The sequence below is a fragment of the Mustela erminea genome, chromosome 3 (assembly GCF_009829155.1).
Source record: "Mustela erminea isolate mMusErm1 chromosome 3, mMusErm1.Pri, whole genome shotgun sequence".
NCBI lineage: Eukaryota > Metazoa > Chordata > Mammalia > Carnivora > Mustelidae > Mustela > Mustela erminea.
In genome coordinates this window covers 1234152-1306240 of record NC_045616.1, presented here as the reverse complement: position 1 = coordinate 1306240, position 72089 = coordinate 1234152, and the positions used below count along the sequence as shown (strand labels likewise).

Here is a 72089-nt window from a genome sequence, read left to right as displayed (position 1 = left end):
CCATTAGCATGGAATGGACTTCCATCCTTTTGTGTCTTCTTCAATTTCTTTGGTGAGTGTTCTGTAGTTCCTCGAGTTCAGATCCTTTACTTCTTTGGTTAGGTTTATTTCCAGGTATCTTATGGTTCTTGGTGCTAAACTAAATATAATCGATTCTCTAATTTCCCTTTCTGTGTTTTTATTGTTAGTGTATAAGAAAACAACTGATTCCTGTACATTGACTTTGTATCCTGCCACATGACTGAATTGCTATAGGAGTTCTAGTAATTTGGGAATGGAGTCTTTTGGGTTTTCCATATAAAGTATTATGTCATCTCTGAAGAGAGAGAGTTTGACTTCTTTGCCAATTTGGATACCTTTTATTTCTCTTTGTAGTCTGATTGCTGTTGCTAGGATTTCTAATACTATGTTGAACAAGAGTGGTGAGAGTCAGCCTCATTGTCATGTTCCTGAGCTCAATGGGGAGGTTGTCAGCTTTTTCCCACTGAGAATGATATTTGCTGTGGGTTTTTCACAGATATATTTTATGAAGTTGAGGAATGTTACCTCTACTCCTATACTTTGAAGTGTTTTAATCAGGATGGATGCTGGATTTTGTCAAGTGCTTCTTCTGCATCAATTGAGAGAACCATATGGTTCTTCTCTCTTCACTTATTGATTTGTTCTATCACATTGATTGATTTGCAAATGTTGAACCTCCCTTGGAACCCAGGAAAGAATCCCACCTGGTCATGGTGGATAATCTTTTTAATGTGCTGGTTGATCCTATTAGCTAGGATCTTGTTGAGAATCTTAACATCCATATTCATCAGTGATATTAGTCTGAATTCTCTTTTTATTGAGGTATTTGCCTGGTTTTGAATTCAGGGTAATATTGGTTTCATAAAAATATTCTGGAGTTTTTCCTTCTGCTTCAATTTTTTGAAACAGCTTCAGGAGAATAGGTGTTATTTCTTCTTTGAAAGTTTGGTACAATTCCCCAGGGAATCCATCAAGTCTTGGGCTCTTGTTTTTTTGGGGGGTATTTTGGCCACTGCTTCAATCTCATTAATAGATATTGGTGTATTCAGGTTGTTCATTTCTTCCTGGTTCAAGTTTGGAAGATTATAGTTTTCCAGGAATACATCCGTTTCATCTAGGTTACTTAACTTATTTGCATATAACTTTTGATTATAAATTCTGATGATTGTTTCTATTTCCTTGGTGTTTGTTGTGATCTCTCCCTTTCCATTCATTATTTTATTAATTTGGGCCTTCTCTCTCTCTCTCTCTCTCTCTCTCTCTCTCTTTGGATTAGTGTGGCCTGTGGTTTATGGATCTTATTTATTCTTTAAAAAAAACAGCTTCTAGTTTCATTGATGTGTTCTACTGTACCTCTGGTTTCTACCTTATTGATTTCTGCTCTAATCTAGATTATTTCCTCTGTGTGTGGAGTTGGCTGAATTTGTTGTTCATTCTCTACTTCTGTAAGGTGTAGAGACAGCTGGTGTATTCTTGGTTTTTTTTCAATTATTTTGAGGGAGTTTGATGGCTAACTGTTTCCCCCTTAGGACCCCCTTTTATGTATCCCATAGCTTTGTGGCCAATGTGTCTTCATTCTCATTTTTTTCCATGAATTGCTTAAGTTCTTCCTGGTTGATGCAAGTATTCTTAAGTAAGGTGATCTTTAGTTTTAAGGTGTTGAGGTCCTTCTAAACTTTTCCTTGTTGATCTCCAGTTTGAAATCACTGTGGTCTGATAATATGCAGGGAATGATCTCAATCTTTTGCTATCGGTTGAGTCCTGAATTGTGAACCAGTATGTGGTCTATTCTGGAGATGGTTCCATGTGCCCTCGAGAAGAATGAGGATTCTGTTGTTTTACTGGGGAATGTTCTGTATATATTTATGAGGTCCATCTGTTCCAATTTGTCATTCAATGCTCTTGTTTTTGTATTGATTTTCTGCTTGGATGATTTTTTTTTTTTTTTTTTTTTTTTTAGTGAGAGTGGCATGGTAAGATCTCCTACTATTAATGTATTCATATCAATATGACTTTTTATCTTGATTAACAGTTTTCATATGTAATTGGCTGCTCCCATATTGGGGGCATAAATATTTACAATTGTTAAATCTTCTTGGTGAATAGTCCCTTTAAGGCTGATGTAGTGTCATTCTGTATCTCTGACTACAGTCTTTAGTTTAAAATCTAATTCATCTGATATGATAATCTCTACCCTAGCCTTCTTTTGAGGCCCACTGTCATGAAAGATGTTTCTCCATCCCTTCACTTTCAGTATGGGTGTATCCTTAGATTCAAATGGGTCTCTTGTAGACAATATATGGATGGGTCCTGTAATTTTATTCAATCTGCAATCCTGTGTCATTTTATGGGAGCATTGAGGCCATTCACATTGAGAGTGATTATTGAGAGATAATTTTTTCTGACATAGTGTTTCCTGTGAAGTCTTTGTTTTTACAGATTGTCTCCATATATTTCTGTTCAATGATATTCATAGGATTTTTCCTCTTTCAGAGAAACCCCCTTAATATGTTCTGCAGCATCAGCTTGGTGGTCGCATACTCTTTTAAACCTTGCTGGTCTTGGAAGCTCTTTATCTCTCCAACTAATTTTAATGTCAGTATTGCTGGATAAAATATCCTTGGCTGCATGTTCTTCGCATTTAGTGCCCTGAATGCATCTTGCCAGCCTTTTCTGGCTTTCCAGGTTTCTGTGGATAGGTCTGACTTTATTCTGATGAATTTTCCTCTGTACATAAGAACTTCTTCACCCTAGCTGCTTTCAAGAGCTCCTGTCTACAATTATGATTCCTCTGTTTCACAATCAGGTGTTTCTAGGTCTTTCTAGATTCTATGTACTGAGGGGAAACCTTTCTTCCTCTAGGATACAAACGCATGTTCCATTCCCCAGATGGGGAAATTTTCATGGAGAATTTGTTCAACTATATCTTCTAGTCTTCTTTCTTTCTCCTTCCTCACAGGGATTCCAACAATTCTGAAGTTGGAACGTTTCATGGCATCATTTACTTCCCTAATTCTATTTTCATTGTCTAAGCTTTTATTCCAGACTTCCTCCTGATTATTTTTCTCTATCTGTCCTCCAGATCATTAATTCTATCTTCTGCCTAAGTTACCCTAGATTTTAGAGAATTTAGATTAGATTGGAACTCATTGAGAACACCATTAACATCATCCTTGGTGGCTTTAACTTCTGCCCTAATCAATTCCATTTTGTCTTCCATGGCTTTATCCAGCATAGCTATTGCCTGGATAATTGTTAGCCTGAATTCCCTTTCTGACATACTATCTATGCCCATGTCCAATAGCTCTGATACAGAAGGCCCAGTCTCTGAGTTTTTCTTCTGTTGAGCATTCCTCCTCTTAGACATTTTAGTGAGAGATGGCTGAATGGATGTGTAGCTGAATGTATCGACCATGGTGTAGGCATGGAATGCTTCTGAGCAATCACGTGTCCCCACCGAAAGGAATGAAAAAAGGAAAAATAAAAAGGGAGAGAGAGAGGTAAAAAAAAAAAAAAGAAAGAAAGAAAGATAAAATAAAAGGGAAGGCCCAAATGGGCCCCGAGGTAAGATTTATGAAGTATACAAGCAAAAACAGAAAAACAAAATACTGACAAAAGTAGATGACAAGAGAAAAATAAATAATTAAATACAAACAAACAAACAAAAAGAACCACAAGTATAAGATATATATATATATATATATATATATATATATATATATATATACACACATATCACCAGAAGAAAAACAAATACACAGAAACAATGGAAGTAGGAAAAGATGTGCATATGGTTATAAATTCTCAGTGTGGGTGAGGAAGGTTATTTTTTTTTTCTTCTTGGATGTGTCTTGATATTTTTGTGAAAGGACTCAACTTTCCTATGGTAAAGGGGGATTAAAAACTGCTTTACTTATAGGGGTAGCATTGATTAGGGAATGTGGATTACCTTGAAGCTTATCTCTTTAGTAATATTAAAAATAATAATAATAAAATAAAGTAAAATAAAATAGCATTAAAAATAGAAAAACACTGGTATATGTATCAAAAAGTTCAGGTTAAAATGTTATTTTGGAATTTGATGTATTGGACATCTCAATGTGATTGTAAATAGGTTAAAAAGTTATATAAAATAAATAAATAAATAAAAGAGCCAGAATAGTTGGAATGAATTAAAAATAGATATTATATGGGGGAGACAAGATGGCGGAAAGTAGGAGGAGGCTCCCTTTCAACCTACCCTAAAGTGAGCTGATTACCTTCCAAAGAACTCCGATCACCCACGAAATCAGCCTGAGATCCAAATTATACATGTCTGGATCTCTACCGGAGCAGAAGTTGCCAGTGGGCAGGTAAAGCGGGGTGGGAAAGTCAGGCTGATACCGGAAGATAAACAAAAGGGGGAGGGAGCCTCCAGAGGCGACCCATTGGAAAGTAATATCCCAAGACGAGAGTGCCCTGTGCCTGGGGACCAGCATTAACTCGGGAGTCTGGTAGAAAGAACTCAAAAAGAGCAAAGGATCACGGGGGGGGAAATTGCAGGAATCGGGTTGTTAGGGTCAGGGACTTAAGTCCCCAGACCTAGGACAGCCACCCCTGGCACGGAGCCAGAGAGAGGGCGGCAGAGAATCCAGGTCTGGGACCCTGAAACACCAGTGCGCCTGAGAGTGTGTGGCACTGGTCTCCCCTGAGGGGCTGGGAGCCTTGCCAGCCAACAGAAGCACAGCCATTTTGCAGTCCCCACGCGAGTTCTCTGCCATGCTATCAGAGTCCGAGTCGTGCCCCGTGGTCTCCTATGAGATAGGTGCACACAGATGCCAGCCATGTGCTCTTGGACCTGAAAGACCAGGCACTCCCAGCCCTGGCTAGTGGGAAAATCTCAGTGCGTGATCTCTGCTTGGAACTTCTCTGAAAGTTTGGAGCTGCCCAGACAGCCGCTGCTGCTGTGGTTTTAGGTACAAGCAAAAAATCCTGAGTCCCCGGGGACCGAGACTGGGAACCTACTCTGCCAGCAGCTAAGGGGGGATTTATTTGGGCTCTGCAGCCAGACTGAGTCTTCTCTCTGAGAGGGAGGTCAGGGTGCAGTTTGCTTTCCTCTAAACCTACAAAAACCATCAAAAGCTGTCAAGGCGAGAGAGGAAAAACCAAAGTGAGCAAATATAAAAACCTCCAGAGAACAAAAGCCTGAAAAAACCAGTTTCCTCAGAGCCCACCCCCTTGAGGGGGGTAGGAGGACTTAACTCAGAGAATATTATTGACTGAAAACCCATGTGGTAGGTCCTTCCCCAGAAAACCAACCAGAAAAGAAAAAAAAAAAAAAAGATGGAAAGAGAACAACCACCACTACTTCATAAAACAATTTTTATTATTAATTGGATCCCACTATTCTGGCATATTTTCTTATAGAGATAATTTTTTTATTATTATATAGATAATTTTTAACCTATTCATTGTCACAGTGAGATGTCCAGTACATCAAATTCCATAATAACATTCTAACATGAAGTTTTTGATACATACACCTGTGTTTTCCTTTTGCATTTCTATTTTTTTAATTTCTTTTTTAAATTTTAGTTTTAGTTGATTCTAGTTTATTCCTTTTTTAATATATATTTTCTAATTTTCATATAGAGTTAAACTTCAAGTAATCTCCTTTCCCCAATCAATGCCACCCCCATAGCTAAACCAATTCCTAATCCCCCCTTATCTTAGGAAAGTTGAGTCCTTTAACAAAGATATCAAGATACATCCAGGAAGAATCAAAACAAACTTCCTCACCCACACTGAGAATTTACAACCACTCTCCCATCATTTTCTTCCACTAGTATTTCTGTGTTTTTGTGTTTGTCCTGATAGTATATAAATCTTACACACGGTATTCCTTCTGACGAGGTTCTTCTTTATTTGCATATATATATATATATATGCATATATATATGCAAATATATATATATATATTTTTCTCTTGTCATATACTTTTATCAGTCGTTTGTTTGTCTGTGTTTGTTTCTTTACTTCATAAATCTTCCCTTGGGGACCATTTGGGCTGAACCTTCTCTTTTATCCCACCTTTCATTCCTGTCTTTCTCTCTCTCTCTCTCCTTTTTTCTTTTCCTTTTTTTCCCTCTCATTTTGGGGGGGAACCGTGATTGCTCAGAAGTGTTCCAGGGTGCAGTCAAGTCAATACATTCAGCTACACCCGTTCAGCCATCTCTCACCAAAATGACTAGGAGGAGGAATGCCCAACAGAAGAAAAATACAGATGATGGACCTTCTGCAACAGAGCTAATGGCTATCAACATAGACAATATGTCTGAAATAGAATTCAGGCTAACAATTATCAAAGCAATAGCTAGATTGGAGAAAGCCATGGGCGACCAAAAGGAATTGATTAGGGCGGAAATGAAAACGACCAGAGATCATATATTTAATGTTAAGGAAGAGCTGAAAGCTACCAGGGATGAGCTTCACAATGCTCTCAATGAGTTCCAATCTAATCTAAATTCTCTCAACGCTAGAGTAACTGAGACAGAAGATAGAATTGGTGATCTGGAGGACAAACAGATAGAGAGAAAGGATCGCGAGGAAGCCAGGACCAAACAGCTTAGAAGCCACGAAAACAGAATCAAGGAAATGAATGATGCCATGAAACGTTCCAACGTCAGAGTTATTGGAATCGCTGAAGGGGAGGTGAAAGAAAGAAATCTAGAAGATATACTGGGAAAAGTTCTTCATGAAAATGTTCTGAATCTCGTGAATGGAACCAGCGTTCATGTACTAGAGGCCAAACGGTTTTCCCCCAAGATTACAGATTCTCGAAAGTCCTCGAGACACCTAATAGTAAGAATGAAGAATTATAATTGTAGGCAGAAACTCTTGAAAGCAGGTAGGACAAAGAAAATCCTTACATACAGAGGAAAGCCCATCAGAATAATGTCAGTCCTGTCCAAAGAGACCTGGCAAGCGAGAAAGGGCTGGAAAGATATGTTCAGGGCACTGAATGAGAAGAACATGCAGCCAAGAATACTTTATCCAGCAAGACTGACATTCAAAATGGATGGAGACATCAAGAGTTTCCAGAACCAGCAAGGCTTAAAAGACTATGCAACCACCAAGCCAATACTGCAGGAAATATTAAGGGGGCTTCTTTAAAGGAGGAAAAAGCCCCAGAATAGCATTGAACAGAAATATAGAGACAATCTACATAAAGAAAGACTTCTAAGGTAACACAATGTCAATAAAAACGTATCTATCAATAATCACCCTCAATGTGAATGGCATAAATGTGCCCATAAAACGGCACAGGGTTGTAGAAGGATAAAACGACAGGACCCATCCATATGTTGTCTACAAGAGACCCATTTTGAACCTAAAGATACACCCAGACCGAAAGTGAAGGGATGGAGAAACATCTGCATTGCCAATGGGCTTCTAAAGAAAGCTGGGGTAGCGATTCTCATATCAGACAAATTAGATTTTAAACTAAAGACTGTAGTCAGAGATACAGAAGCACACTACATCATTCTTAAAGGGACTATTCACCAAAATGACCTAACAATTGTAAATATCTATGCTCCCAATATGGGAGCAGCCCATTACATAAGAAAACTATTAATCAAGATAAAGAGTCATATTGGTATGAATACACTATTCGTTGGAGATCTTAACATGCCTCTCTCAGAAATAGACAGATCTTTGAAGCAGAAAATCAATAAAGAAACAAGAACATTGAATGACACATTGGACCAGATGGACCTCATGGATATATAGAGAAATTCCACCCTAAAACAAAAGAATACTCATTCTTCTCAAGTGCACATGGAACTTTCTCCAGAATAGTCCACATACTGGGTAAGAAAGCAGGACTCAGCTGATACCAAAAGACTGATATTATTCCCTGCACATTCTCAGATCACAATGCTTTTAAACTGGAGCTCAATCACAAGGAAAAGTTCAAAAGGAACTCAAACACCTGGAAGCTAAAGAACACCTTGCTTAAGAATGCTTGGATCAACCAGGAGATCAAAGAACTGAAACAATTCATGGAAACTAATGAGAATGAAGACAGTTTGATCCAAAACCTATGGCATACAACAAAGTTGGTCCTAAGGGGGAAATACATAGCCATCCAAGCCTCCCTCAAAAAAAAAAAAAAAAAGAATTAAAAAATCCAGAACACAGCAGCTGTCTCTACACCTTAAAGAATGGGAGAATCAACAAAAATCAAACCAACTCCACACATAAGATGGGAAATAATCAAAATTACAGCTGAGATTGATGAGGTATAAACCAGAGATACAGTAGAAAGTATCAGTGAAACTAGAAGCTGGTTTTTTGAAAAAATCAATACGACTGATAACCATTGGCAACACTAATCCGAAAGAAAAGAGAGAAAGATCAAATACATAAAATTATGAATGAAAAGGGGGAGATCACAACGAATACCAAATAAGTAGAAACAATCATCAGAAGTTATTATCAAGAGTTATATGCCAATAAGCAAAGCAACCTAGATGGAATGGATGCATTCCTGGAAAACTATAAACTCCCAAAATTGAACCAGGAAGAAATTGACAACCTGAATAGACCAATATCTAGTAATGAAACATAAGTGGTGATTAAAAAACTCCCAAAAAACAAGAGCCCAGGACCTGATGGATTCCCTGAGTAATTCATCCAAACATTCAAAGAAGAAATAACAGCTATTCTCCGGAAGCTGTTTCAAAAAATTGAAGCAGAAGGAAAACTTCCTGAAACTTTCTATGAAGCCAGCATTACCCTGATTCCCAAACCAAGGAAAAGAACCTGCCAAAAAGGAGAATTTCAGACCAATATCACTGATGAATATGGATGCTAAGATTCTCAAAAAGATCCTAGTGAACAGGATCAAACAGCACATTATAAAGATTACCCACCATTACCAGGTGGGATTGATTCATCTCTGGGCTTCAAGGATGGTTCAACATTCACAAATCAATCACTGAGATAGAACAAATTAATAAGAGAAGAGAGAAGAACCACATGGTCCTCCCCATTGATGCAGAGAAAGCATTTGACAAAATCCAGCATCCATTCCTGATTAAAACGCTTCAAATATTGGGATAGAGGGAACATTCCTGAACTTCATCAAATCTATCTATGATAGATCCACAGAAAATATCATCCTCAATGGGAAAAAGCTTGCAGCCTTCCCGTTGAGATCAGGAACATGACAAGGATGCCCACTCTCACGACTCTTGTTCAACACAGTATTAGAAGTCCTAGCAACAGCAATCAGACAACAAAGAAAAATAAAAGGCATCCACATTGGCATTGAAGAAGTCAAACTCTCTCTCTTTGCAGGTGACATGATTCTTTATATGGAAAACCCAAAAGACTCCACCCCCAAATTACTAGAACTCATACAGCAATTCAGCAATGTGGCAGAATACAATGTCAATGTACAGAAATCTGTCGCTTTTTTATACACTAATAATGAAAATATAGAAAGGGAAATTAGAGAATCGATTCCATTTACTATAACACCAAGAACCATAAGATAGTTGGGAATAAACCTAACCAAAGAGGTAAAGGATCCGTACTAGAGGAACTACAGAACACTCATGAAAGAAACTGAAGAAGACACAAAAAGATGGAAGACCATTCCATGCTCTTGGATAAGAAGAATGAACATTGTTAAAATGTCTTTACTGCCTAGAGCTATCTATACTTTTAATGCCATTCCGATCAATATTCCACCGGTATTCTTCAAAAAGCTGGAGCAAATAATGCAAAATTATGTATTGAATCAGAAGAGACCCCAAATCGCTAAGAAAATGTTGAAAAACAAAAATAAAGCTGGGGGCATCACGTTACCTGATTTCAAGCTTTACTACGATGCTGTGATCACCAAGACAGCATGGTACTGTAATAAAAACAGACACATAGACCAGTGGAGCAGAGTAGAGAGCCCAGATATGGACCCTCAACTCTATGGTCAATTAATCTTCGACAAAACAGGAAAAAATATACAGTGGAAAAAAGACAGTCTCTTCAATAAATGGTGCTGGGAAAACTGGGCAGCTGTATGTAGAAGAATGAAACTCGACCAGTCTCTTACACCGTACATAAAAATAAACTCAAAATGGATAAAACACCTCTACGTGAGACAGGAATCCATTAGAATCTTAGAGGAGTACATGGGCAGTAATATCTTCGATATCAGCCACAGCAAATTCTTTCAAGATATGTCTCCAAAGGCAAAGGAAACAAAAGCAAAGATGAACTTTTGGAACTTCATCAAAATCAAAAGCTTCTGCACAGCAAAGGAAACAGTCAAAAAACAAAGAGTCAACCCACGGAATGGGAGAAGATATTTGCAAATAACAGTACAGACAAAAGGTTGATATCCAGGATCTGTAATGAACTCCTCAAACTCACCACACACAAAACAGACAAACATATCAAAAAATGGGCAGAAGATATGAACAGACACTTCTCCAATGAAGACATACAAATGACTATCAGACACATGAAAAAGTGTTCATCATCACTAGCCATCAGGGAGATTCAAATTAAAACTACATTGAGATATCACCTTACACCAGCTAGAATGGCCAAAATTAGCAAGACAGGAAAAAAATGTGTTGGAGGGGATGTGGAGAAAGTGGAACTCTCTTCCACTGTTGGTGGGAATGCAAGTTGGTGCAGCCTCTTTGGAGAGCAGTGTGGAGATTCCTCAAGAAATTAAAAATAGAACTTCCCTATGATCCTGCCATTGCACTCCTTTGTATTTACCCCAAAGATACAGATGTAGTGAAAAGTAGGGCCATGTGTACCCCAATATTTATAGCAGCAATGGCCATGGTTGCCAAACTGTGGAAACAACCAAGATGCCCTTGAACGGACAAATGGATAAGGAAAATGTGGTCCATATACACTATGGAGTATTATGCCTCCATCAGAAAGGTTGAATCCCCAACATTTGTAGCAACATGAATGGGACTGGAAGAGATTATGCTGAGTGAAATAAGTCATGCAGAGAGAGTCAATTATAATATGGTTTCACTTATTTGTGGAGCATAACAAATAGCATGGAGGACATGGGGAGATAGAGAGCAGAAGGGATTTGGGGGGAAATAGAAGAGGAGTTGAACCATGAGAGACTATGGAATCTGAAAAACAATCTGAGGATTTTGAGGGGTCGGGGTGTGGGAGGTCTGGGTACCAGGTGGTGGGTTTTATAGAGGACACGGAGTGCATGGAACACTGGGTGTGGTGCAAAAATAATGAATACTGTTATGCTTAAAATAAAGAATAAATTAAAAAAATAAAAGTTATAGCTATGAATTAGTGGTTATTTTCCTCGTGTGTGTGTGTGTGTGTTTGTGTGTTTGGTTGGCTTTCTTGGGGAGGGCCCTGCTGTTTGGGTTTTCAGGGAGACTTGCTATAGTTAAGTTCTCCCACTCACATCAGGGTGGGCTCTGAGGAAACTGGTTTTTCAGTCTTTTCTCTGGAAGTTTTTTCCTTTATTTGTTTGTTCTCTCTCTCCTTGGTAACTTTTGATGGTTTTTGGAGGTTTAGAGGAACATAGCCTGAACCCAGATCTCCCTCTCAGAGAGAAGCCTCAGTCTGTTCCCATCTGGGTGCTCCAGAGTACATAAATTTCCCCTCTGTCCCTGGCAGAGCATATCCTCCGTCAACGTCTCTGGGGTTACAGGAACTCCCGCCTTTACCCAAAACCATGAGAAATATTAGCCATGGATGTCTGGGCAGCTCCAGACTGCCAGAAAGGTCCCAAGCAGCTATAGTGCACTGAGATTTTCATGCGGGTCCAGGCTGGGAGTGCTCAGACTCTCTGAGTCCAGGTCTGAGAGAGCGCTGCTGGAGCCTGCATGCACTTCTTTCAAGGGAGGGTGTGGGGTGTGACTCAGACTCTGGTAGCATGACACACACATGGAGAATGCAAAATGCTGTGGTTCTGCCAACTAGTGAGGCTCTCTCACCCTCACAGGAGCCTCCACCCAGACACAGTCAGGCATGCTGGTGGCTCAGGGACCAAGGCCTGGCTTCTTTGCTGCACTCTCTCTGGCTCAACACCAGCAGTCACTGTCATTTCTCAGTGGACTTAATCCCCTGTTCTTAACTACCAGATTCCCACAATTTCTCCCCAGGATCCTTTGCTCTTTTTGAGTGCTTTCAACTAGACTCCAAGTTAATGCTGGTCCCCAGTCGCAGGGCACTCTCCTATTGGGGTGTTACTATCAAATGGGTCTCTTCTGGTGGCTTCCCTTTTGTTTATCTTCTGATATCAGTCCAATGTTCCCACTCTGCTTTACCTGCCCACTGGCGTTTTCTGCCCCCGTAGAGATCCAGAAGTGTATAATTCTAATCTCAGGCTGATTTCATAGGTGATCAGAGTTCTTTGGTAGATAATCAGCTAACTTTGGGGTACTGGTTGAAATGGTGCCTCCTCCTATTTCCCAGCTGTCTTGTCTCCCCTCCAGCCATATTTTCTTTAAATGATTACAAACAGCTTGAATAATAATTACCCTAACATTATTAATTACAGATATGATAATTGGAGCAGGTTATTCAAGGATAATGAGAATAAAGAATATATATCCAGAAGTCATACATTTATGCTCAGAGGAGTATGAAATTTTAATATCTTAAACAATCATTCACACAGTAAGAATTCTGTTTCCTTAATTTAAGAATAATTAACTTGATATATTGTATTATCTTCAGATGTAAAACAGTGATTCAATATTTATATGTTTTATGGAATCATCAACAAAATAAGTCTAGTTATTTTCTATCACCATATAAACACAATGTTGATACAGTGCTATGGATTATATTTTCAATGTTGTGCATTACCTGCATATGTCTTATTTATGATTTAACTTGAAGATTGTACTTTTTAATCCCTTTAACTATTTCATATATTCCCAAACCACATACCCACTAACAACCATCAGTTTGTTCTCTGTATCTATAACAAGTTACTGTTTTATTTCATTTGTTTTTTTAGATTTTTAGGCTCTACCTGTAAGTATGGTATTGGATTTTTTCATAAGGTATTTTGCTTTTTTTCACCTGACTTATCTCACTTCGGATAAATATCTAGTACTGGAAGTGGTGAGGGAGCAGGAGGCTGGCTGAGGACAAAACAAAAGCTGGAATATTTCACCCCCTCTCCGCCTTCTCCCATGGGTAATATGTGTAACATTACTTAGGCACCCCTGAATGCCCTGAAAGAAAAAACAAATAGTTAACTTGCAGAGATCACAATCCTGAAAGACAGGAGTCTCCCTTGGTTTACAAATGTCCTAGAGATTTACAACAAAGAAGGTATCTTAATAATAGCACAATTTCCAGAGGCAAATAACTCAGTTCCTCATGCCCTAAATAAAGTTAAATTTCCTCTAAATCTAAATCTCACTAACAGTGACACTTGATAGGAAAAATGTGAATCTTTATCTCTAAACCTCCAAGATAGTGTCAGCAATCATTCCCAAGCATATGACCCACTGATATACATCTACATGGTCTCACGAGAAGATTTTTTTACTAGTAATAAATAACCTTTATCCCAACAATAGCTAGCCCCTCAAGGTCCTGGAGACCTTGCTTCCAAAATTCCTTAGAGGCTAACATCATCCCCTTTGTCCTCACATATCCAAATCCTGTGTATAAAATCAGCCACTCCTCAGGACAGCGATGCAGCAGCTCTTTCTGCCTGTGGGTCCTGTCCCTGTGCTTTAATAAACCACCATTTTGCCCCAAAGATGTCTCAAGAATTCTTTCTTGGTCATCAGCTCCAGACCTCACCCCACCGAACCTCACCTATGTTGTAGAACTTCATCAGAATGACTGGATAACATGGTAGTTCTATTTTTATTTTATTTTTTTGAGAACCTTCCAAATTCTTTTCAGTAATGGTTGGCCAATATATATTCCCCCCAACAGTTCACAATTCTCCCTTACCACATCTTTAGCAACCCTTGTTATATCCTTTCTTTTTGACAATAGTCATGATAATCACCATGAGATGATACTTTATTATAGCATTGATATATATTTCCCTAATGATTAGTGATATCTAACATCTTTTCCTGTGAGTGTTGTCCATCTGTGTGTCTTTTTTTTTTTTAAATGTGTAGTCTGGTTCTGCCCATTTTTAATTGGTTTGTTTGAATTTTTGATAATGAACTGAGTGTGTTGCTTAATCACTTATCAGATATATCATATGCAGATGTATATTCCCATTCAGTAGGTTGCTTTTTCATTTTGTTAATGGTTTTCTTTGCTGTATAAAAGCTTTTTAGTTTGAAGCAGTCCTATTAGTTTATTTTTGCTTTTCTTGTCATTGTCCAATTTAACGGATCCAAGTAAATATTGCTGACTGATGTCAAAGAAGTTATGCTGCTTCTGAGAGTTTTATGGTTTAGATGTTACATTTAATCAAATTTCATTATTTCATTATTTCATTATTTTACTAGTATCTGTTTAGTTTTCTCAATACCATTTATTGAAAGAACATTTTTCCATTGCATTTTCTTGCTCTTTCGTCATAGAATAATTCACTATATAAGTGTGGAGTTGTTTATAGGCTTTCTATTCTATCACTGTACTGATCTATTTATGCATCTACTTTTGTGCCAATAAACAACTGTTTTGATTACTACAGCTATTTGTTATATTATGAAATCCAGAAGGGTGATACTTCCAGCTTTTACTTTGTTATCAAGATTGCCTGCTTCTGAGCTAAGATGGTAACATTGTAAGAAGATACTAGGCTCTTCTCATTCCTAAAACACAATAGATAACAACCAAATTATTCTGGATTCCTCATAAATCAACCACAGGAAGAGATAACTCTACAATTAGGAGGGAAGAGGCTGCAATAGGTAGGTAGGAAGTGCAGACATGGTTTGCAGAAGAAATAGATGACAGGTCCTCTGGGGGGAAGGGAACCTCATTGCAAAGAAAAGTGAGAGAAAGAGGAACACACCAGGGAAGACACAAGGAGGACACTTCCCCAAATCAATTGTCTGGAAAGAAATAGCCTAGTTTTTGTGTTTTTATTTTGTTGTGTTATGTTTTTTTGTTTGTTTGTTTGTTTGTTTTTGTTTTCAAACAGTATGCTTAGCGACTGGAATTTTAAAAGTTAACAGGTCCCACTGGGTTAGTGCCTTGAGGACATAGCCTTACTCCTGGCAGCAAGACAGGAAAATACCCTGAGGGCAGACAGCTTGATGAGAGGAATGCCTTGGGTACACAGAGTGGGGATTGTTTGCTCTTATTGGGGCACTTCAAATATTTATTTTTTATTTATTTATTTGACAGACAGAGATCACAAGTAGGCAGAGGGGCAGTCAGAGTGGGGGAAGTAGGCTCCCCGCTGAGTAGGGAGCCAATGTGTGGCTAGGTCGCAGAACCCTGGGATCATGACCAGAGCTGAAGGAAGAGTCTTTAACCCACTGATCCACCCAGGCACCCCTATTGGAGCACTACAGTGAGTGTTAGTATTCATAGAGGTTCCTCTACAGGGACAAACTACCCAGTAAATCCAGTGGGACCGTTTCCCTCACTCATCCTTCAGAAATGGCACAGAGCCCTCTGTCAAGTGGATCCCGGTACTGACATTGACTGCATAGGCTGTTTACCCCAAGCTCTGCAGCCCTGAATTCTGGTGCAATGATCCTTCTCAGTGACACCAGCATCAGGCCTGCAGAGGTAAGACCCTCCCCCAGAAGACAAGTGCAGGACCCTGCCCACACCATGTCTCTAAACCCTGGAGTTTATTGATTGATTGATTGATTGATTTTTTGAAGTTTTTATTTATTTATGTGATAGAACGAGAGACAGCATGAAACTGAGAGAGAGCACAAGCAGTGGTCGGGGGAGGAGCAGAAGGAGAAGAAGAAGCAGACTCCCTTCTTAACAAGGAGTCTAATGCAGGGCTCAGTCCCTGGGATCATGGTCTGGGTCAAAGGCAGATGCTTAACCAACTAAGGCACCCAGGTTCCATAAAGCCTAGACTCTTAAAAGTCTGCAGACTTGGCTGGGATAGAGCCCAGAGAGCACAGAAATCCTCCTGGAATGAAGACAGGAAAACATCCCAGAGACAGACAGCATGAAAAAGAGGATCTGAGAAACACCTGGGTCACAGAGGCAAGATTTATCACAGTACAGCGAGTGACCCAGAGAACAGCTGGCTTGGAGACCTCTCTCTGGAGATAAAGGAGTTGGCTGGTACCGTTTTGCTTCAAATGGAAGTGTGAGCTTCTCTGAGTTAGAAGTAAACCAACTCACCATGCTTCTTCTTGAGTGAACCTAAAAAAAAAAAGACAAAACAAAGAAACAAACAAAAATTAATTTATTAGTAAGACTTATCTAGGGTTTGGTTGCACTGTCTTTTGGCACACAGGAGGATCCTCTATTAATCCAATTTGACAGAGTCAGGTTTTCAGATGGCTCCCTTCTGTTATTTGAAGATGTAATGTGTATATATAAACATATATATTTATGTTTGCAAGATTCATTCATGTTGCACCATATACCAACATTTCATTCCACTTTATGAATTATTAATAATATATTACTACTGTTACGTACCATAGTTAATTTACCCATTCAAGTGATGATGAACATTTGTGTTTTTACCAGCTTTTGTCTACTGTGAATAATGGCTCCAAAGAATACTGGCATAAAATAACTCTTCAAGTCCCTATTTTAATTATTTGGTATATGTACCTAGGAATGGGATTGCTTGATCATATGGTAATTATATTTATAGCTTTTGGAGGAAGTGCCAAGCTGTTTCCACTATGATTGCACCATTTAAAATTCCCATGAACAATGTACAAGGATTCCAATTTCTCAATATTCTCACCAACACTTGTTATTTATTTTTTTTAAAGATTTTATTTATTCAGTAATTTATTTGAGAGAGAGAGTGTGAGCACAAGTTTGGGGACTGGCAGAGACAGAGTCAGAGGGAGAGTAGAAGCAGACTTCCCACTGAGTAGGGAGCCTAATGTGGGACTTGATTCCAAGACCTTGGAATCATGACCCAAGCTGAAGGCAGACCTTAACCTCCTGAGACACTCAGGCACTCCAACAGTTGTTATTTTTTTTTCAGATAGTCCTCCTAAGAGGTGAGAAGTGTGTGTGTGTGGTTTTCATTTTCCTAATGAAATAGTTTTGAGCATATTTTCAGGTTAAGTAAGCACTTGCCTTTTTAATATATTCTTTAGAAAAATACTAATTCAAATATTTTACCCATTTTTAAATCTGTTTTTTTATTTGGATTTTGACTTTTAACATACTGTATGTATTTTTGATATAAAATGTATTTGTTATATGCTCTATAAACATTTTTCCTATTCTGTAATTTGTCCTTTAACTCTGTTAAAAATGACCTTTCATGCAGAGAAGTTTTAAAAGTCAATGAAGTTCGATATATATTTTTTTATTTTTTTCTTTGCTGCTTATGCTTTTTTGTGTCATATTTAAAAGTTGATGCCTAATACAAGGTCATGAATATTTGCCCATATTATTTCTTCTATTTTATTCTAGCACTTATATTTATTTCCATGACATATTTTGAGTTAATGTTTCTGTATGCTTTGAGGCAGGGGTACAACATCTTTTTTTTTTTTTCCATGTGAACATCCAGTTGTTCAAGAACTTTTTAAAAAGGATTACTTACTTATTTTATATATAGAGAAAGAATGAGCAAAAGCATGGAGAGGGGCAGAGGGATGGTGAGAGAGAGAATGTCATGGCACTTAGTCTCAGGACCTTGAGATCATGACCTGAGCCAAAAGCAAGAGTCAGACACCTGACTAAGGTACCAAGGTATGCAACGAAACATTTGCTACAGAGACTATTCTTTATGCATATAATGGACTTGGAACTTTTGTCAAAATTCAATTTGCATCATTTTACTTCTGGCCACTTAATTCTATTTCATATATCAAGAAACCAGAAGTAAAACTACACAAATTCAATTTTGAATATATATAGAATATATACTTTTACAAATATATAAAATGATATATACACATTTTATAAAAATATATGTATATGTGTATGCATATATGTAATGCATGGTAGATAGATGAAAGACAGAAAGGAAATAGAGAAATAAATCCTTATTTAATACCACCCCTTTTTGATTTCTGTAGCTTTGTAGTTAATTTGGAAATGTGAATTATGACTCCTCCAACTTTGTTATTCAATTTCAAGAGTTTTTGTTGGTGGTGTTTTTTTGCTTCTTTTTTTGTTCTTTTTTGGTTTTGTTTTTTAATCCATAGATTTTTACAATCCCAATAAATTTTAACAGCAGCTGCCTCACATTAAAAGTGCTTTTGGAAATGTGGTAGTTATTACATTCAATCTGCAGATACCTTGGGTAATTTTGGCATCTGAATAATACTAAAACTTCTTATCCAAGGATTTGTGATTCTTTCCTTCAATTTAGCTCTTGAATTTCTTAAAAAATTCTCTGTAGTTTTCAGTGTGAAGTTCCATTATGCCCTTGCTTAAACTTATTTCTCCTTGGTAAAATTTTCTGTGTACAGAATTACTATCTTAATAACTGTTAATAACTGTGTATTGCAGCTGTATTAATAAAAAAAAATTGTGTTTTGATAGAGCCTATGAATTTGATCAATTAATTCATTATTTCTATTAACTTTCTTGTGGATTTTTTTTCTTGTTAATTTCTACATAGGTGGGGTGGCTGGGTGGCTCAGTTGGGTAAGTGTCAGCCTTCAGCTTAGGTCATAATTCCAGAGTCCTTAGATTTAGTCCTGCATTGGGCTTCCTGCTTGTCATGAAGCCTTCTTCTGCCTCTCGTTCTATCTGCTTGTGCTCTCTAACCTCTCTGTCAAATAAGTAAATAAAATCTTTAAAAAATAATAATAGCAATAATTTCTACATCAGGCATCTTGTCATATGTGAAAAGAGTTTGTTTTAGTTTCTTTTCCTACTTAGATGTCTTCTTTAAAATTTATTGCTCTTTTCTAAATGCTCTGGATAGAACTTTCAGTACAATGTTGAATAGAAGTGCTGAAATCAGAAAACTTATCTTCTTCCTGACTTTAGGGAGAAAGCTTTCATTTTTTCCCGTACGGTATGATATAAGGTTTGGATTTTGCATAAGGCCCCATTATTATGTTAAAGCTATTTTCTAATATTTTTATTAATGTTTTTAACATTAAAGAGTGATGATTTTTTTTAATTTCTAATTTCATTGTTCCTTCTTTTTTTTTCATTTATTTATTTTCAGCATAAGAGTATCATTATTTTTTCACCACACCCAGTGCTCCATGCAATCCGTGCCCTCTATAATACCCACCACCTGGTACCCTGAACTCCCACACTCCACCACTTCAAACCCCTCAGATTGTTTTTCAGAGTCCATAGTCTCTCATGATTCACCTCCCCTTCCAATTTACCCCAACCCCCTTCTCTCTAATTCCCCGTGTCCTCCATGATTTTTGTTATGCTCCACAAATAAGTGAAACCATATGATAATTGACTCTCTGTCTGCTTGACTTATTTCACTCAGCATAATCTCTTCCAGTCCCATCCGTGTTGCTACAAAAGTTGGGTATCCGTCCTTTCTGATGGAGGTATAATACTCCATAGTGTATATAGACCACGTCTTCTTTATCCATTCATCCATTGAAGGGCATCTTGGTTCTTTCCACAGTTTGGCGACCATGGCCATTGCTGCTATAAACATTGGGGCACAGATGGCCCTTCTTTTTACGATATCTGTATCTTTGTGGTAAATACACAGGAGTGCAAATGCAGGGTCATAGGGAAGCTCTATTTTTAATTTCTTGAGGAATCGCCACACTGTTCTCCAAAGAGGCTGCACCAATTTGCATTCTCACCAACAGTGTAAGAGAGTTTCCCTTTCTCCACATCTTCCCCCACACACGTTCTTTCCTGTCTTGCTAATTTTGGCCATTCTAATTGGTGAAAGGTGATATCTTAATGTGGTTTTAATTTGAATCTCCCTGATGGCTAGTGATGATGAACATTTTTTCATGTGTCTGATAGCCATTTGTATGTCTTCATTGGAGAAGTGTCTGTTTATATCTTCTGCCCATTTTTTGATATGATTTTCTGTTTTGTGTGTGTTGAGTTTGAGGAGTTCATTATAAATCCTGGATATCAACCTTTTGTCTGTACTGTCATTTGCAAATATCTTCTCCCATTCCGAGGGTTGCCTCTTTGTTTTCTTGACTGTTTCCTTTGCTGTGCAGAAGCTTTTGATTTGATGAAGTCCCAAAAGTTCATCTTCGCTTTTGTTTCCTTTGGCTTTGGAGTCATATCTTGAAAGAAGTTGCTGTGGCTGATATCAAAGAGATTACTGCCTATGTTGTCCTCTAGGATTCTGATGGATTCCTGTCTCATATTGAGGTCTTTTATCCATTTTGAGTTTATCTTTGTGTACAGTGTAAGAGAATGGTCGAGTTTCATTCTTCTACATATAGCTGTCCAGTTCTCCCAGCACCATGTATAGAAGTGACTGTCTTTTTTCCACTGTGTATTTTTTCCTGTTTTGTCGAAGATTAATTGACCATAGAGTTGAGGGTCCATATCTGGGCTCTCTAATCTGCTCCACTGGTCTATGTGTTTGTTTTTATGACAGTACCATGCTGTCTTGGAGATCACAGCTTTGTTGTAAAGCTTGAAATCAGGTAACATGGTTCTCCCAGTTTTATTTTTTGTTTTTCAACATTTCCTTAGTGATTCGGGGGTCTTTTCTGATTCCATACAGATTTTAGGGTAATTTGCTCCAGCTCTTTGAAGAATACCGGTGGAATTTTGATCAGAATAGCATTAAAATTATAGATTGCTCTAGGCAGGATAGACATTTTAACAATGTTTATTCTTCGAATCCAAGAGCATGGGATGGTCTTCCATCTTTTTGTGTCTTCTTCAATTTCTTTCATGAGTGTTCTGTAGTTCCTTGAGTACAGATCCTTTACCTCTTTGGTTAGGTTTATTCCCAGGTATCTTATGGTTCTTGGTTTTATAGTAAATGGAAGTGATTCTCTAATTTCCCTTTCTGTATTTTCATTGTTAGTGTATAAGAAAGCCACTGATTTCTGCACATTGACTTTGTATCCTGCCACATTGCTGAATTGCTGTATGAGTTCTAGTAGTTTGGGAGTGGAGTCTTTTGGTTTTTCCATATAAAGATTCATGTCACCTGCAAAGAGAGAGTGTTTGACTTTTTCATTACCAATTTGGATACCTTTTATTTCCCTTTGTTATCTGATTGCTGTTGTTAGGACTTCTAATACTATTTTGAACAGGAGTGGTTAGAGGGGGCATCCTTTTCGTGTTCCTGAACTCAAGAGGAAGGACACAAGCTTTTTCCCATTGAGGATGATATTTGATGTGGGTCTTTCATAGATAGATTTGATGAGGTTCAGGAATGTTCCCTCTATCCCTATACTCTGAAGCGTTTTAATCAGGAACGGATGCTGGATTTTGTCAAATGCTTTTTCTGCATTAATTGAGAGGACCATGTGGTTCTTCTCTCTTCTCATATTAATTTTTTTGTATCACATTGATTGATTTGCAAATATTGCACCATCCTTGTAGCCCAGGGATGAATCCCACCTGGTCATGGTGGATAATCTTTTTAATGTGCTGTTGGATCCTGTTGGCTAGGAAGTTATTGAGAATCTTAGCATCCATATTAATCAGTGATATTGGTCTGAAATTCTCCTTATTGGTAGGGTCTTTGCCTATTTTGGGGATCAGGGTAATGCTGGATTCATAGAAAGAGTCTGAAAGTTTTCCTTCTGCTTCAATTTTTTGAAACAGCTTCAGGAGAATAGTTATTCTTTCTTCTTTGAAAGTTTGGTAGAATTCCTCAGGGAATCCATCAGGTCCTGGGCTCTTGTTTTTTGGGAGGTTTTTGATCACCGCTTCAATCTCGTTACTAGATATTGGTCTATTCAGGTTGTCAATTTCTTCCTGGTTCAATTTTGGGAGTTTATAATTTTCCAGGAATGCTTCCATTTCATCTAGGTTGCTTAGCTTATTGGCATAGAACTATTGATAATAACTTCTGATGATTGTTTCTACTTCCTTGGTGTACTTCCTCTCCCTTTTCATTCATAATTTTATGTATTTGAGCTTTCTCTCTTTTCTTTTGGATTAGTGTCGCCAATGGTTTATCAATCTTATTGATTCTTTCAAAGAACCAGCTTCTAGTTTCATTGATACGTTCTACTGTATCTCTAGTTTCTACCTCATTGATCTCAGCTCTAATCTTAGTTATTTATTATACGTGTGGAGTTCGTTTGATATGTTGTTGATTCTCCAGTTCTTTAAGGTCTAGAGTCAGCTTCTGTGTTCTGGATTTTTCAAATTTTTTGAGGGAGGCTTGGATAGCTATGTATTTCCCCCTTAGGACTGCCTTTGCTGTATTCCATAGGTTTTGTATTGAAGGGACTTCATTGTCATTGATTTCCATGAATTGGTTCAGTTCTTCCTTGATCTCCTTGTTGGTCCAAGCTTCTTAAGTAAGGTGGTCTTTAGCTTCCAGGTGTTTGAGTTCCTTCGGAATTTTTTCTTGTGATTGAGCTCCAGTTTCAAAGCATTGTGATCTAATAATGTGCAGGAAATAATCTCAGTCTTTTGGTATCAGTTGAGTCCTGACTTGTGACCCAGTATGTGGTCTATTCTGGAGAAAGTTCCATGTGCACTTGAGAAGAATGAGTATTCTTTTGTTTTAGGGTGGAATTTTTGTATATATCTATGAGGTCCATCTGGTCCAATGTGTCATTCAATGCTCTTATTTCTTTATTGATTTTCTGCTTTGATGATCTGTCTATTTCTGAGAGAGGCGTGTTAAGATCTCCAACGATTAGTGTATTCATATCAATATGACTCTTTATCTTGATTAACAGTTTTCTTATATAATTGGCTGCTCCCATATTGGGGGCATAGATATTTACAATTGTTAGATCATGTTGGTGGATAGTCCCTTGAAGAATGATGTAGTGTCCTTCTGGATATCTGACTACAGTCTTTTGTTTAAAATATAGTTTCTGGGCGCCTGGATGGCTCAGTGGATTAAGCCGCTGCCTTCGGCTCAGGTCATGATCTCGGGGTCCTGGGATCGAGTCCTGCGTCGGGCTCTCTGCTCAGCAGGGAGCCTGCTTCCCTCTCTCACTCTCTGCCTGCCTCTCTGCCTACTTGTGATCTCTGTCTGTCAAATAAACAATTAAAATCTTTTAAAAAAATCGTTTAAAATATAGTTTCTCTGATATGAGAATCGCTACACCAGCCTTCCTTTGAGGCTAATTGGCATGAAAGATGCTTCTCCATCCCTTCACTTTCAGTCTGTGTGTATCTTTAGGTTCAAAATGTGTCTCTTGTAGACAACATATGGAAGGGTCCTGTCATTTTATCCAGTCTGCAACCCTGTGCCGTTTTATGGGTGCATTTAGGCCATTCACATTGATGGTCATTATTGAGAGATACGTTTTTATTGACATCGTGTTACCTTTGAAGTATTTCTTTATGTAGATTGTTTCTATATTTCTGTTCAATGCTATTCTGGGGCTTTTTCCTCCTTTAAAGAAGCCCTCTTAATATTTCCTACAGTATTGGCTTGGTGGTTGCATAGTCTTTTAAGCCTTGCTATTCCTAGAAACTCTTTATCTCTCCATCCATTTTGAATATCAGTCTTGCTGGATAAAGTATTCTTGGCTGCATGTTCTTCTCATTCAGTGCCCTGAATATATCTTGCCAGTCCTTTCTGGCTTGCCCAGTCTCTGTGGATAGATCTGACATTATTCTTATGGGCTTTCCTCTGTATGTAAGGATCTTCTTTGTCCTAGCTTCTTTCAAGAGTTTCTGCCTACAATTATGATTCTTCATTCTCACTATTAAGTGTCTTGGGGACTTTCGAGAATCTGTAATCTTGGGGGGAAACCTTTTGCCTCTAGTACATGAACACTGGTTCCATTCACGAGATTTGGAAAATTTTCATGAATAACTTGTTTCACTATATCTTCTAGACTTCTTTCTTTCTCCTCCCTTTCAGGGATTCCAATAATTCTGACGTTGGAACATTTCATGGCATCATTTATTTCCCTGATTCCGTTTTCATGGCTTCTAAGCTGTTTGGTCCAGGCTTCCTCCTGATCCTTTCTCTCTATCTGTTTGTCCTCCAGATCACTAATTCTATCTTCTGTCTCAGTTACTCTAGTGTTGAGAGAATTTAGATTAGATTGGAACTCATTGAGAGCATTGTGAAGCTCATCCCTGGTAGCTTTCAGCTCTTCCCTAATATTGAAAGCACGAGTTCTGGTCGTTTTCAGTTTGGCCCTAATCAATTCCTTTTGGTCACCCATGGCTTTCTCCAACCTAGCTATTGCTTGGATAATTGTTAGCCTGAATTCTCTTTCTGACATATTGTCTATGTCGATAGCCATTAGTTCTGTTGCAGAAGGTCCATCCTCTGTATTTTTCTTCTGTTGGGCATTTCTCCTCCTAGCCATTTTGGTGAGAGATGGCTGAACGTGTCTAGCTGGGTGTATCGACTGTGGTGCAGTCAAGGTGCACCTTGGAATGCTTCTGAGCAATCAGGGTCCCCCCCCCAAAGGAGTGGAAAAAGAAAAGGAAAAGAAAAAAAAGTGAGAGGAAGAGAGACAGGAAAAAAAAGGTGAGATAAAAGAGAAGGTTTAGCCCAAATGGGCCCCAAGGTAAGATTTATGAAGCATACAAACAGACACAGACAAAAAAAAAGACTGGTAAAAGTATATGACAAGAGAAATATATATATATATATATATATATATATATATATATATATATTAGCATATATATGTATGCAAATAAAGGAAGAACCTCGTCAAAATAATACCAAGTGTAAGATTTATATACTATCAGGACAAACACAAAAACACAGAAATACTGGTGGAAGAAAAAGATGGGAGAGTGGTTGTAAATTCTCAGTGTGGGTGAGAAAGGTTGTTTTGATTCTTCCTGGATGTATCTTTGTATCTTTGTTGAAGGACTCAACTTTCTTAAGATAAGGGGGATTAGGAATTGGTTTACCTATAGGGTTGGCATTGATTGAGGAAAGGGGATTACCTTGAAGTTTAACTCTATATGAATATTAGAAAATAAAAATTAGAAAAACAAATAAACTAAACTAAACTAAAATTTTAAAAAAAAGAAATTTAAAAAATAGAAATGTAAAAGGAAAACAGTTGTATGTATCAAAATGTTCAGGTTAGAAGGTTATTATGGAATTTGATGTACTGGACATCTCATTGTGATGATAAATAGGTTAAGAATTTATCTATATAATAATAAAAAAAGTATATAAAAAATGAGCCAGAATATTGGAATCAAATTAATAATAAAAATTGTCCTATGAAGTAGTGGTGGTTGTTCTCTTGTCTCGGGATTTTTTGCTTGTACCCAAAACCACGACAGCAGCGGCTGTCTGGGCAGCTCCAGACTGCCAGCTAAATTCCACTCAGTGATCACACACTGAGATTTTCCCACTGGCCAGGGCTGGCCAAGGGGTCGCCTCTGGTGGCTCCCTCCCCTTTTGTTTATCTTCAGATATCAGTCTGACTTTCCCACTCTGCTTTACCTTCCCACTGGCGTCTTCTGCTCCAGTAGAGATCTAGACATGCATAATTCTGATCTCAGGCTAATTTCGTGGGTGATTGACGATCTTTGGATGGTAATCAGCTCACTTTAGGGTGCAGGTTGAACTGGTGCCTCTTCCTACTTCCCCGCCATCTTGTCTCCCCTCGATAATTTTTTTTTTACATTCCATTTCTGTGTGATTTGAGATGATCATGTAGGTTTACCTTTACTATTCTATTATATTGGATGATGTTCTTATGCTGAAACATTCCTGTATTCTTGGGAAAATCCCACTTGGTCATGGCAAAAAATTCTTTTAATATGCTGTTTAATATCGTATTGAATTTAGTTGCTAGAATTTTGGTGAAAACATTTGCCTTAATATTCTTAAAGATAATAGTCTGTGTCAGGCTTTGGTATCAGGTTAATGTTTGCCTCATAAAATAAATCATGAAATCTTCTGGCCTCTTTTTTATTTTGGAAGGTATTATGAAGTATGGTTGTTTTCTTTAAATATTTGGCAGAATTGGTCACTAAAGCCACATGGTCCTAAACGTTCCCTATATGGAAAATTTATGTTTACTTATCCAATTTATTTTTCTTGAGTTTCGGATTTCATAGTTTAGTTTGACTCAGATTAAATAATTTTTTCTCTAGAAATGTGCTCAATATATTCAATTTTTTTATGTGAAATTATTCATAATATTCTCATAGTATCTTTTATTTATTTAATGTCACTAGAATTGTGCCCTTTTATTTATGATTTAAGTTGCTTCTTCTTTTTTCTTCTCAGTTTAACCAATTGCTTCTAAACATTTTTGATCATTTTAATGTACTAATATTTAAAATCTTGTTACTTTCCTATTCTTTATTATTTCCTTTCTTCTCTTAGCTTTTCATTTAGTTTTTTTTTTTAATTTTCAAACACTTTTATTTATTTATTTTTTGGTAAAGATTTTATTTATTTATTTGATAGAGAGAGGCACAGTAAGAGAGGGAAAATAACAGGGGAGTGGGAAAAGCAGGCATCCCTCCAAGAAAAGAGCCCAATGCAAGGTTCAGTCCTAGGACTCTGGGGTCATGACCTGAGCCAAATACGGACACATAAATACTGAGCCACTAAGGCACCCTAAAATTTCTTAAATTTTTTAAGATATAATTTTGTTTATCTGAGGTAGTTTCTTCTTTTTTAATGGCAACATTTATAAGTATAAATTTTTTTCTGACCAATATCTTATGATATCCCATAAACCTGTTATGTCATGGAGAAGTTTTTGTTTTTTATTCATTCACCACTATTTCATAATTTCCATCATAGTTGTTTATTTTCTTTTAAACTCTGTGTTTGTTGTTTAATTTTTATATTTTCTAAATTTTCCAATTGGTATTTATAAAGGCTGTCTGTAACTTCAATCTTTTTTTTTTAATTGACTAAGACTCATTTTTTGATTAACATATAGATTATCCTGGACAGTTTAACATGTGCACTTAAAAAATGTTGATCCTATTAGTGGTGGTCAAGTCTGTGATATATGCTTGTTGGGTACACTTATCATATACCATTGTTCAAATGCACTACTTCCTTATTTATATTCTATCTGTTCCATCTATTATTGAAACTGCTATATTGAAGTCTCCAATCGTTATTGCAGAATTGATTATTTCTTCCTTAATTGTGTTCATATTTGTTTTATATTTTGGGGCTGTGTGTGTGTGTGTGTGTGTGTGTGTGTGTGTATCTACATGTATCATATAATTGCCACATTAATAATTGTTACACCTCTTGTTGAATTTATTCTTTTCTCACTAAATAACACCCGACTTTGTATCTTTTAGCACTTTCTGACTTAGTCTATTTTGTCTGAAGGTAGTAGAACCACACCACTTTTTTTTGACACATTTGCATGAAATGTCTTTTTCCACCTTCTCTCTTTCAAACTATTTGTGTCGTATTTAAAGTAAATAGTTAGCTCCACCAAAAGGGAGAATTTCAGACCAATATCACTGACTAATATGGATACTAAGATTCTCAACAAGATCCTACCTAATAGGATCCAATAGCGCATTAAGAATATTATCCACCATGACCAGTTGGGATTCATCCCTGGGTTTCAAGTGTGGTTCAACATTTACAAATCAATCAATGTGATATAACAAATCAATAAGAGAAGAGAGAAGAACCACATGGTCCTCCCAATTGATGCAGAAAAAGCATTTGAAAAAACCCAGCATCCATCCTTATTAAAACACTACAAAGTATAGGGATAGAGGAAAAATTCCTCAACTTCATAAAATCTATCTATGAAAAACCCATAGCAAATATCATCCTCAGTGGGAAAAAGCTGACAACCTCCCTGTTGAGCTCAGGAACATGACAAGGAGGCCAACTTTCACCACTCTTGTTCAACATAGTATTAGAAGTCTTAGCAACAGCAATCAGACACAAAGAGAAATAAAAGTTTTCCAAATTGACAAAGAATAAGATAAACTCTCTCTCTTCACAGATGACATGATACCTTATACGGAAAACCCAAAAGACTCCACCCCCAAACTATGAGACCTCATAAAGCAATTCAGTAAAGTGACAGGATACAAAGTCAATGTACAGAAATCATTGCTTTCTTATACACCAGCAATGAAGATACAGAAAGGGAAATAAGAGAAATGATTCCATTTACTATAGCACCAAGAACCGTAAGATAAACTGGGAATAAACCTAACAGAAGAGGTAAATGATCTGTACTTGAGGAACTACAGAACACTCATGAAAGAAATTGTAGAGGACACAAAAAGATTGAAGACAATTCTATGCTCATGGATAGGAAGAATAAACATTGTTAAAATGTCTATACTGCCTAGAGCAATGTATACTTTCAATGCCATTTCCTTGAAAATTCTACCAGCATTTTTCAAAGAGTTAGAGAAACAATCCTAACATTTGTGTAGAATCAGAAGTGATCCCGTATAACTAAGGAAATGTTGAAAAAGAAAAACAAAACTGGGGGGCATCACGTTGCCTGATTTAAAGCTTTACTACAAAGCTGTGCTCATGAAGACAGCATGGTACCAGAATAAAAACAGATGCATAGACCAGTGCAACAGAGTAGAGAGCCATGATATGGACCCTCAACTCTATGGTCAAATAATCTGTAACAAAGCAGGAAAAAAATATACAGTGGAAAAAGACAGTCTCTTCAATAAATGGTGCTGGGAAAATTGGACAGCTATTTGTAGAAGAATGAAACTCGACCATGCTCCTACACCATACATAAAGATAAACTCAAAATGGATAAAAGACATCAACATGAGGCAGGAATCCATCAGAATCCTAAAGGACAGCATAAGCAGTATCCTCTTCAACATTGCCCACAGCATCTTCTTTCAAGATATGTCTCCAAAGGCAAAGGAAACAAAAGCAAAAATGAATTTTGGGGACATCATCAAGATCAAAAGCTTCTGTGCAGCAGAGGAAACAGTCAACAAAACAAAGACGCAACCCCATGCAATGGGAGAAGATATTCACAAATAACAGAAGAGACAAAATACTGATATCCAGGATTTATAAAGAAGTCCTCAAACTCAACACACACAAAACAGATAATTATATAAAAAAATCAACAGAAGGCAGAAACAAACACTTCTCCATTGAAAATATACAAATGGCTAGCAGACACGTGAAAAAATACTCATCATCCCTAGCCATCAGGGAGATTCAAATTAAAATCAAATTGAGATACCACCTTACACCAGTTAGAATGGCCAAAATTAACAAGATAGTAAACAATATGTGTTGGAGAGGAAGTGGATAACAGGAAACCCTCTTACACTGTTGGTGGAAATGCAAGTTGGTGCCGCCACTTTGGAAACCGGTGAGTAGATTCCTTAAGAAATTAAAAATAGAGCTTCCTTATGACCCTCTATTTGCATTACAGGGTATTTACCCCCAAAGATGCAGATGTAGTGAAAATAATGCCATTTGTACCTCAATGCTCATAGCAACAATTGCCACGGTCGCCAAACTGTGGAAAGAAACCAACATGTCTTTCAACTGATGAATGGATAAGGAAAATGTGGTCCATATACACTCTGGAGTATTATGCCTCTATCAGAAAGGATGAATACCCAACTTTTGTATCAACATGGACAGGACTGGAAGAGATTATGCTAAGTGAAATAAGTCAAACAGAGAGAATCAATTATCATGTGGTTTCACTTATTGTGGAGCAATAGAAATAACACGGAGGATGTGGGGAGATGGAGAGGAGAAGGGATTTGGTGGAAATTGGAGGGGGACACTAACCATGAGAGACTATGGACTCTGTAAAACAATCTGAGGTTTTAGAAGGGGTGGGGCGTGGGAGGTTGGATGAGTCTTGTGGTGGGTACTATGGAGGGCACACAGTGTATGGAACACTAGGTGCGGTACATAAACAATGAATTCTGGCACACTGTAAAGAAATTTAAAAAATAAATTAAAAATCAAAAATAAATAAAGTATATAGCTTGGGATGCCTGGGTAGCTCTGTCAGTTATATGTCTGCCTTTGGCTCAAGTCATGATCTTAGGGTCCTGGGATACCTTACCACATAGGGATCATTGCTCAGGGGGAAAGCTGCTTCTTCCTCTCCCTCTGCAGCTCTCCCTGCTCTCTCTCTTTCTTTCTATCTCTCTCTCTCAAATAAATAAATAAAAATAAAACCTTAAAAATTAAATAAGGTAAATATTCAGAAATCAGATAGCAGAATTATTAACTTTTATTTTAGAATAATTAACACATAGTGTTACATTAATTTCAGGTTTACAATATAGGGATTGAGCAATTCTACACATTACTCAGTGTTCAACATGATTAATGTTCTCCTTAATCATGATCACCTATTTAACCAATCCTCCTAACTACTGCCGTTTGGTAATCATCCAGTTAATTCTCTATAGTTAAAAATCTATTCTATGGTCTCTTTTTCTCTCTCTCTTTTCCCCCATATTATCATTTGTTTTGTTTCTTAAATTTCAGATATGTGTGAATTCATAGGGTATTTTGTTTGAATGAATATACATATATATGTATACATATATATGTATACATATATTAGCAAACAGGAAAAAAAAAACTTGGATAGAGTGAGAAAAGATTATACTAAATGATAAAAAGTATATATGTATATCTATATCACATCTTATTTATCTATTCACCTATTAATGTGCACTTAGGCTGCTTCTATATCTGCGTTTTGCAAGTAATGATGCAATAAACATAGGTCATATAATAACATATAAGGATACAGTCAAACTTTAACAAATGAAGGGACAATGTACAATGGGAAAAGGTCTCTTCAACAAGTGGTGTTGGGAAACCTGGACAGTGACATATAAAAGAAGGAAACTAAACTAGTTTCTTACAATATACAGAAAAATAAACTCAAAATGGATTAAAACCCTAACCATTGGGGAATCTGGGTAGCTCAGTCAGTTAAGTGTCTGCTTTTGGCTCAGGTCATTATCTCAGAGACCTGGGTTGGAGACCTGCATTGCAATCTCTGCTTAGTAGGGAAGCCTGCTTCTCCCTCTCCAGTTCCCCCTGCTTGTGCTTTCTATTTCTCTGAAAAATAAACCAATAAATCTTAAAAAAAAAGACAAATGTGAGACCTGAAGTATAAAAATTCTTGAAGATAACACAGGCAGGAATTTCTCTGACATCAGCTCTAGTAACATGTCTTTAGAGATATCTCCTCAGGCAAGGGAAATGAAAACAAAAATAAATTATCCCACCTACACCAAAATGGAAAGCTTCTGTACAGTGAAGCAGACAATCAAGAAAACAAAAAGACAATCTATTGAGTAGGGGGGAAAAATGTTCGTAAATGACATATCTCTCATGCTACTATTTGATACATATATGGAACTTACACAATTTAACACACAAAAACAATTAATTCAATTTGGAAAATGGAAAGAATATATGAACAGACATTTCTCCAAGGAAGACATAACATTTCCCAAAAAACACATAAAAAATGATCCACTTTACCCAAAATCAGTGGGATGTAAAACAGAATTATAATGAGGTATCACCTCACAACTATCAGAAATCCTAAAATCAAAAAGACTAGAATGAGCCAGAGTTGGGAAGGATATGAAAAAAAAAAAACTTTTTTTTTAAGATTTTATTTATTTATTTGACAGAGCAAGAGATCACAAGGAGGCAGAGAGGCAAGCAGAGAGAGAGTGGGAAGCAGGCTCCCCACTGAGCAGAGAGCCCAATGCAGAGCTAGATCCCAGGACCCTGACATCATGACCTGAATCAAAGGCAGAGACTTAACCCACTGAGCCACCCAGGTGTCCCGAAATAAAGAAACTCCTCGCACCATTGGCGCAACTATATTTTATGAAATCTCTTTTGCCAACCTGTCTTTGTATCCGAGGTTTGAATCCATTTATATTTGAAGTAATGAGAGATAAATAAAGATTTTTGCTACTTTTCTATCTTTTTCCTCTAGGTCTTACATATTTTCTTTTTCTCATTGACTCTGTTTCTGCCCGTTTGTGTTTATTTCTTTTTTTTTTTTTTGTAGAATAACTATTTTATTGTTATTTTTCTCATTTTCTTCTGTCTATACATTTAAAAAATATTCTCATAGTGGTTAGCATAGATAATACATTTAGCATCCTAAATTTATAAAATATCACTTTAGTAAGATGCAAAAACTCTCTCCCTATATAGCTGCATTCCCCCCAACTTTATGTTGCTTTCATAAATTACATCTTTATCATTTATAGAATGTTTTCCTTAAAATATAATTATTATATTATGCCAATAACCTAGATTTATATTTTTTGAATTTGTCCTATGGAAAATAAAAAAGTGGATCTACAAATTAAATACACAATAGTAATGATTTTTGTATTTTCCTATATATTGATACCTAATAGAAACTGTTATTTCTCTCAATTACAATCCAATGTTCTTTCAATTTCACTTTAAAAATTACTTTTATTATCTCTTCTAAAGTAAGTCTAGGCATAATGAATTCCCTCAACTTGTGCTTTTCTGGTGGTGGCTCAGCTTCTTCTTTGTATTTGAAGGATATTCTTGCTAGAAACATAATTCTTGTTGCCAGTTTTTTAAAATTTAATTTTATTTAATTTCTTTTCAGTGTTCCAGAATTCATTGTTTATGCACCAGACACAGTGCTCCATGCAAAACGTGCCCTCTATACTACCCATCACTCGACTCACCCAACCCCCTACCCATCCTCCCCTCCAAAACCCTTAGTTTGTTTCTCAGAGTTCATAGTCTCTCATGGTTTGTCTCACCCTCCAATTTCCCCCAACTCTCTTCTTGTCTCCAGCTCTCAGTGTCCTCTGTGTTATTCCTTATGATCCATAAGTAAGTGGAACTATATGATAATTGGTTGGCAGTTAAAAAAAATCTTCCAGTTCTTAAGACATGTAATCCTACTATCTACTTTCTAACTTCAATGACTTTTAAGGAAAAATCAGTATGATTTTTTGAGGATATCTTGGAAATTCTAAGTTAATTTTCCCTTGTAACTTTCAAAATTTTCTTTATTGAACTTTCAAGAGTTTGATTAAAATGTGTTTGAGTTGAGTTTCTTTAAATTTCTTCTATTTGGAGTTTTTACACTTCCTGAAATAGGATCATGTCTTTCATAAAATCGGGAAGTTTCAGCCATTATTTATTTAAATAATTATTAAGCTTGTAGATAGATAGATAGATACAAACATACATACATAGATTAAAACAATGGCTAACAAGATTGTGAACATTGAAAAGTCCCACAATCTGCTCTCTGGAAGTTTAAGTCCCCCAAAAGGCAGTTGTGTATTTCAACTCCAAACTCAAAAGGCTGACAACCATTGAAGCCAAGGATATAAGTCTCAGTTTAAGTCCAAATACCTGAGAAGAGGAGGAACTGTGATCTAAATCATAATCTGAGTAAAAATGCCCAAGTTCAGGAGCTTCAGTGTGCAAGGACAGGAGTATATGGATGTTCCAGCCCAGAAATAAACTTATTATTACCTGGACTTATGTTCTATACAGGCCATCAATGGATTGGTTGATCATCCACACTGATTAAGGTGATTATCTTTACTCAGGTTCTCCATTCAAATCCTGATCTCTTACAGAAACACTTTCACAGACTCACCCAAAAACAATATTCTACAAACTAAACTATCTGGGCAATTTCTTAACCCTAACTGTGATACAAAAGATTAGCCATCAGAATTTAAGCAATGGTCAACTTGGTATCTGTACTCATGTCCTTAAAGCTAACACGAAGGTCATAATTGCACCTAACATTATACAACTATCATGTGTACAACCCAAAACAAATGAATCCAGCCCTGTTCCAGTCCTATGAGTAATGCCACCTACTTGACACTGTACCCAATCATCCAAAGGTTATTTAGGATGCCTGGTTGGCTCAGTCATAACAGTATGAAACTCTTAACTTGGGGTCATGAGTTCAGTTCCCACATTGGGTATAGAGATTGCTTAAATAATTAAACTTAAATTAAAAAATAAACGTTATTTATCAGTTTTCCCTTCCATGAAATACACACTGGCCCATAAAATTGATAACGTGCTGATTAGACCTATTGAGAAAAACTTAACAACTACCCAAACATTTGAACTCCTTGATTCATATTAAAGTAAGACATGTCTGACACATCCAATTCACTCACATTTTTTTGGTCTATGTTTCACCTGACCAAAGTGCTTCCTGACCTCTAGAGTTGCAACATTAAATGCAGAATTTCATATCAAAAATTTGGTCTGTTCATATAAATAAATTTGACCTGATCCAATTTTATGTTCCTTTTGCAATTATTCCACACCCTCAATATTCTTCCCTACTCACAAAATTTTGCTTATATGAATTAGAAAACTCAATTAATTCCTTTGGAGTGTAGCATACATCCCTATGGGTACACCTTGTACACCCCAAAGGTGTACATCACCTTTACGGCTCTACTGGGCCTCAAGTCTAATTAGAGGTCCTGAAGCAAAGAGGCATATACTTTCTGAGGAGAATTAACGTTATCTTGCAATGCAATTGCCTCAGAGGATGCCATTATTATACGCTTTAGCAATAGAGTTAATCTCCTCAGATGAAAGTGAAAGGCAAATGTCACAGAGGATGGGGTTGCTACTGCCATAGGGTTGTGAAGGATACTTCTGTTGTGGGTAGTGAGGTCAAGTCTCCTGGAAGTGAAGAGGGCAAATCTACTGGGGATGATAAAATTTCTTCCACTGGAAAAAAATATTCAGAATGTACGGGCCAAATATACCTAAATTCACCAAAATCTCATCATATACCCACTTCCAACTTACAAAATCCATTTTTCCCCTGGTCAATACTGTCACTTTATGAGTAGATGTTTTTGAATGCTGGGACTTTAACTTCTGTTGTAATTTTCCCTGTCACAAGATGAGGCTCTGTATTTGATTTTTTAGCAATGTCAATCCTGTAGCTACAGAAAAGAAGGCACTCATTCAAAGCACATATAGAATTTTTAGCTCATTTATGTGACACTTGACCTGAGAATTCTAATTTGTAATTTTTTTTCTTTTTCTTTCATCACTTTTCCCAGTGATATTGGGGAAAACCAGGCAACATTATTACATTGATATGTTTCACCCCAAAAAGTTTTGAAAAACATCATACATAGTCATCCAAACACTTGTTTCAAAATGGTTGATTCATAATATCAAAAGTAGATGTTTACTGGCATAAAAACAGACACATAGACCAGTGGAACAGAGTAGAGAGCCCATATATTGACCCTCGACTCTATGGTCAATTAATCTTCGACAGAATAGGAAAAAAATATACAGTGGAATAAAGATAGTCTCTTCAATAAAGGTGCTGGAAAACTGGACAGTTATATGTAGAAGAATGAAACTTGACCATTCTCTTAAACCATACACAAAGATAAACTCAAAATGGATAAAAGACCTCAACATGAGACAGGAATCCATCAGAATCCTAGGGGAGAACATAGGCAGTAATCTCTTCAATATCAGCCACAGCAACTTCTTTCAAGATATGTCTCCAAAGGCAAAGGAAACAAAAGCGAAAATGAATTTTTGGGACTTCATCAAAATCAAAAGCTTCTGCACAGCAAAGGAAACAGTCAAGAAAATAAAGAGGCAACCCGCGGAATGGGAGAAGATATTTGCAAATGACAGTACAGACAAAAGGTTGATATCCAGGATCTATAATGAACTCCTCAAACTCAACACACACAAAACACGCAATCATATCAAAAAATGGGCAGAAGATATGAACAGACACTTCTCCAATGAAGACATACAAATGGCCATCAGACACATGAAAAAATGTTCATCATCATTAGCCCTCAGGGGGATTCAAATTAAGACCACATTGAGATTTCCTGAGACTTTGGGATAGACTCTATGAGAACTCAGGAGAATCCTGGGGAGGGAGTAGTTTCTAGGAGAGTTCCTACATATTCATTCCCCATGAATGGATATAAATAGGATGAGAATTGGGAGGGAGGATGGTGAGGAATGTACCAAAATCTTCCCCAAATGAAATAGTGAGCATTATAGCATTTAAACACACAGATGAAAAAATAACTGACACAACAGTTATTACCAAGATTAACAAGACAGTAAATGACAAGTGTTGGAGAGATGTGGAGAAAGTAGAACCTCTTACACTGTGGGTGGGAATTCAAGCTGGCGTAGCCACTTTGGAAATCAGTGAGGAGATTCCTTAGGAAATTAAAAATAGAGCTACCCTATGACCCTGCAATTGCACTTGTGTGTATGTACTCCCAAAGATACAGATGTAGTGAAATAAAGGGCCCTATGTACCCCAATGTTCAGAGCAGCAATGGCTACAGTCGCCAAACTGTGGAAAAAGCCTAGATGTGCTTTAACAAATGAATGGATAAAGAATACATGGTCCATATATACATTAGAATATTATTGCTCCATCAGAAAGGATGAATACCCAACTTTTGTATCAACATGGATAGGACCAGAGGAGATTATGCTGAGTGAAATAAGTCAAGCAGAGAGAATAAACTATCATATGTTTTCACTTACTTGTGGAGCATAAGGAATAACATGGAGGACATTAGGAGAAGGAAAAGAAAAGTGAATTGGGTGAAATCCAGGCAGGGGTAGATGAACCACAAGGGACTGTGGAATCTGAGAAACAAATTGAGGGTTTTGGAGAGTAGGCGGGTCGGGTGTTATGTAAGCCTGGTGGTAGAAATTAAGGAGAGCAGGTATTCCATAGAACACTGGGTGTGGTGCATAAACAAAGAATTTTGGAGCACTGAAAAAATATAAAATTAAATAAAAAATAAACATAAATTTAATAATAAAGGAAATGATGGCAAAGGTGTGCAAAAGGAACACTGAGCTCTTGTGGGAAACATAAGTTGGTGCAGCTACTATTGAAAAAAAAGTTTCAGGTTCCTCAAAAGAATAAAAATGAAATGACCATATTATTCAATAATTTATGTACTAGGATTTTAACAGCAGAGAAATAATACTACTGCAAAAAGGCATATGTTGTCCTAAGCTTCTTATAGCCAAGATACAGAAGTGAAATAGATGTCCAAAGATAGATGATGAATAAAGAAGCTTTCTCTATATAGACCTGTGGATATACAGAGAGATTAGGCATATAGATATATAGATACAGATACAGATATAGAGATAGAGATAGATGATATAGATATTGAATATCTCCCTGCACAGTGTTGGAAGTTCATGGCTCAGGAATATGTGAATCATGCTATGGGTTCTCAAAATTCTTTTAAGAATATCTGTGGTTGGGGCACCTAGGTGGCTCAGGGGGTTAAGCCTCTGCCTTCAGCTCAGGTGTTGGTCTCAGGGTTCTGGGATCGAGCCCCGCATTGGGCTCTCTGCTCTTCAGGGAGCCTGCTTCCTCCTCTCTGTCTCTCTCTCTTTCTGCCTGCCTCTCTGCCTACTTGTGATCTCTATATGTCAAATAAATAAACTCTTTAAAATAAAAGAATCTCTGTGGTTGAATCATAGAATTATTTGCTATACAGCTGCACAACACTTGGCTCACACACATAAAATATATCATTTCCAATTGTATTATTATCTTTAGTTCCTTCACAGACCAGTGAGCTGTCAGAATTTTTAGATTCACTGCCTAACATATTTGTGTATATTTTTAAAAGGTAAACTTCAGGAAAAACATGGTAAGTCATCCATTACTTACCTTTGTCTAATGGATTAATCACAATATAAAGGTCAGGCTTTTTTTTTTTTTTAAGGAAAGATTTAAGAGAAAAATTCTCTAAAAGTATAAGGAAATAAATAGAAATTTTTGTTTTGGAATTGTGCATTTCCTTTCCTTTTATATTAATTAGTTTGTCCTACTGTCCATGAGCTCTGTTGGATCATTATGCCTATAATTCCTTGAAGTTTTCAAATAGTGCTTTGATTCTACAGAGAGGTGAAGCTTGTTAATAAATACCTGGACAAAGAATTACATGAAGATCTGTAGTAAATCCCCCAGAAATCCTGAAAAGGATCATGATGCTACATTTCAATGCAAAGCACAGTCTGTTCCAACACCAAATCTCTACTAATGTTAGCCATCCTCACTTCCTGTTTGTTACTTTGCGTGTATGTTTTACTTGTTTACCCACTTGCTTTGAAATTGGGAAAAGGAAGTTTGTGTAAAATACACTTGGAGAACCTTTTTTCTCTTCTGCACTTTTGAAACTTCCTTATGTCTCAGGGATTCTCTCTCACCTATTCTGACCCCCCTCAATTTTTAAAATATTTCATAATCTCCTGCATACATTTCCAAGGTATGAATTAGTATTTGCATTACCATCAGATTATAAACTTATCAAGTGTCCAGAGGAAAATTATGTCTGGATGTTCAGAATTCCTCCCTGGGATGAGAATTGAGGCCTGCCTGGTTGTATCACATTATTCTTGACTCTGGATGCCTTCCCCCATCCAAAGGCTCAGTGAGCCTGTCCCAGTCTCTTGCAGCTCTGACCCCATGTGTAATCTGCCTCAACTTTGGGGAATATTCTAGGATGAGTTCTAAAAAATAAACAGATGGATCTTCAAGGACTGAATTAGTTCTACAGGAAAGGAGACTATAAATGATGGAATTATGGGCATATTTCATGATACTTGAGCATCTCTTTGAAATCATGCTGTCCTGTTTCTCCAGTCTATCTCATATTTTCACCTACATGTCTAATATTTTACCTAGTAAGAGCCTCAAAGATGTGAGTAAAGTTTGTTTCTATAGAAATTCCTATGCTCATGCTTTGTTGAATTCTTTATTGTATCTTTTGTTTTTACACAGAACACTTAACTAAACAGTAATGTGAGTAGAATTCCTTTATATTTTGGAGGGGAAGTTATCATAGAAAAATGTATTTGATCCATGTTAATTATATTAGCAATTGATTCTCGTGTCATAAACTGTCAATTCATTTCAATGCTCTCCCTATATATGATTAGTTATCAGTTGAAACAATTTGTCCTATTGTAATATAAATTATGGGTTACATAACAAATTTGTATTTTAAAAAGTAGTTACACTGCAGCATCTTTGTTCAGTTAATTTCTCTTTTATTAGACACTTTAATTTTTAAAAGATTTTATATTTTTATTTTAGAGAGAGAGATATCAGGAGTGTGGGGAGGAGTGGAGGGAGAGGGACAAGTAGACACCACACTGATCATGGAGCCCCATGAGTGATAGAACCCATGACACTGAAATTATCACCTGAGCCAAAAGAAAGAATCAGATACTTTAAGGGACTGAGCCCCCCAGACACCGCTAGGTGTTTTAATATTTAAAGGCCCAGTAAAATACTCAGATAATCCTTTATGATTTTTCTGCTATTACATCTAAAATACAAATAAATACCCGAACTTTTATCTTCATCTTGACTTTCCTCCTATTTCTAATTTCTTTATTTTGAAATGATAACTAGTGGCAATATGTATTCTATATCATAAAATGCCAACTAAATAGAGTGACATCAACACTTGGCTATTTTTAAAGAAGTATTTATTTTAGAAAGAAAGTGTGAGAGAGAATCATGGTGTGGTAGTGGGAGAGAGAATCATGAGGAGATTCTGCTGGACACAGAGCTTGGCATGGGCTCTCATGATCTCATGATCCTGAGATCATGACATGAGCCAAAACCAAGAGTTGGTCATTTAAATGGCTGTGTCACCCACGTGTCCCAATATTTGGCTCTTTTAAGGCTTTACATTTTTTCTGTGGTATATTTGTTAAAATATAAGATGCATAAGCTTTCATATACTTTATCATATGTTTATTTTTTATTTGTTTTGATTTTGCTTTTTAACTCTTGACCTTATTACTTAGTAGAATATTTTTTCATTTTATTTTCTTTCTTTTCAGTGTTCCAGAATTCACTATTTATGCACCACACCCAGTGCTCCATGTAATATTTAGTAGAATGTATTTATTGTGATTTAATCTCTATGTATTTGCACTTGTTTTTCTCTATCCTTGAAGTATTTCATTCTGTAATTATTTCCTAATTAATTTTGCTTTCTCTGTGGGAACCTGTTTAACCTTAACTAGTTCAGAGAAGATTCTGAGTACTCTTTGGTACCCCACAGCCATGCATCTCTTATTTATTGCTTTTTATGGTGCTCTGCACATGGGACCAGTCTGCACTTTGTGTTCTTCTTTACTGAGCGTCATTAGTCCGATCATTGCAGAGCTAGGTGTGCCCAGTTCATCAGTACCTGTTGGGTGGAAAAACTGATGCTTAATTATGAATTTTTCTTTGTCCATTGATTTTGCTTCTTACTTTTTTAAAATACATAGGAAAAGAGGACATGAGCTCTATTTTCTTTCCTGGTATAGCTTGTGACCATCACATAACATCTAATTTTCACAGAATCACTCATGGTGTAATTAATCTTTTACAATGACTATATCTCTTATTGTTCTGAACCTCATGTCTTCGGACATACTGCTCTGAACAAAGAGTAAGGCACAGTTAAGAATCTTGTCTTGGGACTGCTTAGAAGTGGAATTCCCAGTGATGGGTATTAAGGAGGACATGTATTGCATGGAGCACTGGGTGTGATGCATAAACAATGAATTATGGATCACTGAAAAAATAAAATTAAATTAAAATACATTTCATTACTTAACCAATTTATGAATAAGACTTCTGGCTATTTCAAAAAAAAAAGAAAAGAGAAAGAAAGAAAGAAAGAAAGAAAGAAAGAAAGAAAGAAAGAAAGAAAAATTTATTTGCATGAGACTTGGTGCTAAGCTCTATGAGACATCAGGAGTATCATGGGGAGGGATGAGTTCCTAAGAGAGTTACCATGTACTCATACAAAATGAAAGGATATAAATAGGTTTAGAATAGGGAGGGAGGATAGTAAGGAATCTAACAAAATCCTCCCCAAAATAGTGAGCATCAGAGCACCTGAACACACAAGTGAAAAAATACAAGTCACAATGGTTTTTATCAAAAAGATACGGAATTTTGTCTACAACATCAATAGGAAGTGCTATGAACTTTTGGTGGGAAAAAATTTTGCTCTTAAAAGAATTAAAGTGGAATTACCATATGATGCACTGATTTAAATATTGAATATTTATTAGAAGAAAATAAAAACACATTTACAAAAGACATACACTCTCCTATTTTTATCAGAATGTTATTTATATAGCTAAGATATGGAAGTAATATAAATTTAAAATGGCAAGTAATGGATAAAGAAAACATATATATCTATCTAAATATATAATATTTATAAACAACAAATATATAGTATACACATATACAGTGTATATAAACTATAAATATATAATATATAACATATGTATATATAGATTATATATATATAATATATGTATGTGTATATAGAGTTTATACATAATATGTATTTTGAGACCATATATACAGATACGTAGAAATGTGTATATCTATATCTATATCTATATCTATATCTATATCTATCTATATATGTAATCATATCTATAATGACATTTACATATACATACATATGTATAATACATATATATGTATTATATATCTATTTGTATAACATACATATACACATATTTAAGAATATATGTGTATGCATATATATACATACACATATATTTATATACATGTAATATATGCATATAAATACATATACACATATGCATATATGTGCATGTGTGCATATGTATCAATATGTATATATGCATATATATCAATATATACATATAAATACATATACATATGCATATATTTATATACATATAAATAGATAAACATACATGCATACACATGCATATACACAAACATATATGTCATGCACATATATGCATATGTGTACACACACACATATATGCATACATATGCGTACATACATGTGGTGTAAATATATTAAGAAAAAACAAAACAAAACAGAATCTCTTTATAGATACAGAGGAGAAACAGATGATTGTTTTAGGGGATGTGGGGCTGAAAGAATAGAAGAAATAGGCAAAAGGATTAAAAGTTACAATACTCCACTTATAAAATAAATAAAGCAGGTGTATGTAATGGACAGTGTAGAGAATACAACAATAGAATCATATCAACTTTGTATGGTGATACAAAGGATAATAACTAGATAAAACTGAATAAGTACTAGACTAATTTTGTTGATCATTTCATAAAATATATAAGTACTGAGTCACTGTGTTGTATTCCTGAAACTAATAAAATATATTAATCATTCTTCAATGAAAAAAATAAAATTATTGCTCGATGAATGAGGGTTTAAGATATTAAAAATCTGTACTCTCCTGAGCATAAATATATGATTTTGGAGATATATACTTTTTTCCCATTCTCTTTGTATGAACTCCTCTCCAAAATAAATAATTTTGGAGAGATTATTTTTCAGCAGTTTGAAATTTTTCAAAAGAATTTGGCTAATAATTTTTATAGAGCTTGACTCTGGGGGATACTTTAATGTAAGGCAGATCAGAAGTATTAAACACTCTCCCAACAAGTCACACTGTGCTCCAAAGAATGAATATCTCTCAGAGCAGTTTTGGAAGATCATGGCTCAGAGCTCTTGAATCATGGTACTGGCTCTCAAAAGTCTGTTAAAGAATCTTAATGAGGTTGAAACTTCTATTTATTTGTTAGTCAGCTGCACAACACTTGGCTCACACACAGAAAATATAAAATCACTAACTCACACATATTATAAGCTCCCCTTACAGAGCAATAAACTGTGAGAATTTTTAGTTTCTCTCTATAACTTGTTTGTGTATTTCTTTTTAAAAGAAACGTCAGGAACAATATGATAAGTCATTGGTACCTCCCTTTGTTTAATAGATTGATCAAAAAATAAAGGCCATGCTTTTTTTAAGTAAAATTTTAAAAGAAAAACTTCTGTAAAATATAAGTAAATAAATACCAATTTGGGTTTTAGAATTGTGCATTTCCTTCCCATTTGTCTTGATTATATTATCCAAGTGTTCATGGGCTCTGTTGGATCATTATGTCTGTAATTTCTTGAACTTTGCAAATATTACTTTGATTCTACAGAAAGGAGAAGCTGGTTAATATTTAGGCAAAGTATTACAGGAATATCTGCACTAAATCCCCCAGAAATGGTGCCTGGGTGGCTCAGTGGGTTAAGCCTCTGCCTTTGGCTCAGGTCATGATCTCAGGGTCCTGGGATCGAGACCCACATTGGGCTCTCTGTTCAGCAATGAGCCTGCTTCTCCCTCTCTCTGCCTGCCTCTCTGCCTACTTATGATCTCTCTCTCTCTGTCAAATGAATGAATAAAATATTAAAAACAAAAAACAAACAAACAAAACAAAACAAAAAACCAGAAATTCTGAAAGAGCACATGGTATTACATTTCAATGCAGAGTACAGCCTGTTCTAACACCAAGTCTCTACTAATGTTGGCTATTCTCACTTCCTGTCTGTTAGTTTTCATGTAAGTTTTACTTGTTAACACACTTGCTTTGAAATTGAGAAAAGGAAGCTTGTGTAAAGATCACTTGGAGAACCTTTTTTCTCCTCTGCATTTTTGAAACTTCCTTAAGTTTGGAGGATTCTTTCTTACCTACTCTGAACCCCTCAATTTTTAAAATCTTTTATAACCTACTGCAAATCAGCATCCAAGGTATGAATTAGTATTTCTATTATCACCAGAATATGACCTTTATCAAGTGACTGGGGAAAAATTAAGTCTTTAAATGTCCAAAATTTCTTCTCGGGATGAGCAATAAAGCCTGCCTGGATGTTTTAAGTTATTCATGATTCTGGATAACTTTCCCCCACCCAAAGGCTCAGTGATCCTGTCCCAGTCTCTTAGAGCTCAGACCACATGCGTAATCTGCATGAAATTTGGAGAATATCTGAGGATGAGCTCCACACAATTATCTGATGGATCTCCATAGAATTAATTAGTTAGGAAAAAAGGAGACTGTAGATGATGGAGATATGGGCATATTTCATCATGCTGTGGAATCTCTTAGAAATCATCCATTTAAGATAATGTGCACAATGCCAGCTTCCTTGTCTTTCTTCTCTATCCCTTATTTTCAACTACTTATATTTTACATAGAGCTTGAAAGTTTTGAGCAAAGTCTCCTTCTCTAGAAATTCTACCACACATACAATGATGAATTATTTAATAAATATATCTCTTGTTTCACACAGAACTCTTAAATATAGAGAAAGGGGAATAGTATTTGTTTATAATTTGGAGGTGATGCTATAGAAAAATACCTTCAATCTATGAAAATCATATTATCAATTGATATCAGCATCATAAGCTATCAATTCTTTTTAATGATCTCCTTATATATGATTACTTATCAGTTGAATCAATGTCCTCCTTTTGTAACTTTATAAATTATAGACTGGCTCACCTGGGTGGCTCAGTGAGTTAAAGCCTCTGCCTTTGGCTCAGGTCATGATCCAGAGTCCTGGGATTAAGCCCCACAACAGGGGAACCTGCTTCCTTCGCTCTCTCTACTTGTTCTCTGCCTACTTGTAATCTTTGTCTATCAAATAAATAAATAATTAAAAAAATATAGACTGCATAAGTAATATTGAGGGGGTTTGGGAGAAGGGGGTGGGATTATGGACATTGGGGAGGGTATGTGCTTTGGTGAGTGCTGTGAAGTGTGTAAACCTGGTGATTCACAGACCTGTTCCCCTGGGGATAAAAATATATGTTTATAAAAAAATAAAAAAATTAAAATAGTTACACTGTAGCATATTCAATTATTTCCAATGTTATTAGATGCTTTGATACTTTATAAATATTTTTATTTATTTATTTGACAGAGAGAGTTCACAAGTAGGTAGAGAGGCAGACAGAGGGAGAGAAAGGGAAGCAGGCTCCCTGCTGAGCACCATGCCCGATGTGGGCCTGATCCCAAGACCCCGAGATCATGACCTGAGCCAAAGGCAGAGACAACCCATTGAGCCACCCAGGTGCCCCCTTTTTTAAAAAGATTTTACATTTTTATTTTAGGGAGAAAACATGAGTAGGGGGAAGAGCCAAGGAAGAGGGAAAAGTAAACATCACAGTGTGCATTGGATCCAGTGAGGAGTGAAACACACTGCTCTGAGATGAGGACCTGAGCCAAAACTAAAAGTCTGACACCTTAACTGAATAAATCCACAGGCTGTCCTGGATGCTTTAATTTTTGAAGGTCCAATACATTTTTCAGATAATCCATTGAGATATTATCTACTATTACTTCTAACTAAAAATGTAATTTGGATAATACTTTATTATTTATTATCCAAAATATTTATTTATTATCCAAAGATAAACAATTATAATTGGAGGTTAAATGTGAATTCGCCAACTAAAATATCAACATCAATATTTAGCTATTGTTTAAAGTGATTTTTCTGGGGCACCTGGGTTTCTCAGTTAAGCAGCTGCTTTCAAGTCTGGTCATGATCCTAGGGTCCAAGTATCAGGCCCCATGTTGGGCTCCCTGTTCAGCAGAGAGCCTGATTCTCCTTCTCCCGCTGCTTGCTGCTCTGCCTACTTTTGCTCTCTGTAACTCTGTCAAATAACCACATAAAATCTTAAAATAAAGAGATTCTTGTATTTATCTTGGGAAGAGAGAGTGTGAGAGTTAGTTGGGCTAGGGGGAGCAGGAAAGGAAAACCCAGGCTCCATGCTAAGCAGGCAGTCAGACTCAAGGTTGATTCCAGGACAGTAGGATCATGACCTGAGCTGTAAGGCAGATGCTTAACCAACTGAGCCACCCAGGTTTCCCTCTCCCCTGCCAAGTTGGTTGATTCCTACCTAGGCACCGTTCACACTCCCTTTTGGAGGATAAAGACAGAGAGTATGCCAGCCTGTGTGGGGGGAGTAGCAGAAAGTGATAAGTAGACACCTGAGTGAGAATGAAGCCCATTGTGGGGCAGAATCCAGGACTCTGAAATGAAGACCTGATCCAAAACCTATAGTCCAACACTTAAAGTAATTGCACCACCCAGGTTCTCTTGATTGTTATTTGTTTGTTTGTTTGTTTGTTTTGTTTTGTCTTGTTTATGATTTTATTGATTTATTTGACAGACAGAAATCACAAGTAGGCAGAGAGATGGGGAAGCAGGCTCTTCACTGAGCAGAGAGCCTGATGCGGGGCTCTATTCTAGGACCCTGGGATTATGACCTGAGCCAAAGGCAGAAACTTTAACCCACTGAGCCACCCAGGCGCCCCTTGTTTTTGTTCTTTTATGCCTAGTAAAGAGTTCAGCTATTCCTTGCGATTTTTTTCTACTATTACTTCTATAATGCAAATAAATACCTTACCTTTGATCTTTATCTTGGTTTTCTTCTAATTCCTGAAACTTCATTATTAATTGATAATAATTTGCAGTTTATATTTTAGGATGCCAATCAAATGTATCAATATCAATGTTTGGCTATTTAAAAAAATTTTTGTATTTATTTTAGAGAAAGAATGTTAGAGTGATAGAGAGGTGTAGGGGCAGAAAGAGAGTAAGGAGAAGACTCCATACTGAGCAGGCAGCCTGACTCAAGGCTTGATCCAAGGACACTAGGATCATGACCTAAAGAGAAGTCAAATGTTTAACCAACTGAGCCAACCAGGTTCCCCAAGCTGCTTGAATTCTACCTTGGAGAATTTAAAGTTTCCATTTAGAGAATAAGAACACAGATTCAAGGTGTGCCTCAAGAAATATGGATCAGAAAGGGAAGATTGTAGGAATAATGCATTTTGGGATGATCCCTAGTACTAACATTAACCATGTTTTAAATAGAGAGACTTAGGTAAGGACTTTAGTAAAGGCTAGTGAACTGTTTTTTACATATGAGCCCTGTTCTGGCCACATCCTGGGGTATTAGCTGCGTAATGTCATTTTCAGAGAATTATGGAAAAAAAAACACAGTGGTTTCTGTCTATTTTGACTTTTATATTCCATATAGAACAAATATTTCAATACAGAGAATGCATCTGAATCAGATGGAGGGCACATATTGCTGTCGAACACCCCAGAATTTATGAATCAAAAGTTTTGAGTTTGGCTGTAGTATGGGAATGTCTAAGAAGGGCCCATTTGGAAATGCAGATGTTGCTATTTCAGGAGTCATATGATCAAGACTGCTGCTCTAGCAAATCTTAATTGATATTTTAGAAACATATAAAGAACCTCAAAAAGTTTTTAAACATTTTTGATATACTTTTTAAAAGAGGGTTTTTTTTTTAGAAATTGAGAGGCCAGAGCGATCACAGAGAGAGCAGGAGAGTGAGAAGCATACTCCCTGCTTAGCAGAGAACCTGATGTGGGGCTAGATCCAGGAACCCTGAGATCATGGGCTGAGCTGAAGGCAAATAATTAACCCAATAAGACATGCAGACACCCTAAAAACTTCTAAATTTTAGAATTTGAATTTCTTGGAATGAGCAATTAAACCTTACTGGCTATTTCAAATTATTCCTGCCTCTGGTTGCCTTCTCATTCCAAAGGTCAGTGTTCTTGGTTCAGCCTCTTACAGCTAAGAGTCTATGTGTAATCTGGGTAAATATCTTAGGATGAATTTCACTTAGTTATCAAATACATCTACCTGGACTTGTCTAGTTTTTGAAGAAAAGAGTTTGTAAATGATGGAGTGATGGGCATGTTTCATAACACTCTGAAATCTAGTAGAAATCACCCATTTGAGACGATTTGAGATTTCTCTCTTCCTATCTCTTATTTTCACCTACCTGGCTCATATTTTACCAAGTCAAAGCTTGAAATATTTGAGTAAATACTGCTTCTCAAGACAGTCCACTTCACATACTTTTCTGAAGTGTTTATTTTATGTTTGTTTTACATCAAAGTCCCAAATGCAGAGAAACATAAGTGGTAATTTTTTTTTATATTTTAGAGGGGAAAATTATCATAGAAAAGTATATCTGGTCTCTGAAAATCAGATTTGCAATTAATTTCCATATCACAAGTTATCAATTGTTTTGAAAGTCTCTCTATATATGATTAGTTATGAGTTGAAACAAAGTTGTCTTAGCAACATTATAAGTATAAGTTGTAAAAACAATGTGTATTTTTTAAAAAGTTACTGTGTGGATAGGACAAGATGGCAGGGAAGTAGGAGGAGGTGCGTTTTCAACCTGTACCCAAAAGTGAGATGATTACCTATCAAAAAACTCCGATCACCCATGAAATCAGCCTTAGATCAGAATTATACATGTCTGAATCTCTACAGGGGCAGAAGACACCAGTGGGCAGGTAAAGTGGAGTGGGAATGGCAATCTGATATTGGAAGATAAACAAAAGGGGGAGGGAGCCACTAGAGGCAACTGGTTGGAAAGTAATACCCCAATAGAAGTGAGACTGCCCTGCATCAGGGGACCAGCATTAACTTGGAGACTGGTTGAAAGCACTCCAAAAGAGCAAAGGATTATGGTGGGGAAATTGTGGGAATCAGGGAAGCTAGGGACAGGGGCTTAAGTCTCCAGTCCCAGGACAGCCTCCCCTGGCACTGAGGCAGAGAGAGTGTGGCAGAGAAACCAGCTCTTGGTCCCTAAGCCACCAGCGCTCCCAAGAACGTGTGGGGTCCATTTCCTGTGAGGGGATGGGAGCCACGCTGGGCGGCAGAACTCAGGAGCCCTGCTATAGAGCCTGAGATACTCCGCTGAGAGAGGTACAAAGTCCCAGCTGGTACCCTTTGATACACGCCATTGTTTCATAGCCTAAGACGCCTGCACCAAACTCTCCGCCCAGAGAGGTGTGCAAAGGCCCAGCCTGGTGCTTTTGGACCTGCGCCTTGTTCCCAGAGCCTGAGACCCACACGCAACCCACAGCCTCCCCTGAAATTGGTGCATGCAAGCCCGCCGCTTTTAGACCCAGAAAGGCCAGGCACTCCCAACCCGGGCCAGCGGGAAAATCTCAGTGTGCGATTGCTGCATCTCAGCCCTCTGGAGCTGCCCAGACAACCGCCACTGCCTTGGCTTTGGGTACGAGCAAAAGATCCTGCATCCCAAAGGGCCGCGACTTGGAACCTGCTCTGCCAGTGGCCAAGGGGGAACTTATTTAGGCTCTGCAGCCAGACTGGGGCTTCTCTCTGAGAAGGAGATCAGGGTGCGGTTTGTTTTCCTCTAAAACTACAAAAACCATCAAAAGCAGTCAAAATGAGAGCAAAAAAAGTGAATAAACATAAAAATCGCCAGAGAACAAAACCCTGAAAAAAAAAAAAGTTTCCTCAGAGCCCACCCCCTTGAGGGAGGCTGGAGGACTTAACTCAGGGAACATCATTAACTGAAAACTCACATGGAAGGCCCCTCCCCCAGAAAACAAACCAAGAAAGGAAAAAAAAAAGATGAAAAAAAAGGACTACAAGAGAACAACCACTACTTCATAGGAAAACTTTTATTTTTAATTCATTCCCACTATTCTGGTTCAATTTTTTTTAATATATAGGTAATTTTGTTAACCTATTTACCATCACTAAGAGCTGTCCAGTACATCAAAGTCCATAATAACCTTCTAATCTGAAGTTTTTGATGCATACAACTATGTTTTTCTTTTGCATTTCTATTTTACTGAATTCCTTTTTATAAAATTTTAGTTTAGTTTAGTCTCGTTTATTCCTTTTTATTTTTAACTTCTAATATTCATGTAGAGTTAAACTTCAAAGTAATCCCCTTACCCCAATCAATACTACCCCTATAGATAAACCAATTTTTAATCCCCCTTTATCTTAGGAAATTGAGTCTTTTCACAAAGATAACAAGATACATCCAGAAGAATCAAAACAAACTTTCTCGCACACACTAAGAATTTATAACCACTCTCCCATCTTTTTCTTCCACCAGTGTTTCTGTGTTTTTGTGTCTGTCCTGATAGTATATAATCTTACACTTGAGGTTTCTTTTGACGAGATTCTTCCTTTATTTGCATATATATATTATATAAATATATATATATTATATATATATATGTTTTCTCTTGTCATATACTTTTATCAGTCTTTTCATTTGTCTGTTTTTGTTTGTCTACTTGATAAATCTTATTTTGGGGCCCATTTGCGATGAACCGTCTTTTCATCTTCCCTTTCTTTCCTGTCTCTCTCTATATATCTCTTTTTCTTTTTCTTTTCTTTTGTCTCTCGTTTGGGTGGGGAATCCTGATTGTTCAGAAGTGTTTCATGGTGCACTCTGACTGCACCATGGTTGATACATCCAGCTACATCTGTTCCATCATCTCCCACCAAAATGACTAGGAAGAGGAATGCCCAACAGAAGAAAAATACAGAGAATGAACCTTCTGCAACAGAGCTAACGGCTATCAACATAGACAATATGTCAGAAAGAGAATTCAGGTTAACAATTATCCAGACAATAGATAGGTTGGAGAAAGCCATGGATGACCAAACGGAATTGATTATGGCCAAGCTGAAAGTGACGAGAGATGATGTTCACAATGTTAGGGCGAAGCTCAAAGCTACCAGGGAGGAGCTTCACAATGCTCTCAATGAGTTCCAATCTAATCTAAACTCTCTCAAAGGTAGGGTAACTGAGACAGAAGATAGAATTAGTGATCTGGAGGACAAACAGAGAGAAAGGATCAGGAGGAAGCCTGGAACAAACAGCTTAGAAACCACGAATACAGTATCAGGGAAATAAATGATGCTATAAAGCGTTCCAACGTCAGAATTATTGGAATCGCTGAAGGGTAGGAGAAAGAAAGAAGTCTAGAAGATATAATAGAACAATTCCTTCATGAAAATTTTCCCAATCTCGCGACTGGAAACAGCGTTTATGTACTAGAGGCTGAAGGTCTCCACCCAAGATTATACATTCCAAAAAAACATCACGACAACTGGTAATCAAATTGAGGAATCATAGTTGTAGGTATAGTCTCTTGAAAGCTGATAGGACAAAGTGGCCCCTTACTTACAGAAGAAAGCCCATCAGAAATACGTAATATCTGTCCACAGGGACCTGGAAAACCAGAAAAGGCTGGAAAGATATATTCAGGGCACTAAATGAGAAGAACATACAGCCAAGAATACTTTATCCAGAAAGATTGATATTAAAATCGATGGAGAGATAACGAGTTTCCAAGACAAGCAAGGCTTAAAAGACTATGCAACCACCAAGCTGACACTGCAGAAAATATTAAGGGGGTTCTATAAAAGAGAAAAAAATCCTAAGAATAGCATTGAACAGAAATATAGAAACAATCTGCCAAAAGAAAGACTTCAAAGGTAACTCGATGTCAATAAAAACGTATCTATCAGTAATCACCCTCAATGTGAATGGCCTAAATGCACCCATAAAATGGCACAGGGTTGCAGAATGGATAAAATGACAGAACCCATCCATATGTTGTCTACAAGAGATCCATTTTGATCCTAAAGATACACCAAGACTGAAAGGGAAGGGATGGAGAAGAATTTTTCGTGCCAATGAGCCTCAAAATAAAGTTGGGGTAGTGATTTTCATATCATATAAATTAGATTTTAAACTAAAGACTGAAGTCAGAGATACAGAAGGACACTACATAATCTTTAAAGGGACTATCCACCAAGATGATCTAACAATTGTAAATATCTATGCCCCCAATATGGGAGCAGCCAATTACATAAGAAAATTGTTAATCAAGGTAAAGAGTCATATTGATATGAATACACTAATCGTTGGAGATCTTAACATGCCTCTTTCAGAAATAGACAGATCATCAAAGCATAAAATCAATAAAGGAACAAGAGCATTGAATGACACATTGGACCATATGGACCTCATAGATATATACAGAACATTCCACACTAAAACAACAGAATACTCATTCTTCTCAAGTGCACACGGGACCTTCTCAAGAATGGACCACATACTGTGTCACAAATCAGGACTCAACCAATACCAAAAGACTGAGATTATTCCCTGCATATTCTCAGATCACAATGCTTTGAAACTGCAGCTTAATCACAAGGAAAAGTTCAGAAGGAACTCAAACACCTGGAAGCTAAAGGCCACCTTGATTAAGAATGCTTGGATCAACCAGGAGATCAAAGAAGAACTGAAACAATTTATGGAAACCAAAGAGAATGAAGACACTTTGGTCCAAAACCTATGGGACACAGCAAAGGTGGTCCTAAGGGGGAAATGCATAGCCATGCAAGCCTCCCATAAAAAAATTGAAAAACCCATAACACACAGCAGCTGTCTCTATACCTTAAAGAACTGGAGAATCAACAACAAATCAAACCAAGTCCACACAGAAGAACGGAAATCATCAAGATTAGAGCTGAGATCATTGAGGTAGAAACCAGGGATACAGTATAACGTATCTATGAAACAGAACCTGGTTTTGAAAAAAATCAATAAGATCGATAAGCCATTGGTCACACTAATCCAAAACAAAAGAGAGAAAGCCCAAATTCATAAAATTATGAATGAGAAGGGAGAGATCACAACGAACACCGAGGAAGTAGAAACAATCATCAGAAGTTATTATCAACAGTTATATGGCAATAAGCCTAGAAACCTAGATGAAATAGATGCATCTTGGAAGATTATAAACACCCAAAATAGAACCATGAAGATACGACAACGTAAATAGACTCATATATAGTAATGGGATTGAAGCAGTGATCAAAAACCTCCCAAAAAACAAGAGCCCAGGACCTGATGGATTCCCTGGGGAACTCTGCCAAACTTTTAAAGAAGAAATAACACTTCTTCTCCTGAAGCTGTTTCAAGAAATTGAAGCAGAAGGAAAACTTGCAGACTCTTTCTATGAAGCCAGCATTACCTAAACCCAAACCAGGCAAGGACTCTACGAAAAAGGAGAATTTCATACCAACATCACTGATGAATATGGATGCTAATATTCTCAACAAGATCCTAGCAAACAGGATCCAACAGCAAATTAAAAAGATTATCCACCATGACCAGGTTGGATTCATCCCTGGGCTATAAGGATGGTTCACCTTTTGCAAATATATCAATGTGATAGAACAAATTAATAAGAGAAGAGAGAACTACATGGTCTTCTCAATCGATGCAGAAAAACCATTTGACAAAATCCAGCATCCATTCCGGATTAAAATGCTTCAAAGTATAGTGATAGAGGGAACATTCCTGAACTTGTTCAAATCTATCTATGAAAGACCCACAGCAAATATCATCCTCAATGGGAAAAGCTTGCAGGATTCCAGTTGAGATCAGGAACAAGGATGCCCACTTTCACCACTCTGGTTCAACTTAGTATTAGAAGTCCTAGCAACAGCAATCAGGCAACAAAGAGAAATAAAAGGTATCCAAATTGGCAATGAAGAAGTCAAGTTCTCTTTCTTCACAGATGACATAATTCTTTATATGGAAAACCCAAAAGACTCCACCCCTAACTACTAGAACTCATACAGCAATTTAGCAATGTGGCAGGGTACAGAGTCAATGTGCAGAAATCAGTGACTTTCTTATACAATAACAATGAAAATACAAAAAGGGAAATAGGAGAATCGATTCCATTTACGATAGCACCAAGAACCATAAGATACCTGGGAATAAACCTAACCAAAGAGGTAAAGGGTCTGTACTTGAAGAACTACAGAACACTCATGAAGGAAATTGAAGAAGACACAAAAAATGGAAGACCATTCCATCATTTTGGATTTGAAGAATAAACATTGTTAAAATGTCTATACTGCCTAGAGCAATCTATACTTTTAATGCCATTCTGATCAAAATTCCACCAGTATTATTCAAAGAGCTGGAGCAAATAATTCAAAATTTTGTATGGAATCAGAAGAGACCCCGAATCACTAAGGAAATGTTGAAAAACAAATATAAAATGGGGCACATCATGTTACCTGATTTCAAGCTTTATTACAAAGCTGTGATCACCAAGACAGCATGGTATAGGCATAAAAACAGACACATAGACCTTTGGAACAGAATAGAGAGCCCAGATATGGACCCTTAAATCTATGGTCAATTAATCTTCGACAAAACAGGAAAAAAATATACAGTGGAAAAAAGACAGTCTCTTCAATAAATGGTGCTGGGAAAACTGGACAGCTATATGTAGAAGAATGAAACTCGACCATTCTCTTACACCGTACACAAAGATAAACTCAAAATGGATAAAAGACCTCAATGTAAGACAGGGATCCATCAGAATCCTAGAGGAGAACATAGGCAGTAATCTCTTCGATATCAGCCACAGCAATTTCTTTCAAGATATGTCTCCAAAGGCAAAGGAAACAAAAGTGAAAATAAACTTTTGGGATTTCATCAAAATCAAAAGCTTCTGCACAGCAAAGGAAAGAGTCAAAAAAAAAGCAAAGAGGCAACCCACGGAATGGGAGAAGATATTTGCAAATGACAGTACAGACAAAAGGTTGATATCCAGGAACTATAATGAACTCCTCAAACTCAACACACATGAAACAGGCAAACATATCAAAAAATGGGCTAAATATTTGAACAGACTCTTCTCCAATGAAGACATACAAATGGCTATCAGACACGTGAAAAAATATTCATCATCATTAGCCCTCAGGGAGATTCAAATGAAAACCACATTGAGTTTTCACCTTATACCAGTTAAAATGGCCAAAATTAGCAAGACAGGAAACAACATGTGTTGGAGAGGATGTGGAGAAAGGGGAACCCTCTTACACTATTGGTGGGAATGCAAGTTGGTGCAGCCTCTTTGGATAACAGTGTGGAGATTCCTCAATTAATTAAAAATAGAACTTCCCTATGACCCTGCCATTGCACTCCTGGGTATTTACCCCGAAGATACAGATGTAGTGAAAAGAAGGGCCATCTGTACTCCAATGTTTATAGCAGCAATGATCACTGTTGCCAAACTATGGAAAGAACCACAATACCCCTCAACGGATGAATGGATAAGGAAAATGTGGTCCATATACACTATGGAGTATTATGTCTCCATCAGAAAGGATGAATACCCAACTTTTGTAGCAACATGGACGGGACTGGAAGAGATTATGCTGAGTAAAATAAGTCAAGCAGAGAGAGTCAATTATCATATGGTTTCACTTATTTGTGGAGCATAACAAATATCATGGAGGACATGGGGTGTTAGAGTGGAGAAGGGAGTTGTGGGTAATTGGAAGGGGAGGTGAATCATGAGAGACTATGGACTCTGAAAATCAATCTGAGGGGTTTGAAGTGGCGGTGGGGGTGGGAGGTTGGGGTACCACGTGGTGGGTATAATAGAGGGCACGGATTTCATGGAGCACTGGGTGTGGTGAAAAAGTAATGAATACTGTTATGCTGAAAATAAATAAATAAAAATCATGATAGTAATTAATAACTATGAATCATAATATAAAGAAATTTGTGTTTAGTTACTAAATTGCTAGTCATGATTAGTCCCAACATATTTAGTAATCATTTCATAAAACCATGTGACAACTTTATAAATACAAATAAATTTTTAAAAATAGAAAAAAAAATTGTAACTTCTACTCTATTTTCAGATCTTCACTTTTGCCTTCTTTTTCTCAAAATAATCTACTCCAAATAAAGCTTTGTTAAAAAGATATGTTTTTCAGTTACATTTATAGGTTAAAATTCTCTGTATATTTTTTAATGTCTAGCTTCATTGGTTTTATTTCATACGTGTAAGTCTCATACTTGTTTTCATCCTTCATTTTTATTGCTATATGTCTTATAAGATCTTCCCACAATCTGTTTATCTATTTTGAATCTATTATATCTAATATTAAAATGGAGATTGTTGTAAAAATCTACTGGTATGTTTGTGCAAGAGCTCTGATTTTTTATACCCATAGGTGAGATTGATGGATTATAAGACTGGAGGTCTTTTTTTTTTCTTTAAGTTGTATACATAATACTACATTTCTTCCCAAATTTCTAAAATAAGAACTGTATGAGAGACATCTGTGAGAACTCACAATGACCAATTTTACTATTCACCTTTATTATTGTATGTATCTTTTTATTTTATATATATTTTTTAAGTTTACAAATTTTGGTAGAAATAGTACCTTTACATTTATATGATTCCTTTATATTTATGTGATTATTAGTGTTCCTTTATATTTATGTGATTATTAGTACAATTAGTATTCCATTTATATGAATATACCCATTTTAATATCAAAGAAAATTTATATATATATTTTTCAGTTTTCAATTTGAATAATATTTCTTTGAACCTTCTTTAACTGTATGTGTATTGCTTCTCTTATAAGATTGTGGGTAAAATTGCTGGATGTCAGGGTATCAATACTTTCAAATTTAGTAGCAGGTTTTGTGGGTGTTTTTTGATCACTGCTTCAATCTCCTTACTAAACATTTGTCTGTTCAGGTTGTAAATTTCTTCCTGTTTCAACCTTGGAAATTTATAGGTTTCCAGGAATGCATCCATTTGTTCTAGGCTGCTTATGTTATTGATATATGTGTTGATAATAATTATGATTGTTTATATATCCTTTGTGTCATTTGCGATCTTTCCCCTTATATTCAAAATTTTATTAATTTGGGTCCTCTCCCTTTTCTTTTGGATTATTTTGGTCATTGGTTTATTGATCTTATTGATACTTTCAAAGAACCAACTTCTGGTTTTATTGATGTGTTCTACTGTACCTCTAATTTCTAAATCATTGCTCTCTGCTCTAATATTGATTATTTCCCTTCTTGTGCATGGAGCTGGTGTAAGTTTCTGTTGATTTTTCAGTTCTTTATGGCATGAAGGGAACTAGTGTATTCTGGGTTTTTCAATGTCTTTGAGTACGCTTGGATAGCTCTGTATTTCCCCCTTAGGACCACTGTTGCCATATTCCATAGGTTTTGGGCCAAAGTGTCTTCATTCTCATTGGTTTCCATGAATTCTTTAAGTTCTGCTTTGATTTCCTGGTTGATATAAACATTCTTAAACAGGATGGTCTTTAGCTTCCAAGTTTTTGAATTCCTTCCAAATTTTTTCTTATGGTTGAGTTCCAGTTTCAAAACACTGTAGACAGAGAATATGCAGGGAATAATATCAATCTTTTGGTACACATTGAGTCCTGACTTGTGACTCAGTATGTATTCTACCCTGGAGAAAGTTCCATGTGTGCTCAAGAAGAATGTGTAGTCTTTTGTTTTAGGGTGGAATGTTTTGTATATATCTATGAGGTCCATCTGGTCCAATGTGTCATTCAGAGCTCTTGTTTCTTTTTTTTTTTTTTTTGATTTTTTGCTTTTATGATCTCTCTGTTACTGAAAGTGAAGTGTTAAGATACCCCACAATTAATGTGTTCATATATGTATGACTCTTTATTTTGATTAACAGTTTGGTTAAGTAGATGGCTGCTCCCATAGTCGGGGCATAAATATCTATGATGGTTTGATCTTCTCGGTGAAAGATGTGATGTAATTTCTTTCTCTGTCTCTAACTACAGCCTTTGTCTTAAAGTCTAATCTATCTGATATGAGAATCACTACCCCAACTTTCTCTTGAGGCCCACTAGCATGAATGATGCTTCTCCATCCCTTCATTTCAGTCTGGATATATCTTTAGGTTACAAATGTATCTCTTGTAGACAGTATATGGATGGGTCCTGTTGTTTTATCCAGTCTGAAACCCTGTTCCATTTTCAGGGAACATTCATTCCATTCACATTGAGAGTTATCTTTGAAAGATAAGTTTTTACTGACCTCATGTTAACTGTGAAGTCCTTGTTTCTATAGATTGTCTCTGTAAATTTCTGTTCTATGTCACTTGGGACATTTCTTCTTTTATGGACCCTCCCCCTTAATATTTGTTGTAGTGTCAGCTTGGTGGTCATACACTCTTTTAAACCTTGTCAGTCTTGGAAGATCTTTATCTCTCTATCCATTCTGAATGTCAGCCTTGCTGGATAAAGTATTCTTGGCTGCATGTTCTTCTTATATATTGCCCTGAACATGTTTTGCCAGCTCTTTCTGGATTGCCAGGTTTCTGTGGATAGGTCTGACCTTATTCTGATGGGCCTTCCTCTGTATGCAAGGAATCTCATTCAACTAGCTATCCTTAAGAACTCATGTCTACAATTATGCTTCATGAATTTCACAATCAAGTGTCTGGTGGCTTTTCTAGGTTCGTTGATCTTGGGAGGTGACCTTTCTGCCTCTAGGACATGAACACTTGTTCCATTCCCCTAATTGGGGAAATTTTCATCCAGAATTTGTTCGAGTATATTTTCTAGTATTCTTTCTTTCTCCACTCCCTCAGGCATCCCAATAATTCTGACATTGGAAGGTTTCATGGTTTCATTTTCCCCTCTAATTCTGTTTTCCTGGCTTCTAATCTGTTGTTCCAGGCCTCCTCCTGATCCTTCTTCTCTATCAGTTTGTCCTCTTGAGCACTAATTCTATCTTCTGCCTCAGTTGTCCTAGGTGTTAGAATATTTAGATTAGATTGAATCTCTTTGATAGCCTTTTTAACTTCTGCTAGATCAGTTATCACTTCTACCTTTGGAGATTCCATGTCATCACTAACTATTTCCTTCATAGCCTACCCATAGTCTGGATAATTTTTACCCTGAATTCCCTTTTTAAGATACCATTTATGTCCATATACAATAGTTCTTTCGGAGAAGGCACTAACTCTGAATTTTTCCACTGTTGTGTGTTCCTCCTCCAAGTCATTTTGTTTAGAGATGGTTGAGGGGATGTATAGTTGAATATATCAACCACGATACAGGCAAGCTGCACCCTGGAAAGTTTTGGAACAATCAGTAGTCACCACCAATAAGAGAGAAAAAAAAAAGAAAGAAAAAAAAAAGGAAAAGAACATAAAGAGAGAGAAAAAGAAAACAAAAAGAGAGAACCCAGCCAAATTCAGCCCCAAAAGTAAGATTTATGAGGCATATAAGCTAAAACAAACAAACAAAAACACTAGCAAAATAAATGAGAAGAAAAAAAAAAGATGAACTTAACCAAAATAAATCCCAACAATAATATTTACATAAAACCAGAATAAAATCAAGTACACCAAAACACTGACAGAATAAGATGGGAGGGTGGTTCTAAATCCTCAAAGTGGGTGAGGAAGTTTATTTTGGTTCTTCCTGGGTGACTCTTGATACCTGTGTTAAGGTAATCAATTTTCCATAGATAAAGGGAAATTAAAACTGGTTTATATATAAGAGTATTACTGAATAGGGAAAAAAGATTACCCAGACGTTTATATCTATAGGAATATTAAAAAAAAGAAAAGAAAAGAAAAGAGAGAAAAAGAAAAAGAAACCCTGGCATATGCATCAAAAAAGTTCAAGTTAAAAAGTTATCATGGGGAGGAGGAGTCAAGATGGTGGAGAAGTAGCAGGCTGAGACTACTTCAGCTAGCAGGAGATCAGCTAGATAGCTTATCTAAAGATTGCAAACACCTGAAAATCCATTGGCAGATCGAAGAGAAGAAGAACAGCAATTCTGGAAACAGAAAAACAACCACTTTCTGAAAGGTAGGACTGGCGGAGAAGTGAATACAAAGCGACAGGAAGATAGACCCTGGGGGGAGGGGCCGGCTCCCGGCAAGCGGCGGAGCAACGCAGCACAAAATCAAGACTTTTAAAAGTCTGTTCCGCTGAAGGACATCGCTCCAGAGGTTAAACCGGGGTGAAGCCCATGCGGGGTCAGTGTGGTCTCAGGTCCCGCCGGGTCACAGAAGCATCAGGGTTGTCTCAGTGTCACACAGCTTGCAGGTATTCCAAGGGGAAAACCAGCTACAGAGACAGAGCCGACAGTAAGCTCACAGCTCGGGTTTACCTTGAACCGGCCGCAGGCTCGGTGAGCTCAGAGTGCAGCCTGAGGTCAGGCAGACGGGTTTACTGGGCGCTGTTCTCTGAGGGTGCACTGAGGAAGGGTGCCCCGGGCTCTCGGCTCCTCTGCGTCGGAAACCAGGAGGCCGCCATTTGTATTCCTGTCCTCTGGAACTCTACAGAAAGCTCTCAGGGAACAAAAGCTCCTGAAAGCAAACCCGAGCGGATTACTCAACACGGCCCCTGGTAAGGGCAGTGCAATTCCGCCTGGGGCAAAGACACTTGAGAATCACTTCAACAGGCCCCTCCCCCAGAAGAACAACAATAAATCCAGCCAAGACCAAGTTCACCTACCAAGGAGTTCAGTTTCAATACCAAGGAGAGCAGCAGAATTCCAGAGGAGGAGAAAGCAAAGCACAGAACTCATGGCTTTCTCCCTGTGATTTTTTAGTCTTGCAGTTAATTTAATTTTTTCTTTTTCATTTTTTTTCTCTTCTTCTGCTAATTTTTTAAACTTTTACCCTATTCTTTTTTAACGTTTTTTAACTAGTTTATCTAATATATATATTGGAGAGAATTATTGGGGAGAATTTCCCCAATAGGGCAAAGGGAACGAGCATCAAAATTCAGGAGGTTCAGAGAACGCCATTCAAAATCAATAAGAATAGGACCATACCCCGTCACCTAATAGTAAAATTTACAAGTCTTAGTGACAAAGAGAAAATCCTGAAAGCAGCGTGGGAAAAGAAATCTATAACATACAATTGTAAAAATATTAGATTGGCAGCTGACTTATCCACAGAGATCTGGCAGCCCAGAAAGAGTTGACATGATATATTCAGAGCACTAAACGAGAAAAACAGGCAGCCAAGAATACTATATCCAGCTAGGCTATCATTGAAAATAGAAGGAGAGATTAAAAGCTTCCAGGACAAACAAAAACTGAAAGAATTTGCAAACACCAAACCAGCTCTACAGGAAATATTGAAAGGGTTCCTCTAAGCAAAGAAAGAGCCTACAAGTGGTAAATCAGAAAGGAACAGAGACAATATACAGTAAGAGTCACCTTACAGGCAATACAATGGCACTATATTCATATCTGTCAATAGCTACCCTGAATGTTAATGGGCTAAATGCCCCCAATCAAAAGACACAGGGTATCAGAATGGATAAAAAAACAAAACCCATCTATATGTTGCCTACAAGAAACTCATTTTAAACCCGAAGACACCTCCAGATCTAAAGTGAGGGGGTGGAAAAGAATGTACCATGCTAATGGACATCAGAAGAAAGCAGGAGTGGCAATCCTTATATCAGATCAATTAGATTTTAAGCCAAAGACTATCATAATAGTTGAGGAAGGACACTATATCATACTCAAAGGGTCTGTCCAACAAGAAGATCTAACAATTTTAAATATCTATGCCCCCAACATGGGAGCAGCCAACTATATAAACCAATTAGTAACAAAATCAAAGAAACACATCAGCAATAATACAATAATAGTAGGGGACTTTAACACTCCCCTCACTGAAATGAACAGATCATCCAAGCAAAAGATCAACAAGGAAATAAGGGCCTTAAATGACACACTGGACCAGATGGACATCACAGATATATTCAGTACATTTCATCCCAAAGCAACAGAATACATATTCTTCTCTAGTGCACATGGAACATTCTCCAGAATAGATTACATCCTCGGTCCTAAATCAGGACTCTACTGGTATCAAAAGATTGGGATCAATCCCTGCATATTTTCAGGCTACAATGCTCTGAAGCTAGCACTCAACCACAAGAGGAAGTTTGGAAAGAACCCCAATACATGAAGACTAAACAGCATCCTTCTAGAGAATGAGTGGGTAAACCAGAAAATTAAAAAAGAATTGAAAAAAAATCATGGAAAAAATGATAATGAAAATACAATCGTTCAAAATCTGTGGGACACAACAAAGGCAGTCCTGAGAGGAAAATATATAGCGGTACAAGCCTTTCTCAAGGAACAAGAAAGGTCTCAGGTACACAACCTTACCCTACACCTAAAGGAGCTGGAGAAGGAACAAGAAATAAACCCTAAGCCCAGCAGGAGAAGAGAAATCATAAAGATCAGAGCAGAAATCAATGAAAGAGAAACCAAAAAAAAAACAATAGAACAAATCAATGAAACTAGGAGTTGGTTCTTTGAAAGAATTAATAAAACTGATAAACCCCTGGCCAGACTTATCAAAAAGAAAAGTGAAAGGACCCAAATAAATAAAATCATGAATGAAAGAGGAGAGATCACAACTAACACCAAAGAAATACAAACTAATATAAAAACATACTATGAGAAACTCTATGCTAACAAATTTGACAATCTGAAAGAAATGGATGCATTCCTAGAAACATATAAACTACCACCACTGGACCAGGAAGAAATAGAAAGCCTGGACAGACCCATAACCAGTAAGGAAATTTAAACAGTCATTAAAAATCTCCAAACAAACAAAAGCCCAGGGACAGATGGCTTCCCGGGGGAATTCTACCAAACATTTAAAGAAGAACTAACTTGATTCCAAAACCAGACAAGGATCCCATCAAAAAAGAGAGGTATAGACCAATATCCTTGATGAACACAGATGCGAAAATTCTCACCAAAATGCTAGCCAGTAGGATTCAACAGTACATTAAAAGGATTATTCGCCACGACCAAGTGGGATTTATTCCAGGGCTGCAAGGTTGGTTCAACATCCGCAAATCAGTCAATGTGATACAACACATCAATAAAAGAAAGAACAAGAACCATATGATACTCTCAATAGATGCTGAAAAAGCATTTGACAAAGTAAAGCATCCCTTCCTGATCAAAACTCTTCGAAGTGTGGGGATAGAGGGCATATACTTCAATATCATCAAAGCCATCTATGAAAAACCCACTGCAAATATCATTCTCAATGGAGAAACTGAAAGCTTTTCCGCTAAGGTCAGGAACACAGCAGGGTTGTCCATTATCACCACTGCTATTCAACATAGTACTAGAAGTCCTAGCCTCAGCAATCAGACAACCAAAGGAAATTAAAGACATCCAAATCAACAAAGAAGAAGTCAAATTATCACTCTTCGCAGATGATATGATACTATATGTGGAAAACTCAAAAGACTCCACTCCAAAACTGCTAAAACTTGTGCAGGAATTAAGTAAAGTGTCAGGATATAAAATCAATGCACAGAAATTAGTTGCATTTCTTTACACCAGCAACAAGACAGAAGAAAGAGAAATTAAGGATTCATTCCCATTTACAATTGCACCCCAAACCATAAGATACCTAGGAATAAACTTAATCAAAGAGGCTAAGAATCTATACTCAGAAAACTATAAAGTACTCATGAAAGAAATTGAGGAAGACACAAAGAAATGGAAAAATGTTTCATGCTCCTGGATTGGAAGAATAAATATTGTGAAAATGTCTATGCTACCTAAAGCAATCTACAGATTTAATACAATTACTATCAAAGTACCATTTATCTTTTTCAAAGAAATGGAACAAATAATTCCAAAATTTATATGGAACCAGAAAAGACTTTGAATAGCCAAAGGGATATTGAAAAAGAAAGCCAAAGTTGATAGCATCACAATTCCGGACTTCAAGCTCTATTACAAAGCTGTCATCATCAAGACAGCATGGTACTGGCACAAAAACAGACACATAGATCAGTGGAACAGAATAGAGTACCCAGAAATAGACCCTCAACTCTATGGTCAACTAATCTTCGACAAAGCAGGAAAGAATGCCCAATGCAAAAAAGACAGCCTCTTCAATAAATGCTGTTGGAAAAATTGGACAGCCTCATGCAGAAAAATGAAATTGGACCATTTCCTTACACTGCACACAAAAATAGACTCAAAATGGATGAAGGCCCTCAATGTGAGAAAGGAATCCATTAAAATCCTTGAGGAGAACACAGGCAGCAACCTCTTCAACCTCAGCCACAGCAACATCTTCCTAGGAACATCACCAAAGGCAAGGGAAGCAAGGGCAAAAATGAACTATTGGGATTTCATCAAGATCAAAAGCTTTTGCACAGCAGAGGAAACAGTTAACAAAATCAAAAGACAGCTGACAGAATGGGAGAAGATATTTGCAAACGATATATCAGATAAAGGACTAGTGTCCAAAATCTATAAAGAACTTAGCAAACTTAACATCCAAAGAACAAATAATCCAATCAAGAAATGGGCAGAGGACATGAACAGACATTTCTGCAAAGAAGACATCCAGATGGCCAACAGACACATGAAAAAGTGCTCCATATCACTCGGCATCAGGGAAATACAAATCAAAACCACAATGATATATCACCTCACACCAGTCAGAATGGCTAAAATCAACAAGTCAGGAAATGACAGATGCTGGCGAGGATGCGGAGAAAGGGAAAACGTCCTACACTGTTGGTGGGAATGCAAGCTGGTGCATCTACTCTGGAAAACAGCATGGAGGTTCCTCAAAATGTTGAAAATAGAACTGCCCTATGACCCAGCAATTGCACTACTGGGTATTTACCCTAAAGATACAAACGTAGTGATCCAAAGGGGCACGTGCACCCGAATGTTTATAGCAGCAATGTCCACAATAGCCAAACAATGGAAAGAACCTGGATGTCCATCAACAGATGAATGGATAAAGAAGAAGTGGTATATATACACAATGGAATTCTATGCAGCCATCAAAAGAAATGAAATCTTGCCATTTGTGACAACATGGATGGAACTAGTGCGTATCATGCTTAGCAAAATAAGTCAAGCAGAGAAAGACAACTTTCATATGATCTCCCTGATATGAGGAAGTGGTGATGCAACATGGGGGCTTAAGTGGGTAGGAGAAGGATCAATGAAACAAGATGGGATTGGGAGGGAGACAAATCATAAGTGACTCTTAATCTCACAAAACAAACTGAGGGTTGCTGGGGGGAGGAGTTTGAGAGAAGGGGAGTGGGGTTATGGACATTGGGGAGGATATGTGCTTTGTTGAGTGCTGTGAAGTGTGTAAACCTGGTGATTCACAGACCTGTACCCCTGGGGATAAAAATACATGTTTATAAAAAAATAAGAAAATTTCAAAAAAAAATGTAAAAGAACAAAAATCATGAGAGTGAATGAAAAGTTGTATCTATGAAATATACAGGATTTAGGGCAATACCAGGAGATTAATATATTGTTTTCCCCTCATATAGGGATTTTACAGTTTCATAGGGACCCTGTGGTGGTTGCCTTCTTGTTCTTTTGGCTTGCCCTTTGGGGGAGGGTCCTGCTGAGTTGTTCTCCCTTCAGTTTTGCTTGGGTTGTTATGTCCTGCAGGTTGTCAAGGGGCTGGGTTCTGTGTAAACCGTTTCTTCAGGCTTTTGTCCTCTGGAGGTTTTTGTTCTTTGGGGTTTTTTCTCCTTTTCAGAGGTTTAGTGGAAAGAAAACTGTCTGTGCCCAGATCTTCATCTCAGAGAGAAGCCTCAGTCTGTTCCCCTCTGGGTGGCCCAGAGCACACAGCCTCCATCCCCTGCAAACTCCAATGAATAGCACAACCTCCCACAGGTGGTGTGCACCCCCACCAATGTCCCAGTGGTCAACTGAGGCTCCTGCTTGTCTCTGCAACCCTGTGTCACTAAAACAGAAAGTGATATTGCTACATGGAGTCTGCTTCCGATGGATGCCTTGCTGGAATGTCTGTATGGGGTTGAGGCCCACACCAAGTGTGCTCAGACACAGTGGTCACAAAGTTCACAGAAGTCACCTCTGACGGATCCCAACCAGAGATTGCATCTGGTTCTCTCAGGCATGGTCTAGGCATGTTCAAACCCTGTAGATGGCGTAGAAGGCTTCAGTCCTAGAGATCACTGGCTAAGGCCCACACCAGGCTCTCTCAGGCATGGGCAGGAGTGTGCCTAGCTGAGCAGTAGTGCAAGAAGTGGAAATCCATGGGCTCAGGGACAAGGGATGGAGGCTGGTCCAGGAGGCTCTGCTGGACTCTCTCTGGCAAGGGTGGTTACCAGCAGACTGTTGGAGGCTATGGCATGGTTGGAGTTGTGGATCAAACCAGGCCCTGACTTGTGTCTCCTTTAAAGTCCGGACACCTTGATAAGGAGTTAAGGATAGGAAAGTTGAATAACACTGAGAAAGGATCTGTGCTATGTGTCGTGTGCTTGCCTATGTGACTTCCCACACGCTTTCCCTACAGAAGGGAATAATGTGGTCAGGGTCATGAATTCTTAGTTGGTACTTGTTGTTCTTGTACTTTCCATAGCCTACTCCCTGGTTGTCTTGCTAATGGCTTTAGTCGAGACTACCTGGCATCATGAAGTTTGCTTGTAGTTAATGTAAACTTGTTATAGAAACTTGCAGTCATCTGTTTAGGTACTGATGTATTACTCCTCCTATTGTGGTCTGCCTTATAAATGATCGTAAGATGTGAAATAAAGTTGGCACTATTGGACATCCTCCTCAGTGTCCCTCCTGCCCCCATCTCTTTGTTTCTTAATTTCTTTTCGCCATCCTCTTAACTCTCATGTTTCCTGGTCGATTTGTCGCATGGGCCGTGACAAGAAACCATCATGGGTCTGTGGGCTTAGGCCCATGCCTGCGCCTGCCTGATTATTCTAGTGGACCCTTAAGATCTTTTGCTCTTTTTGAGTACTTTCAGCCAGACTCCAAGTTAATGCTGGTCCGCAATCACAGGACACTTTCATATTGGGGTTTCACTTTCCAATGGATACCTTCTGGTGGCTCCTTTCCCTTTCTTCTTATCCTCAGATATCAGTGCCAGCATTCCCACCTGGTTTACCTCTCCACTTTTTGGGTCCATTATCAAAGGAATGAGACTGAGAAAAAGTTACAGAAAGCCTTATTCTATGCCAAGCATTATAAGTTAGACTGACCATCCAGGGAAACAAGGCTGAGACAAAGTGAAAGTTATGTAAAGCTTTATTCTATGCCAAGCATTAGAAGTCAGACTGACCTGCCAGGACCGCCTCCAAAGAGAGAGACACCCCTTGGTCTTAAAGGCTAGTTTTTATAGGGCACAATTGCAGACATCTACATATGTGGCTTTGACTGTTTGGATGTCTCCTACCTGTGTTTTAGTAACGGTTACTGGAACGGATACTAGTAACTGTTGAGGCGTTTATTAAACAAAAAAAATGGCCTTGTTTTAGGTATGTGTTTTAGTAATAGTTACCTGGAACCGATATAAACAAAATGGCCTTGTTTTAGCAACATTTACCTGGAACTGAAATAAATAACTGTTGAGGCATTTATTAAACAACAAAATGTTTATCTAGGCAACATGGAGTCACTATGGCTAAGTAGGCCCCGGCAGGCCCTAGGGGTTTAACATGTTTTAATGTGGAATCGACCCCAACATCCCCCCATTTTCTTTGTAGATTAGTCAATTCTTTGACTTTTTAAAGAATCAATTAGTGCTGGAATTAGGATGGGAATTGTAGGTTTTGTCCGTTTTATTCCTGCAGTAAGATGATGGAATCCCTCGGGTCCTCTATAGGATGACAGTAAATGGTCCCTTCCAATGAGACTTCAAGTTTTTCACTCGGTGGCGGCAAAGTCCAAACCAAGTCTTTGGGTTGGTGAGGATGTGGTTTTACCTCTGTTTCCATCTCAGTGTAGGCAGTTCGGATCCCTGCATGGCCTCTTTTTAAGACAGACTGTAGTGCCAGTGGTGACTGGAATACAGGATGATCGGTCATTTTTGTTAGGGAAACCTTTTGTAACCATGGGCAGAGTGGAGGGGTTCTCCCGAACATTATTTTAAATGGGGTAACCTTGTTTAAGTAGGGTGTACATCGCTCCCTAAAGAGGGTGAAAGGAAGGAGATATATCCATCCACTGCCAGTTTTCAGAATTGACTCTGTCAAGGTTTCCTTAAGAGTCTGGCTCATTCTCTCTACCTTTCTGGAACTCTGGGGCCAGTAGGCACAGTGTAGTTTTTAATCAGTGTCCACGGCCTTGGCCAATGCCTGTGAGACTGAACTCACAAATGCTGGGCTGTTGTCTGACCCTATCGCGAGAGGCAACCCAAACCTAGGAATTATTTTTTAAATAGTTTTTGGCTATGATTCCTCCTGTTCCATGCTTGGCAGAAAAAGTTTTTACTCAGTCTGAAAAGGTATCTACAAAAACCAATATTTTTTAAATTTTACTTTTGTAAAAGCCACTTTCCAATAAACTCCTGTTTTTGTTTTTGTTTTTTTTACCTCTTTCTCTTTTTTTTCCATCCTAGTTTTCCTGCTTTTACTGCCTGACATTGAGCACATCTATTAACTATATCCTGAGCCATATGGCCTAATTTAGATACCTGAATTGCTTGCCCATGAGTTTCTGAAGTTTGTGTGTCCCTAAATGAGTGCCCAGATGTATTTCATTTACTGATTTCTTTTTTTTTTTAAATCTTTGACTAAAAATTAACTTTTTTGTCCTGGTCTTAGCTCTATCCCCTTTATAGTTCAATTTAGTCCATTTTGTAAATATTTTAAATCTTCCTCTGAATAATCTGTTTTTTTCTGGTAGGGCTGGAGCTGGGAGTGTAACCAGTTTTTGAGTCATTTTCCTGGATGCTTGCTTTGCTGTTTAATCTGCTAATTTTTTTTTTTTTTTGGAAACCAGATTAGTCCCTTTTTGGTGTCCTGGGCAATGCATAATGGCCATCTCTTTCAGGTCCCAAATAGTCTGGAAGAAAGCCAGTATTTCTTCTTTGCTTTTAATTTCTTTTCCTTCTGCTGTTAATAGGTCTCTTTTTTATAAATAGTCCCATGTATATGGAGAGTAGCAAAAACATACTTGCTATTCCTATACATGTGTGGCAGGGCCACTTTTCAGAGTATCTGCTCAGGAAAAACAACCACAGCCCCTACATACCTCCTTTCATCTGCCATGTAGCTACCTCCATCTGTAAACAGAGTCACCTCCACATCTGGGAGGGGAGTGTCTCTGAGATACAGCCTTATTCCTGTGACCTGGGTTAGGACCTCCCTGCAGTTGTGTGGGTCGGGAGGGGTTATCAGTTGGTTTCCTGTTTCCTGGACTCAGTGAATGCACTCCTTCTTTAGATCAAACTCTAAATAAGTGGCTTGTCCCCCACAAGCATGATTAATAGTCCTAAGTGGCTATTAATAAGTACTGTGGTCAGTCAGCACCTCTGGCAGTAATGTGGCTGGATTTAGCACCGCCGGGGACCAGAAAATAACTTTCGGTTCATTGAGAAGGAGGGCCTGATGCCCCATCATTCGGACGTTTGTTCTTGTCCAGGTGAGCTGGCCTTGGAACACTTTCTGTGGATGGACCACTCAAAAGCAAAGAGAGGCTGAGACTCCCTTGTATCCTTGAGATCTAAGACAGTATACATAGTTATCTTGGGGCCCATGAGGGATAGTAGGGTATAGGGGTTAGGCACTATTGGATGGATATCTTCAACTTATTTGTTAACTTCCCACAAGTCCTGAACAGGTCAGTACTCCCCAGTTTTGACCTTTTGACAGGAAGGAAAGGTGTGTTCTACGGAGATCCCTTCTTTTGCTTCCCAGGGGAGGGATTACTGCCTGACACGAACAGCCATAGACCAAACTTAAAGTCCTTTATGTTGTTTATTTATGTCTTTTTGTGCCATTTTCCCTTGTACCCAGACTTTTTCAGATAGTTTTCCCATAGGCTCTAGTATTGATGAAAATTGGGCTCCCATGTACATCAAAAAATCAATTGATGTCCCCTCCACTTCAATTTTTACCCGAGGTTTGGGGAGGGGCTTTGAACCATGGCCCCTTCAGTCTCTGGTGGCCAGCATTGCCGTCTTCTTTTTGGGGTACTCCTTGGCCCAGTGTCCTCTTTCTTTGAAGTAAGCATACTGATCTGAAGCTAAGGCTTCTTACCAGTTTTTTGTTTTTTTTCTGTACTTAGGCTTTTCTTTTCATTGACCATCTTTTACTTGCCTTTTTCCTTTCCATTGACCTCTTTCTTTTGTTTCCTCCGCACCTCATGTAATGCCAAAACTTTAACCATTTTTTTAGTCTGTTTTTAATCTTCTTGTGTATCTCTGTTGTTAAACACCTTTTCTGCTATTCCCACTAACTCAGTCAAATTCTTCCCTTCAAATCCTTCAATTTTCTGAAATTTTCTCCTTATATCTGGGCTGACTGACTGGCAAAGGCAAGATTTATTGACCTCTGATTTTTGGGCACCTCAGGGTCAATCAGGCTATACATTTTATAGGCTTCCATAAGCCTTTATAGAAAAGCCCTTGGAGACTCATCCTTATCTTGAGTCACTGCGCTAATTTATGTAAATTTATGGGTCTCCTTGCAGTCTCAATGAGGCCTCCCAGCAGAGCCTGGTGGTGGAAACGTAGACTCACCTTTCCTTTATCAGATTTTGGGCTCTAGTCAGTGGGTTCCTTTGGGCAGTAGTTCTTCATTTGCCAGGGATTGAGGTCCCATGTTACTAATTCTGGTTTAGTTTGAATGTAGTTTTAGTTAGTTCTGAAAATTTTTATCCATTTCGATTTCAGTATTTCAACTTATCAAAGACCTGTATTTGCCCTGGAAGTCTAGAATATATATTTTCTTTAAGGCAGAATTTATTTTATGAAATAATTAAAATAATTATAAATGAATTATAAAATTCAGAATAAATATGGTTTGACAGATTAACTGGCAAGAAAATCAGGTTACTTCTGTGACACATAACTTTTTAATAATTACAATATTAAGTGATGACCTTATCAAAAGGTTAAAACTTTAGGAAATGCGTAGAATATCTATAAGGGTTATAGTATTTACCCATATGTAACCCAAGGTTTATTATTGGTTTAGCAGTAATTTTTGAGTAATTAGCATACCAAGGAAAAGCCTTATTACTCAAAGAGATCTCGTTTACAATTTAAATTTTGTTGACAGTTGCTAAAATTTAAGTTTTAAAGCAGATGCTTAAATAGGATTACAGAAAAAACAAAATATAGAAACTGGTTTCCCTGGGTAAGCAAAGAGATAATCATTTATATTCTCTCCTTAACAGTAGATAAGTTAATCTAAGAAAACTTTATTTTTTAGAACAGAGAGAAAGCAGACTTTTTATACCAGTGTTTTTATTTTTTAGTTTACATAATAGCATTTATTTGAGTGGATCATCAATATAGATTTGCCATGACATAGGGCTTTAGTCTTTTTTTTTTTTTTTCCTTAAGAAGAGAAACATTTTACAGGAAAAGATTTATTAGTCTCTTTTTTTCCTTCTTGCGAATACATCTGATGAAGTCCCAGAACCTAAGTCAGGTTCGGTGGGGTGAGGAGGTTCCGAGCCGACGACTAAAGAAAGAATTCTTAAGACGTCGTTGGTGCAAAATGGTGGTTTATTAAAGCACGGGGACAGGACCCGTGGGCAGGAAGAGCTGCTGCCCCAGGTTGTGAAGGTGGGCATGTTATATACCCCACAGTTGGGGGGAGGTGGTGAAGGAATGGGAGATTTTGACAGAGTTCTCACATGCTAGGGAGGTCCTACAAGGTGCCGGGGGAGAGTCTTTGCCCTTATGGCTTGATCAATGTCGTCTTTAGGTCGGGCACTAACATCAAGAAAATGGGGGATTCTTGGTGGGGCATTATGATCTGGCTATCATTTACATTCCTTTCTACTCCAGTCTCCTCCAGTTTATGGTGGGAGGGGGACATTAGGGCTTCAGGAACCAAGAGATATTTGCCTCTGGAAATTTGTGCTATTGATAAGGTAACCTACCTGTTTAGGTCTCTAGGACATCTTGTAGGGCAAGGGAGATTCCTGTTCTGCAGGATTGCGATCCTGCAAGTTAACTATTTATCATTTTATGGCAGTCAGGGGTGCCTGAGGAATGCTACACATATGGAGGGGAGTGGGTGAAGAGGGGGTGCAAGGCGCCAGCTTTTGCTTTGTCCTCAGCCTCCTGCTCCCTCATCATTCCCCCCTGAACAATTTTGACCCTTAAATCTTTAAGGTGGTTGAAGGTGGAAGGTCTCATCTTCTGTAACTTCTTCGTGCTGAATAGGGGCGTAGAGCTGTCCCTACCTGCTCGGGTCAATATTGGTCAGGGTAGGAACGTATAAGGGAGTTACGAAAGGTGGAGGCAGC

At 37.4% G+C, this 72089-nt stretch overlaps 1 long non-coding RNA gene across 1 annotated transcript; it reads right to left on the bottom strand.

Moving 5' to 3' along the window:
* Positions 1-35981: 35981 nt before the first annotated feature.
* On the bottom strand, positions 35982-54806 carry LOC116585523. Its single transcript, XR_004283679.1, has 3 exons — positions 54786-54806; positions 36368-36375; positions 35982-36087 (listed from the first exon to the last, which is right to left on the bottom strand). It is a non-coding gene; the product is annotated as an uncharacterized LOC116585523 (long non-coding RNA).
* Between the last annotated feature and the right edge of the window lie 17283 nt (positions 54807-72089).